Below are 60,948 nucleotides of genomic sequence, written 5' to 3'. Positions count from 1 at the left end.
GCTAAAGCCGGAAAGGTTCGATGGGCAGGGCATGTTGCAAGGATGCCGGACAGTAACCCGCAAAGATGGCGTTCGCTTCCGATCCGGCAGGTACGAGACGGTGTGGAGCGCAGCGAGCGAGGTGGGCAGACCAGGTGCCGAACGATTTGGCGAGCGTGGGGCGCATTCGAGGATGGAGAGATGCGGCCTCGAACCGTGTATTGTGGCGTCAAATTGTTGATTCAGTGTTATCTGTTTAGTTGTAAACTAAAGGAATTGATGGTGGGCAAGGATCTCTACAGGTAATAATAAACATTGAAGACAGATGTTTGGGCCGCAAGTCAGGGTACAAGTATTTAGGAGTTAAGAGAAGCTTAATCTTTGTAATAGTGCAGAATGTCGAGGAGAATTAAAAACGTAGCACTTATATGGGCAAATCTTGAGCTTGGTTTGATTGATGCGACTGTAACAGGTACACAAACAATATATTTATTATCAATCCACGTGACTTCAAAATAATCAATATTGTGGCAGGTGTTATAAGCAATAGCTCTACATTTCTATGTGCTTTTTGTACTATAATGATGCAAAATTTAGGCGAGAAGTTTGGATCCCCCCGTACAATAACTTCGATAACGAAGAATTACTATTCTCAGTCAGAGGAGGAAACCGAAAGGAAGCCAAACCATTTTTCAACTGTAATAATGTCCCTCTTGTCGAAAGTTGTGATGTAGCATTTATTATGTAATTGCACCTCCTTCGTTGCATTTATTATTGGGTATTATTTATTTATTTATTCAGACTAAGGCCGCCCAAGCAGCACAAGTTAGACAAAAATGGTTGCAGCAACTTGATTGTGACTCAATCTGGTCACATATGAGTTGCAGTAACCTATGTGGAACATGTGTGCTGCTAGGGCGAAGTGGCCTGTGCGGTATATAAGAGTCTTCTCCATTCGGCTCGGTCCATGGCTACACGTCGCCAACCACGCAGTCTACGGAGGGAGCGCAAGTCATCTTCCACCTGATCGATCCACCTTGCCCACTGCGCACCTCGCCTTCTTGTGCCCGTTGGATCGCTGTCGAGAACCATTTTCACCGGGTTACTGTCCAACATTCTGACTACGTGCCTGGCCCCCGCAGTCGTCCGATTTTCGCGGTGTGAACGATGGATGGTTCTCCCAGCAGCTCATGCAACTCGTGGTTCATTCGCCTCCACCACGTACCGTTCGCTATCTGCATCCCACCATAGATGGTACGCAGCACTTTCCTTTAGAAAACTGCACACTTGGTCCTCCACGAGCATCGTCCAGGTCTCGTGTCCGTAGAGGACAACCGGTCTAATGAGCGTTTTGTAGATTGCCTGTTGGGTACGGCGGCGAACTCTATTCGATCGGAGCGTCTTGCGGAGTGCAAAGTACGTACGATTTCCAGCCACTATGCGTCTCCGAATTTCTCTGCTGGTATCATTTTTGTCAGTCACCACTGAGCCCAAGTACACAAATTTTTTTACCACCTCGATTTCGTCACCACCGATGCAAACTCGCGGTGGGTGGCTCACATTGTCTTCTCTTGAACCTCTTCTTATCATGTACTTTGTCTTCGACGTGTTAATGACTAGTCCGATTCGCTTGGCTTCCCTCTTCAGTCTGATGTAGACTTCCTCCATCTTCTCAAAGTTACGTGTCATAATATCTATGTCGTCGGCGAAGCCAAATAGCTGGACGGACTTATTGAAAATTGTACCACTCGTGTTAATCCTTGCTCTTCGTATTACCCCTTCCAAAGCGATGTTGAATGCCAGACACGAAAGATCATCACCTTGCCCTAGCCCTCTGGGCGTTTCGAAGTGACTCGAGAATGCCCCTGAAACTCGAACTACGCACATCATCCGATCCATCGTCGCTGTGATCAACCGTGTCAGTTTATCCGGAAATCCGTGTTCGTGCATTAGCTGCCATAGCTGGTCCCGATCGATTGTATCATATGCGGCTTTGAAGTCGATGAATTGATGATGTGTGGGCACGTTGTATTCGCGACATTTCTGCAGTACTTGGCGAATGGCGAACACCTGGTCTGTGGTGGAGCGTTCGCCCATAAAACCCGCCTGGTACTGCCCCACGAACTCCCTTGCAATTGGTGCTAGTCGACGGCAAAAAATTTTGGAGAGTACCTTGTAGGCGGCGTTCAGCAATGTGATTGCGCGATAGTTGCTACAATCCAGCTTATCACACTTTTGTAGATGGGACACACGACACCTTCCATCCACTCCTGCGGCAAAACTTCCACCTCCCAAATCTTGGTAATGACCCAGTGCACCGCTCTAGCCAGTGCCTCACCTCCGTGATTAAATAGCTCTCCTGGTAGTTGGTCAACCCCAGGGGCTTTGTTGTTTTTCAGCCGGCCAAACTCCTCCTAGATTTCCTGGAGATCCGGAGTCCTGTCCTGCGCACGTTCTCCCAGGTCCATCACCATACCGCCATCTTCGTCTGCCACATCGCCATTCAGGTGTTCTTCGTAGTGCTGCCGCCACATTTGGATCACCTCACGCTCGTTCGTAAGAAGGTTCCCGTTTATGTCCTTACACATATCAGGCTGTGGCACGTGGCCCTTACGTGAACGGTTCAACTTCTCATAGAACTTTCGTTTGTTATTAGCGCGGTACAGTTGCTCCGTCTCTTTACGGTCTCGATCTTCCTGCTGACGCATTTTCCTCCGGAAAATCGAGTTTTGTCTATTCCGCGCCTGTTTATATCGTGCCTCGTTCGCCCTCGTGCGGTGTTGCAGCAATCTCGCCCATGCTGCATTCTTCTCTTCTACTAACTGCTCACATTCGCCGTCATACCAGTCGTTTCTCTGATCCGGGGGCTCCGTGCCAAGTGCAGCGGTTGCGGTGCTACCAATGGCGGATCGAATATCTCTCCAGCCATCTTCAAGAGACGCTGCGCCTAGCTGCTCTTCCGTTGGGAGTGCCACTTCCAGCTGCTGCGCGTATTCTTGGGCTAGTCTACAATCTTGTAGCCACCCAATTTTCAGCCGCGGCGTCCGACTTCGACGACGTACACCGTCGAGAGTTTTGAGCGCAGGCATACTACAACGAGGTAGTGGTCGGATTCAATATTCGCACTGCGGTAAGTGCGGACGTCCGTGATGTCGGAGAAGAATTTACCGTCGATTAGAACGTGGTCGATTTGGTTTCCCGTTTCTTGATTAGTTGATCTCCATGTGGCCTTGTGGATATTTTTGCGGGGAAAGAAGGTGCTTCGGACTACCATTCCGCGGGAGGCTGCGAAGTTTATGCATCGTTGGCCGTTGTCATTCGATACGGTGTGCAGACTATCCGGTCCAATGACCGGTCTATACATTTCCTCCCTTCCTACTAGTGCGTTCATGTCACCGATGACGATTTTGACGTCCCGCAGTGGGCGTCCATCGTATGTCTGCTCCAGCTGTGCGTAGATCAAAGCGACGATGGATCGGATGATGTGCGTAGTTCTAGTTTCAGGGACATTCTCGAGTCCCTTCGAAACCCGCAGAGGGTTACGGCAAGGTGATGGTCTTTCGTGTCTGGGTCTGCTATTCAACATCGCTTTGGAAGGAGTAATACGAAGAGCAGGGATTAAAACGAGTGGTACAATTTTCAATAAGTCCGTCCAGCTATTTGGCTTCGCCGACGACATAGATATTATGGCACGTAACTTTGAGCAGGATGGAGGAAGCCTACATCAGACTGAAGAGGGAAGCTAAGCGGATCGGACTAGTCATTAACACGTCGAAGACAAAGTACATGATAGGAAGAGGTTCAAGAGAAGACAATGTGATCCACCCACCGCGAGTTTTGGAATGGAGAAGACTCTTATACAACGCACAGGCCACTTCGGCATTAGTCTGAATAAATAAAATAATAACCAGTCCAATCTTGGGGCTATACTACGGAACGATGCCGACAGTGAGAAGCGAATATTGGAGTTTCTACATGTGACGAAACTGTTTCAACATTTATGAATAAAAGTATGACGAAACAACAATGATGTTGGAAAACAAAAATAAAAGTGATGCAAATAATTAATGAAAAAGTGAACAAAGACTTGTAGTGAATGAGATTGATACTTCGATTATTTGGAAGAAATGGATACCATGAACAATTCTTGCAGTGTCCTAATATCAATGAAAAAAAAGCGTTGCCCAATTCTATTCAAAGTACTGCTTTATTCAAGCTTTTGATTTCTAAAAGCGTTTGGAAGCACACACGATGATAGGTTAGGTTGATGATTGCGACGTTGGTTAATGATGAATGAAAGATGCGACATGCGGAGCGGGAGTATGAAAGAAAGAACAGTGCAAGTATGATGATCTGACGGCCGAGCGGTGGCTGGGCGAAGTGACAAAAGAGTGAGTCAGTCTATTGACGATGTTTGGATCGGGATGTTGTGATTTTTGATTGTGGTTGACAATTCGTGTGGCATCTTGCTTTCGTTCGGCGGAGGTGGTTTGATTTGAATACGACAAGACTGAAAATGTGTAATACCCTGAGTGATAAAGGAAAGGACGAAATAATTCAAAGTGAACTTAAAAAAAGAAACAACGTGAAGAAGAAATCTAGTAATAGTGTAATTGAAAACAGCGTTCAGGAGAAATACAACGAGAGCAGCCTATGGAGAAACAAGCGGAACCAATGATGCAACTAACAGATAAGCAATACCATACCCATATACATGTATACATTATTTTTTTATGATGAAATTTGCGTTTGACACGAATTCACTGTAATGGTGTAAAGTGTCTTAAATAAAATAATTTGAAAAAAGATAAGAGGTATTTCCAACTTTAAAAGTCAACCACTTTTTTCCCCGCATTTCCCCGGGGAGATATTCAGTTGTGGATCATTTTTGGGATGTGTACTTTCAGATTCCCACGGAAAATCTAACGCAAACTTGCGCCATTTTGAGATAATGCGATTTGAAAAAAATGCGCTTGTCCCTAAACTTGTCTTTTTTCCTTAGTGTCCATCATAGCAACACAAATTTCAATATTCTACTATAATAAACGTTCTTCCCCATTTGTTCTTGATATTTTGTGAAAATTCAATGTCGTTTGGAAATTTATATATTTTTCGTTGCAAGAGTCAAAATATTAGGCCCCTTACAAAAGTTAGTCGCGAAATGATTGAGATTGTTGCTTAGCAACATTTTCCTGTTATGACAACACCAAAAACATCTTATATTCCCGAAAAAGGGAAGAAAATATTTTTGTCCGCCTGTTTGTATGGGGAGGCCCCACAGTGCAGTGGTGAGAAAAATGGTTATCTTTCTTCCCATGTTTTGCGAAAATCAAATGCTGTTTATTTTGCCTCTCCAAACTGAATGAATCTGACGATGCGCCACGATAAGTTGAAGGTTCAATTGAGCAGTTCTCGCGTGATTTTTGAAAACGTCGTAAGTCCAAAAGAGAGGCTCTCTTTGTTTACTTTCTCTTTCGATTATTACAAAGCCATACTAACATTTACATTGAATTTTTCAGCACCTGTCTGAAGAAAATAGCTTTGTCTAGTGTGCTGAGGTGAAAATATTGCAACAAATTTTAAACTAGCTCAGATATTAGCAAAAGAGAGCGTAATGAAAGAGAGTCTCTCCTTTGGACTTACGACGTTTTCAAAAATCACGCGAGAGTTCTTCTCTTTGCTTTCAGTTCAAGTGGTTTCATTTATTTGGTTTACATCTAAACAGATAACACTGAATCAACAATTACGGCCACAATACACGGTTCGAGGCCGCATCTCTCCATCCTCGAATGCATTTCACGCCCGCCAAGTCAATCTGTATCTGATCAGCCTAACTCGATCGCTGCGTCCACGCCGACTCGTACCTGCCGGAACTTGAAAGTCCTCCTCGAGCATGGTCCATGTCCGTAGAGGATTACCGGTCTTATCAGGGTCTTGTACATGGCACATTCGGTGCGGTGGCGAATCTTTTTTGACCGCAGTTTCTTCTGGAGACCGTAATGCAGGGCTGGTGGCGAGTCACTTTTTAGCGACTTGGTCACTATTTTGAGTCTAGTCACTAAAAAGTCACTATTTACTTCCAAAAGTCACTAAAGTCACTATTTTTCGGAAAATGGTCACTAAAGTCACTATTTTCGCACCGCAGATTGTAATCAAGTTCAAAAGAAAAATAATTTGTACCTGCTATCAAATATTTAACACCACATGAAATGCAAATCTGGTTGCAATGCATTGTGAAAATCAATTATGATGTTATTTTTCATTAATGGAACAGATTTGAGGAGTACATATCGGATTGAAACCAATTTTATTTATTTACCCTTTCCTTCCCATGGTAGCTGTAGAGCTCCATCAAATTTTGCACCTTCCAACATTCATCGAATTATTTCAACAACAAAAAGCAGTATTTGGCACAACTTTATGGTTTCATTAGACTGCAAATATAATCAATTTTGTGTAAAAATAGTTAAACTATTGAAAACAATCAAGTAACTATTGATTTACAATCAAAAACTTTTTTTTCGTTTTCCACTAATGTTAGCTATGCCAAATAACTTTTGTTCTAGCATTTTTATCATAGATGATTCCTTCCTATTGAAATCTATGAAAAAAGTCGTGGGAAAGAGAGGGTTAAGAGCCGCTGCAGGTAAGCCTAAATGCTCTCCGCTGATAGTAAAAACAGCTGTATCAAACGATAATGCTTACATATGTCAAGTGAGGCTCAGGAAGAATAATCAGCGATAATAGGAAGTCAATGATGGAATACATTTCAATTGGTTATGATTATTGAATCTGCCTTGTGATTCTTCGGGATTCAATAAAAGTCTCAATAAAAGAATTTGGAAGTAAGATATGTCAAGAGTTATTCAAGCACAGGTCAGGTCAGAATCTAACCGTTAGATGGTCATTTTAGCTAATGAGGGGGTTCATTTCTACTGGAAAAATTTCGTCACCTCTGCTTAACTCCTAAGTGGTGCTTCGTAGGTTGTTGTATCAAAACATTGATTTTGCTACCACACGCACATTCGATTCTGTATCATGTTCACAGTGTCCTCCGAAAATTTAAGATGATTTGGATAAAGAATTCCCTTGTAAAATAAAAGGCCGATATAAATGTTCAAAAAAATATGTTTCTCACTCCGGATTTTTTTTTGCTCAAAAATAATAGTTTGAGGGGATAAAAATGATTTTTTTTTATTTTCATGAATATTCAAAACACTGTTTAATCCGTGAATTTTTTTTAAGATGTATACATTTTATTTTTTTTTCTAAATGTTCCGAAAACAACTAATGTGGAGGTGAGAATCTGTCATTTAAGTCTCCCATTTTTTAAAACTTTGGTTGCTAAAGTTTCCCGTCTAGAACTTATAATTTACTAGAATTTCTGGATTTCGAATCAGAAAATCATGGTTCTAAAATTCCAAAAAAGCTTTTAAATTTTCTTCGACAAGCCACGTCAAGCTCGAAACCTAAAAAAATGATTAAATTTGTTATTCAACCGCTATGTCAATAGAAACATCTTATTTAAAACATTTCTTTTTAATTTTGATTTCTTCAAATTTAAGAACCCTATTAAGGGAAAATTCATTAATTACGTAACGTAAAAATTGGCCATATTTATTCCCCCTCCCTCTTATTTCACACTTTTTGTATGAAACATCTAAAAAATTTAATGGATCCGCACACTTTAGGTAACCACTCTCTCCTCCTTCAAGCGCTACTAGAGATGTCGCAAATTGATCGATTGCTTCGATTTATCGATTAATCATTGTGAATCGGGAAAAAATGGGATAATTATGTGTAGAACGGCAGTCCAGAACTTGCTTCAAAATCGTTGTTAAAATTATAAACATAATTTTTTGTAACAACTTGAAACTCAACCTGTTCTCCGGTAGCAGGGACCTTTACGTAGCGTGTTAAGAAATAAACATTCCAGATTTCAAACGAAAAACATGATCAATCTACGAATTATAAGATGCAAACGTAATTTGCAGTTCACTATCTAGTTATAAACATCATATAGAAGTCACTATTTGGTCACTTTTTCTGAACTTAAAGTCACTATTTGGTCACTTTTTTCGTCATCGTTGGTCACTACAGTCACTATTTTGAACGGCATTCATCGCTACCAGCCCTGGTAGTGGCCCGACTTCCACAGATAATGCGCCTTCGTATTTCACGACTAACATTGTTATCAGCAGTTAGCCAGGATCCAAGGTAGACGAATTCCTCGACCACCTCAAAGGTATCCCCGTCTATCGTAACACTGCTTTTCAGGCGGGCTCGGTCGCGCTCAATTCCGCCCACAAGCATGTACTTTGTCTTCAATGCATTCACCACCAGTCCAAATTTTGTTGCTTCATGTTTCTGGCGGGTGTACAGTTCTGCCACCTTTGCAAATGTTCAGCCGACAATGTCCATGTCATCCGCGAAACAAATAAATTGACTGGATCTGTTGAAAATCGAACCTCGGCTGTTACACCTGGGTTTCCGCATAACACCTTTTAGCGCAATGTTGAACAACAGGCACGAATGTCCATCACCTTGTCTTAGTCCCCGGCGCGATTCGAACGAACTGGAATGTTCGCCCGAAATCTTCACACAGTGTTGCACACCTTCCACCGTCACTTTGATCAGTCTGGTATGCTTCCTAGGGAAGTTGTTCTCGTCCATAATTTTCCATAAGCTCTACGCGGTCTACACTGTCGTATGCCGCGCCGCCTTGAAACCAATGACCAGATAGTGTGCTGGGACCTGGTTTTCACGGCATTTTTGAAGGATTTGCCATACATTAAAGATCTGGTCAGTTCATGTGGTGGCGTTGTTTATATTGATCGCTCTAAAAGTTTTTAAATTGTTTTGGGTTTGAATCCCGTCGCGGTACTAATTTTTTGTGAATATGCTTTCAAAACGACCTGAAGGAATATTTGGTGGAGCCGGCGCTTAGGCATTTATCACCCGCCATTCTATCCGGGTAAAAATGTTGTGTTGGATTACTTCCTCACAAGGGAACATAAAAAATCACACTTCGCTAAATGAATTTATCCTAGGTTTTTTTTTCTTCATATGAGTGAGAATTCCGAGGGCTGCATATACTACACCATCCAACGCTAACAGGCTGCCAAGATATTTAAGTTTTCGGCTTGCCCGGCTACCGTAAAGTACGAGGTATTGTTCGTATTGACATCCAACGATTTGGTCTTGTTGTCGTAGATGGTGGGTCTGATCGTTATAACTAATTTAACCCGAATTAAGCTCCTGACGATAAATCATATAATATCACGCTTCGTTGAAGATGAATACATATTTCATAATATAAAACTGAATGCTGGAAAATTGAGGAAAAAGTGACAGTCGTTCAAAAGGATCCAAATGGCACTTGAAAATATACAAGCCTCCATTATAAAAATAAAAAAAAATCAAAGGTAAAATTACGAGTGGCAGAGGGAAATCAGGAGGCAATGGACATTTAATCGTGGGGATAATTAAAATGCAATTAAAATATTGAAAAATGTATTAAAAGCAAATTCGGTATGAATGCATCGAAGAGATGAATGCAATTTCAGCCGGAAAATGAAGCTGCATTCAAGAGGGGCGGTGTCAGAAGCGGTGAAACGGATGACAGAAAACATCAGGTTGAGCACATTAGTCGGAACTAATGAGTAGTAAATTGGTGATAAAAACAGAAGCCGAATTGAAACTGAATTAATGTTTTTTTTTGTTGGAAGAGAAAGCGAACATGTTCATCAGAGCATTGCATGCTGTGATAGCGGGCTGTGTTTGGGCACTATGATAATATAATGCAATCAGGATTCAATCATTCACCTGATTCATATTCGGATAGGGTACCCGTACCCTTAGTGGAGGTAGCACCAATAGTGGAGGTAGTGAGGTTTTAATGAGATTTATAATATTTATACACTTTACGATGGTTTCAGTTGATGCGTCGTGTTTTAAATATCCTGTTAAATGCAACTTATCCTAAGATTTCGCTTCGAAAACTATTGAAAACAATGATTTTCCTTAACGAAATTGACTCCCTTGCACCTATAGTGGTGCAACTGTACCAATAGTGGCGAGTCTCATAAGAAACCAATGGATAGCACCGCTATGGGAACCAAAATTAATGTTTACCTCCACTAAAGGAACAGTGTACCCATAGTGGTGCAAGCAATATTCGGTAATTGTTGATGTTAAATGACATCTATCTCATTTTTGTTAGCAAATTTATTAGTTTATCTATTAGCTAAGATATTAAAGCTGTAAATTTCCCATAATTATCAATTTTTAAAAAATATTTTCTTTCGTAGATCTACTAATACCTCCATTATTGGTACCGTTACCCTAATTCATTATCACCACCACACCAATCACCATCAATGAAGTGCAAAGAAAGCGATTCGGCCAAGTGCAAAACAGTGCGATAACATGAGTAAATGAAGCCCCATTGCCATGTCGCTGGTACAATAGTGGTTCGCATTGGAAATTAACCATATGCCAATGAAATCTGATAAAATACGTTTGAAATTGAGTTATTTAACAATGAAGTGGGTATTGAGTGCCGAACTGAAATAAATTAATATGAGAGATTTGTTATACAAATACACAAAAGGTTCAGTTACTATAGTACTGTACTGTACATTATTACCTATAAATAAAATAAAGTTGACTAAAATGCGGTACTATACAAAAAATTCCTAGGAGTTGTAAAGAATTTGAACAATTTTACTTAAGACTTACCTTGATCCTTTCGTTAGGGTGAAATTATGTGCAGAACTCTTAAACCTCATGGATTATTACAATCATTGGACGTAATTGAATTTCGGCGTCGAAACCCGATAGCATCGGTGGCCGCCGCCGTTCGGGTGGTTGCAGTAAGTTTAGCCTTAATAAAAGTTTAATTAATTTAAGAATGTTTCTCGCTACTTGAATTTGCTTCCGAGACGGTCACGTTCTTCAGTGATAACATCGACCGTACTCATCGATGTTTATTCAAATGAAGTCAATTTGAAATTTTTAATTAAATTTCTGGGAAAATCTTTTACTCATCTGAAAGGTATCACGCCATCACTATAATTCGGGGGGTTAGATGTTAGGTGTTTCGGATTATTGAATGTCTGATTTGGTTTTGTTCACCTTTCGCCTTGCTATAAATGTACATGAACTTAACTACACTATGATATGCCTTTGAGTATTTGCGAAGTGGTCAACCCGCTTCTTGCGGACTGAAAATGTTTGCAATTCTAGAATTATACAATGAAGTTTCAATTATCGGCCAGATTCCCGACTGGATTTTCATTTGACTTTCAGCTTCTTCAGCTTATGCTGCTGGCAGTAGTCCTGATACCATTTCTCATACCAGAGGGCCGAATTGGATACCGCCTTTTCCTCGCTGTAGATAGGTTCATAATCCAGATAGATGGACGCCCGGATCCGATTGTAGAGTAAAATCGATGACATGTACGAGAGCAGACCGCACGGGGGAAAGCTCAGTTTAATTTTCACAATCGGATTAAGCGCTTTAATCAGCAGCTCGAGCAGGAACGCCAGGAAGAAGGACAGAAATAGTGGAATCTGGTACCAGGACGGCCGGAGCTTAAGCGTTTCATTAGCTCGGGATAAGCGCTGACAGAAGCGAGTGGTGTCCTCGATGCCGGAATCATCCGTAACGAACACCGGGTGACCAGCAATTTCCTTCGGTTTGGCCTGTAGGGCTTCTTTGGCGCGGAAGTGGGCCCATGCCACATTGCCGGCGTAGACCAGCTGTTGCTTTCCTCCTGGGCCGGCAAGTTTCGGGATTTCTCCGTTGAACCGGAGAGCGACTTTAATGACGGCTGGGATGAATCGCTGGTCGCCCTCCCCGAATACCACCGGTGGTCGAATGGCAATCGTTTTCAGCATGCCTGTAATTGAAATATACTGCTTTGTAGAGATAATGTCCGACGGATCGATATGTACTACAGTCAACGGTGGTCGCCGCTATCATCGGTTTTTCGTATTTTAATTGCGAATGGGCGATTATTGCACAGGTGTATACAGTAAGTAAGAAATGCACAGTCAGCACTCGGCAGTGGTGGAACGCGAATATGGATGGCAGATGATAGCGGAATTTACATCAAATGCTGAATCAGATCTAGATTTGCATGTGCAAAGAGAAGTATTTGCGAGAGCCGAATAGTAACCTTCTTGCTGGTTTCAGAATTGACGCAAATCTGTAGAACTTAAAAATATCATAGAGTAAAGGTACGGGTTTTAATAGTCTCATTGTTTTCATATTTGCACTATAAATGGTACCAAATTATTCCGTTTCTTATTTTTGTGTTTTTCCTTCCTTGTACACCAAGGTGTAATAAATAGGAAGTAACTATGTTCACTTCAAAAACATCTTTTATATAGCAATCAACTCTTCTCGATAAACTGCGGTAATGTATGTCTGTGTGTATGAGCGTAAAAAGTTCACTCAATTTCAGGCGCCTATCCCAGAGGGGGTAGAAAGATTTTTTTTTTCTTATGGAGTTTGGCAAGTATGACAGTATCCTCTTATTTGGGGCATAAATTTATACTCCAATGTCAAAATGCTCATATAGACGAATTTCGCGCCAACCCTTCTATGGGGCTGGCAGCACCATCTCAGAATCGAATGAAACTTGGTGAGCATAAAGATATGGTATTTCTAAGCCATACTAAGCATACTTAGTTTTTCAAAAATTGTCAAGAGTAACATTTGATGAGGGCCTAATTTTTTTCATGGATTTTTTATAAATCGATGTAACTCTAAAATGACAAGACCTACAGAAAAGTGTTTTATGGCGGACTGTCGTGAAATTCCCAGAAGTTTTTTTGGAAAAATATCCAAAAAATAAAATATCGATTTCTACACTGAAAAAAATTAGTTTAAGAAATTAAAATCGATATTACAAAAAAACCTCATCTCAGAAATCGATGAAATTTTTTGTGCAGATAGGTATTTTAATTATCTTTTCTGTGAATAATGTTCTTGTGACATATTTAAAGAAAAAAAGTTTTTCTAACAAAACCTTTTTTCATGTCCATATTGAGTGAAAATTTATCAGCGTGTTTTATGCCTATAGCGCCAATTATAGGTTCAGCAGCCTATCATCAACCAACGACACATTTTGGACGTATAAAAATTTGTTTGGAAAGCAATTTAACATAATCTAACATAATTGTGGATCAACATTTGAAAAGGGTCTATGTTTTATTTGACTTTTTGTACCGAAGTAACTTAAAAACAATTACAAAAAAATAATTACTTTGAAAACGGACAATGTTGCCGAAACGAAACTGAAGTGATATTTAATTGTAATAGTGGAAAAGAAGATGTTGTTTTTCAGTGTGCGCGACAGTTGTGGACCCCTCGTCACTGGGTAACGCACATTAAGGACGGTTGAGACTGGTTAACTGAAACTGTAACTTTTCGAAGATGTCATGCAAATGTCAGTAAATTAGGACAATTTTCGTTGTCATTTGTGATTCCAAATTGTTAGACACACGACACACGTTGAAATTCAATAAATTAAAAGTTAGTTTTGCTTAGTTTCTATTAATAAATTACTATCGTAAGTATTACAAACACATTAAAATTGTACACTCAACACTCATTAAATAAATAGTTTGAAGGACACTTATTTCAACGTAAAAACTTGTTACACGAGGACGGATTTGTGAACGAAGAAGACTAGATATTGTGAGTAACCTAAAACTATTAAAACCTAAACAAAAGTAAAAATAAATAATTTCAGCTTAAAGCTTACTCTGAACTAAAAGGACGAGTTTGCCTTCGAGAGGTCCGAACGTCTCCGTGTCTCCGTAACAAGGACTTTAAGAATATCTATACGGATATTGTATAACCATGTCGAGTGATGAGCCGAAAGGAAGATCTAACCTCAGATCGAGTCAATCTACCGACTCAGTACAGCATCGGTGTATGGTATGCAGTTTCCGAATGAAGCTGATAGAAAGATGGTCCAGTGCGATGTATGCGATCGTTGGATTCATTTTATGTGCGCCGGCGTAAACGATAGCATCGAGAACGAAAATCGAAGCTATATGTGTGTGGCATGCAACCAGCCTGAGCCGTCCGTGGCATCAACATCCAACAGTGTACGAGAAGCGAGGATTCAACTCGAGATGCAACGTTTGGAAGAGGAGAAGCTACTCCAGGAAAGGTTGCGAGAGGAAAGAGAAAATCAAGAACGGGTCCTGCAAGAAATGACGATACGCTTGGAGCAGGGAACGCGGAGAAAAGGCGATTGCGGCAAAGCTTGCTTTGGAGAGGAGCACATTCAACAGAAGTATAATCTGCTCCACACGCAGCTGAGCGACGATGGAGATGTACGTAGTGTGCGTAGCCGCGTAAATAGTGGCACCAGCAAGGTAAACAACTGGATGGAACGGAATGCACCAGTAACCCTAAGTACCAATCCTGGTAGTAATACCACTGGGCTTACGTTACAGCAAGAGGCACGTCACAGTTCTATCCCAAGCACCTCCTTAACTACCACGGTTCTTCCTATCACCACTGCAGCATCCCAAGTCAGCACATCCACTCATGCAGTCAATGCACCCGACATTTCGCTGATTGCTCCATCGAATTGTGTGTCGTCGCTCCCAATATCATTCATGCCAAGTCAGCCTCTATCAGTGCAGTCGTTAATAACACAGCCAACAAATCACATGTCGACTATGTGGTGTTGCAGGAAACCAATACCCGCTCCGTCGACAAACACGCGAGAGAGTGCAATCACAGCTTCTACGTTTCGCCAGACGAGCCATGAAAACAGTCTTTTTGTGATCTCACCAACAACATCCACGACGGTTGCATACGCACTACCTACAGCATCGTGTAGTACGATAGCGCCGGCTTCAGTCTCATCGTATAGTAAACAAACTGCGATGATGCCCACATCAACTCTACCACTACACCCACAGACATCAGCAGCCGAGTATCGCACATCGCAAGCAGTAGTAATGCCATCGATAACTGTACCGTATGTGCAGCCATCTACGTTTCCTTGGAATGTATCATTGCCACCCCAGCACACCAGTCTACACCAACAGGCACACCGCCGAGAAGTCAAACAACGAATGGAATGACGGGGAAGTTCCCCTTTCTGGCTCAGCACCGGACGACATCAGACAACCGTGCATCGCATATAGGGCTAGGTGCTGCCGCGAATTCTTGTTTTGATCAGTATGTTCCCTCGGTCGGTGCGGTAAGTAATCAACACTGGGGTAATGATTGGCAAAATACACAACAAAATCTGTGGAATTTCATTCCCAACCCTTCAATGTCGCAATCTGTACCACACGCGATGGGATACTCAGGTAATCAGGTATATCAGGGACACATGGGAAATCAAATTAGGATTCCGCCATCTCAACCGTTGTCAACAGGGATATTACAAAGCGGTTGCTCGGCCCCGAACGTTTCGGTTTATCCAACTTCAAGTGTGTTAGGGCCACCGTGGCAACCGTTAGATGGGGCAAATGTGGGACCGAATGCGCAACAGCTCGCTGCGCGTCACGTCGTTCCGAAAGACCTTCCACCCTTTGGTGGAAGTCCTGCAGAATGGCCATTGTTTTGGAGCAGCTTTGAAACATCAACGCAAATGTGTGGGTACACTTCGGCGGAAAATCTACTGAGGCTCCAAAGATGTCTGAGAGGAGATGCAAGGAAGGCGGTGAATAGTTTTCTACTTCATCCATCAAACGTGGAGGAGATTTTATCAACGCTTCGCACTCTGTATGGTCGTCCGGACGCTATCATCGGTTCGCTGCTAAATGAAGTCAGGAACACTCCAGCACCGAAGCCAGAGAAGCTGGAAACATTGGTCAACTTCGGATTAGTAGTGCGCAATCTGTGTGCGCACCTAATCGCATCTGGACAGCACATGCATTTGGGAAATCCGATTCTTCTACAGGAACTAGTGGACAAGCTGCCAGCAAACGTTAAACTGGGATGGGCACTACATAAGCAAACGATGGTGGAAGCAGATCTTCGCAGCTTTTCTGACTACATGAGCTTAATCATCAATGCGGCAAGTAGCGTCTCTAGCGGGTTGGGAGAGATTCCCAAACCGGATCGGCAGAAAGGAAAAGCGTTCGTCAACTCCGTGCGCGCTGAAGTAGAAGCAGCAGGTAGCTGTAACAAAAGGACGAGCGACTCACAGCCGACAATCAGCCCGAAAGTTCGGCCGTGCGCTGTGTGCAAAATGGACGGTCATAAGCCCAAGGAATGTCCCACTTTCAAAGCAAAGAACATCAACGATCGATGGAAGACAGTTCAAGAAGCTCAACTGTGCAAGCGATGCTTGTATCCCCACGGCAAGTGGCCATGCAAAGCCCTCCATGCGGAACAGATGGATGTAAGGAAAACCACCATAGATTTCTACACCCTGGATATCCGCGACCTGGCACCAATGTGGGAAATGCAGCTTCTTCGTCATCAAACACTGGAGTCGTAACAGTTCATCAACATTCTCATCAGAAGGTTTTATTCCGTATTATTCCGGTTTCTCTTCATGCGAATGGGAAAACAGCAGAAACCTTTGCTTTCTTAGATGGGGGCTCCGACTCAACCCTGGTGGAAAGTTCTATAGCTTCTGAGCTTGGCATTACTGGGCCGACGGTTCCACTCTGTATGCAGTGGACAAACGGAGTAACACGGACAGAAGATGATTCTAAACGAGTTCAAATGGAGATATCTGGAAATAATTCCATGCGCTATTCTTTGAGTGGCGTTCACACAGTCTCAACCCTAGACCTTCCTCGGCAGACGCTGGATTTCGACGAGCTTCAATCCAAATTTCGTCATCTGAAAGGGCTGCCTGTATCAAGCTACAAAGACGCAATTCCGAGAATACTCATCGGTCTGGACAACACTAAACTGAAAACAACTCTGAAGCTTCGGGAAAGTGGTGGCGACGAGCCAGTCGCAGCAAGAACACGGTTGGGTTGGACTGTATTCGGGAAGTCAGGAGGAACTGAAATTGCATTATCACATCGAGTTTTACACGTGTGTCATCAACCAACAGATGCAGATCTCCACGAATTGGTGAAATCTTTTTTTGCGATCGAGGGAGCAGGTGTTGAGGCAAACGCAATCATCGAATCAAAAACAGAGAAACGAGCTCGAGAAATCCTGGAAGCAACTACGGTGCGTATGAAATCTGGAAAGTTCCAAACAGGCCTTTTATGGAGATACGACAGAGTAGCGTTTCCTGATAGCAAACCGATGGCGGAGAAACGACTGCGATGCCTCGAGAATCGGCTATCCAAAAACCCGGAATTGTACGAAAAGGTGCGGCAACAGATGATCGATTATGTCGAAAAAGGTTATGCTCATAAGGCCACCATGAATGAATTGAAGCAAACTGTCCCATGGCAGGTGTGGTATTTACCGCTAAGCGTAGTCCACAATTCCAAAAAGCCTGACAAGGTGCGTATTGTATGGGACGCCGCGGCTTCAGTGAAAGGAATTTCGCTGAACTCAGTTCTTCTCAAAGGGCCAGATATGCTGCAGTCCCTACCAACAGTCCTATGCCGATTCCGTCAAAGAGAGGTGGCCATTAACGCGGACATCAAGGAAATGTTCCACCAGGTGTTCATCCGTACAGAAGATCGACAAGCTCAACGTTTCCTCTGGCGAAACAACCCGACGGAACCGATGCAGGTATTCGTCATGGATGTCGCCATATTCGGCGCAACTTGTTCGCCGTGCTCAGAGTGAACACGCAACTGAGTACCCAAGGGCGGCCACTGCAGTCGTTGATAACCATTATGTCGACGACTACCTGGATAGCGTCGATACGGTCGAGGAAGCGACACGGCTGGCAAAGGAGGTGAAGTTAATTCATCAGCATGGAGGATTTGAACTCCGTCACTGGCTCTCCAACCGGAAGGAAGTGTTGGAAAAAATTGGCGAGGAACCTTCGGAAGCGACAAAAAACTTCGTTATGGGTAAGGACTGCGGTGCGGAACGAGTTTTGGGCATGATATGGTTACCGCAGGAGGACGTATTTTCCTTTGCTGTTCAGTTTCGATCTGACCTTGATCGACTGCTGGATGGGAGTATCTACCCTACAAAAAGAGAGCTACTCAGCTTGGTGATGAGCATTTTCGATCCGCTCGGACTGGTGGCGAACTTCGTTATTCATGGCAAAGTTTTAGTGCAGGACGTATGGAGAGCAAACACCGGCTGGGACGAAAACATATCTGATGACATCTTTCCGGCATGGCAACTATGGGTTCGATCGCTACGTGATCTTAAACAAATACGTATTGATCGTTGCTATTTTCCGGGCTATAATTCAATGGCACTTGAAACCTTGGAACTGCATATATTTGTGGATGCCAGTATAGCAGCTTATGCCGCTGTTTCCTATTTTCGTATTGTCGACAGTGGCACCATTCGCTGCAGTCTTGTATCATCGAAAACCAAAGTTGCGCCGCTCAAACAACTTTCCGTGCCTAGACTGGAACTACAAGCCGCAGTGCTTGGGACGAGGTTGATGAAGTCCATCACCAACAGCCATACTATCTCTATCAGCCTAAAAATATTCTGGGTGACTCCAACACTGTGCTTTCCTGGATACGGTCTGACCAGCGAAGATTTCATCAGTTTGTGGCGTTCAGGATTGGCGAAATTCAGGAAAACACCGATGTTTCAGAGTGGAGAAAGGTGCCATCGGCTTGGAACGTAGCGGATGAGGCAACGAAGTGGGGAAATGGCCCGAAAGCGTCTAAAAGAAGCAGGTGGGTGCAAGGACCAGAATTCCTCTACAAAGATGAATCAGAGTGGCCCGAACAAAACAAAAACTGGACCACCGATGAAGAAACGCGAGCATCACTTTACGTTCACCAACAGAATGAGTCACAAGAAACTATACGTTTTAGGCGCTTCTCCAAATGGGGAAGATTAGTGCGTGCCGTAGGATACGTTCTGCGATTCTGCAGCAATCTTCATAAGGCAGTCAACAGAGAACACTTGCCAGTTTCCAGAATTCTCAGTAGTGATGAGTTGCAGAAAGCAGAATGGACCATACTCCGCTTGGTCCAGCGTGAAGCGTTTCCTAGCGAATACTTGTTGCTGAAATCAAACCAACAGGCTCCAACCGGTGAATCGAAAGTGTTAGACAAAACTAGTAAGATCTACAAGTTGTGCCCCTTCATTGGAGCTGATGGTGTCATACGAAAGGATGGTCGAATTGGTGCAGCCGCCTGGTTATCAAGCGATGTAAAATTCCCTGTGATTCTGCCCAAAGGGCACTACGTTACGGCGTTGATCATCGACGAAGTTCATCGCAAGTTTGGCCATGCCAATAATGAGACGATCGTCAATGAAGTGAGGCAGAAATACCACGTGTCCACTCTTAGAGCTCTGGTGAAGAAAGTAGCAAGAAATTGTCAACTGTGCAAAGTGAAAAAGCTGTTCCACAGGCTCCACGAATGAGTTCACTCCGGAGGCGCGACTTGCGCCATACGTGAAGCCATTCACTTATACTGGCCTTGACTATTTTGGACCACTGACGGTGAGAATCAGCCGAGCTAAGGTCAAACGGTGGGTGGCGCTGTTCACCTGCCTCACAACCAGGGCAGTTCACCTGGAGGTGGCATTCACTCTTTCCACAGAATCGTGCAAGATGGCTGTCCGAAGATTTATAGCTCGCCGTGGTGCTCCGTTGGAAATATATTCGGACCAAGGAACGAACTTCCAAGGAGCAAGGAAAGAGCTCAGAGAACAAATTCGTCGAATGAACGCTGAACTATCAACGTCATTTACTAATGCAGTTACACAGTGGAAGCTAAACCCTCCTACGCTCCACACATGGGGGCGTATGGGAAAGACTGGTGAAGTCAGTAAAAAATGGGTTGACTGCCATGGAGATCCCCAGAAATGCCGATGAAGATACACTGCTCGCTACATTATCAGAAGTTGAGTCTATGGTAAACACACGAAGCTGCAGAGGATGAAGCGCTGACCCCAAATCACTTTCTGCTTCTTAGCTCCAACGGGGTATGCCAACCAGCAGTAGCACCACAGGACGAAAAATCGGTGCTGCGATCAAATTGGAACCATGTTAAGGTAATGCTAGATAGATTCTGGAAAAGGTGGATCAAGGAGTATGTACCCGTTATTGCAAGACAGACGAAGTGGTTCGGCGAGGTGCGACCGCTACAAGTTGGCGATTTAGTTATTGCTGTCGACGAAAAGGTGAGAAATAGCTGGAATCGAGGAGTCGTCGTTGGAGTGCACCCTGGAAAAGACGGTCGAATAAGAAGTGCAGATGTGAGAACTTCAACAGGAATTTGCGTACGGCCCGTGACTAAGCTGGCGGTCCTGGACGTGCGTAATATTGGAGGTATGGCTGAAGTAACTTGCAGCAATACGGGGAGGAGTATGTGCGCAACAGTTGTGGACCCCTCGTCACTGGGTAACGCACATTAAGGACGGTTGAGACTGGTTAACTGAAACTGTAACTTTTCGAAGATGTCATGCAAATGTCAGTAAATTAGGACAATTTTCGTTGTCATTTGTGATTCCAAATTGTTAGACACACGACACACGTTGAAATTCAATAAATTAAAAGTTAGTTTTGCTTAGTTTCTATTAATAAATTACTATCGTAAGTATTACAAACACATTAAAATTGTACACTCAACACTCATTAAATAAATAGTTTGAAGGACACTTATTTCAACGTAAAAACTTGTTACACGAGGACGGATTTGTGAACGAAGAAGACTAGATATTGTGAGTAACCTAAAACTATTAAAACCTAAACAAAAAGTAAAAATAAATAATTTCAGCTTAAAGCTTACTCTGAACTAAAAGGACGAGTTTGCCTTCGAGAGGTCCGAACGTCTCCGTGTCTCCGTAACATTCAGCAAAGGCTAACCACTGAACGGTGTAATTTAGAAACCGTTATAAAGCCTGTAGATGATTTTGTATCGTATTTTATTGAAAAAATTGATAAACTTATAACTTATGACATTATTTGCAAACAGCAATACACTTGTACTGTTAGATTTCTCTGAAAATTATTCATTCATTATCCAAAATGCTGCTCAAGGTTGGAATAATTCCCAGGCAACAATACATCCATTCGAAGTTTACTTTAAAAGAAACGGTTAATTAGAAAACGTTAGCTTTATTAATCAGAAGTAATGACCCATGACACAAAAGCTGTTCACTTATTCATTTCAAAATTAATTGACTTTTTGAAACAGTCGATCGATTTTAAAAAAAAATACTTTTGTGTCTGGGTGAGCTGCAGCACATTATAAAAATAAAAGGAACTTTGCAAGTCTGTGTAATTTAAATTCAAAACATGGCTTAGAAGCACTTTTTAACAACATCGCACGGAAAAGGCCCTTGCGAAGCTATTGGTGGCACTCTCAAACGAATGGCAAAACGAGCAACTCTTGCCAAAGATTATGGAAAAACTATCAAGACTCCTCGGGAGTTGTACGAATGGGCGAGTGGGCGAATGGGCACTTTTCAATCAAACAAAAATATCACTTACATTTCTGTTATATCACGAATGAGCAATACCGCCATCGGGGGTGGCAATGGGTCTGGGGGTGAGAATGGGTCATCGATCGCTCTCACCGCGAGCATGGAGGGCGTAGAGCAAAATCGTTCAAAAAGGTCTCTTATATTTTTGTCTTCTTGTCCTCAGAAACATTCATTTACAAGCATTCTAAGTAGTTGAAACAGTGACCCATTGTCACCCCCGACGACGCTACTCAACAAGAGTTTGATGAACTTTTCAAAAAAGCAAAAACTACAATTGGCACACAAAAGCTTCATTCTTTTATACCAATTGCTCATAATAAAATCCTGGCTAGAAATATTCCAATTCAGATGAAGACCCAAAAGTCTTTGAATTGTTCGACTATGTTTACAAATTAATGAGTATTCAAGTAGAAATAAGAATTAAATGTAGTAATAAATAAAATTGAAGAAAAAATTAAAAAAGTGCGGAATTTTTTTTTTTAAATATGCGTTTACCGGAGATCCCCCTAATGAAATTACCTACCGAGCTTCATCGTTTGGAATCAAAATGTTTATCTGATAATAAAAATCGACCTCCAAGTTTTTTCTTGCTAAACCAATTTTAATCTTTAAATTCATTAATTTATTTTCTCGGTGAACGAAACGCTCTTTTATTTTTCAGACTTCATAGTTCAGACAAATTTACAATAGTCCATCAAACATCACAATTTTGTAAATTTGGTCATTTGTGTGTAATATTGATATAAGCAATCTAGGAAAATATACGCCCTTTTCAAATGTTGGTCCACATTAATGTTAGATTATGATAAATTGCTTCCTAAACAATTTTTTTATACGTCCAAAATGTGTCGTTGGTTGATGATAGGCAGCTGAACCTATAATTGGCGCTGTAGGCATAAAACACGCTGATAAATTTTCACTCAATATGGACATGAAAAAAGTTTTTGTTAGAAAAACTTTTTTTCCTTAAATATGTCACAGGAACATTATTTCCAGAAAAGTTAGATAATTAAAATACCTATCTGCAGAAAAAATTTCATCGATTTCTTTTTTTTGTAATATCGATTTTAATTTTTAAAACTATTTTTTTTCAGTGTAGAAATCGGTATTTTTTTTTTGGATATTTTTCCAAAAAACTTCTGGGAATTTCACGACAGTTCGCCATACAACACTTTTTTGTAGGTCCTGTCATTTTAGAGTTACATCGTTTTATAAAAAATCCATGAAAAAAAAATTAGGCCCTCATCAAATGTTACTCTTGACAATTTTTGAAAAACTAACTATGCAGAGTGGCTTAGAAATACCATATCTTTATGCCCTCCAAGTTTCATTCGATTCTGAGATGGTGCTGCCAACCGCTGGTCGAGTTGGCGCAAAAGTCGTCTATACTATCATAAATTGTCGTGGTATTTGTGAAAATTTGTATTGTTTACCGTTTTTACAAGAGAGGGTGGTGTCTAAAGCACATATTAAATTAAAGATTGCTAGGAACAAAACTACACCAACCTGGAAGCCTCCTTTCAAGAGGCCTGGAAGCCTCCTTTCAAGAGGTCTGGAAGCCTCCTTTCAAGAGGTCTGGAAGCCTCCTTTCAAGAGGCCTGGAAGCCTCCTTTCAAGAGGCCTGGAAGCCTCCTTTCAAGAGGCCTGGAAGCCTCCTTTCAAGAGGCCTGGAAGCCTCCTTTCAAGAGGCCTGGAAGCCTCCTTTCAAGAGGCCTGGAAGCCTCCTTTCAAGAGGCCTGGAAGCCTCCTTTCAAGAGGCCTGGAAGCCTCCTTTCAAGAGGCCTGGAAGCCTCCTTTCAAGAGGCCTGGAAGCCTCCTTTCAAGAGGCCTGGAAGCCTCCTTTCAAGAGGCCTGGAAGCCTCCTTTCAAGAGGCCTGGAAGCCTCCTTTCAAGGGGCCTGGAAGCCTCCTTTCAAGAGGCCTGGAAGCCTCCTTTCAAGAGGCCTGGAAGCCTCCTTTCAAGAGGCCTGGAAGCCTCCTTTCAAGAGGCCTGGAAGCCTCCTTTCAAGAGGCCTGGAAGCCTCCTTTCAAGAGGCCTGGAAGCCTCCTTTCAAGAGGCCTGGAAGCCTCCTTTCAAGAGGCCTGGAAGCCTCCTTTCAAGAGGCCTGGAAGCCTCCTTTCAAGAGGCCTGGAAGCCTCCTTTCAAGAGCCTGGAAGTCTCCTTTCAAGAGGCCTGGAAGCCTCCTTTCAAGAGGCCTGGAAGCCTCCTTTCAAGAGGCCTGGAAGCCTCCTTTCAAGAGGCCTGGAAGCCTCCTTTCAAGAGGCCTGGAAGCCTCCTTTCAAGAGGCCTGGAAGCCTCCTTTCAAGAGGCCTGGAAGCCTCCTTTCAAGAGGCCTGGAAGCCTCCTTTCAAGAGGCCTGGAAGCCTCCTTTCAAGAGGCCTGGAAGCCTCCTTTCAAGAGGCCTGGAAGCCTCCTTTCAAGAGGCCTGGAAGCCTCCTTTCAAGAGGCCTGGAAGCCTCCTTTCAAGAGGCCTGGAAGCCTCCTTTCAAGAGGCCTGGAAGCCTCCTTTCAAGAGGCCTGGAAGCCTCCTTTCAAGAGGCCTGGAAGCCTCCTTTCAAGAGGCCTGGAAGCCTCCTTTCAAGAGGCCTGGAAGCCTCCTTTCAAGAGGCCTGGAAGCCTCCTTTCAAGAGGCCCTGGAAGCCTCCTTTCAAGAGGCCTGGAAGCCTCCTTTCAAGAGGCCTGGAAGCCTCCTTTCAAGAGGCCTGGAAGCCTCCTTTCAAGAGGCCTGGAAGCCTCCTTTCAAGAGGCCTGGAAGCCTCCTTTCAAGAGGCCTGGAAGCCTCCTTTCAAGAGGCCTGGAAGCCTCCTTTCAAGAGGCCTGGAAGCCTCCTTTCAAGAGGCCTGGAAGCCTCCTTTCAAGAGGCCTGGAAGCCTCCTTTCAAGAGGCCTGGAAGCCTCCTTTCAAGAGGTCTGAAAGCCTCCTTTCAAGAGGCCTGAAAGCCTCCTTTCAAGAGGCCTGAAAGCCTCCTTTCAAGAGGCCTGAAAGCCTCCTTTCAAGAGGCCTGAAAGCCTCCTTTCAAGAGGCCTGTAAGCCTCCTTTCAAGAGGCCTGAAAGCCTCCTTTCAAGAGGCCTGAAAGCCTCCTTTCAAGAGGCCTGAAAGCCTCCTTTCAAGAGGCCTGAAAGCCTCCTTTCAAGAGGCCTGAAAGCCTCCTTTCAAGAGGCCTGAAAGCCTCCTTTCAAGAGGCCTGAAAGCCTCCTTTCAAGAGGCCTGAAAGCCTCCTTTCAAGAGGCCTAGAAGCCTCCTTTCAAGAGGCCTAGATGCCTCCTTTCAAGAGGCCTGGAAGCCTCCTTTCAAGAGGCCTGGAAGCCTCCTTTCAAGAGGCCTGGAAGCCTCCTTTCAAGAGGCCTGGAAGCCTCCTTTCAAGAGGCCTGGAAGCCTCCTTTCAAGAGGCCTGGAAGCCTCCTTTCAAGAGGCCTGGAAGCCTCCTTTCAAGAGGCCTGGAAGCCTCCTTTCAAGAGGCCTGGAAGCCTCCTTTCAAGAGGCCTGGAAGCCTCCTTTCAAGAGGCCTGAAAGCCTCCTTTCAAGAGGCCTGAAAGCCTCCTTTCAAGAGGCCTGAAAGCCTCCTTTCAAGAGGCCTGAAAGCCTCCTTTCAAGAGGCCTGAAAGCCTCCTTTCAAGAGGCCTGAAAGCCTCCTTTCAAGAGGCCTGAAAGCCTCCTTTCAAGAGGCCTGAAAGCCTCCTTTCAAGAGGCCTGAAAGCCTCCTTTCAAGAGGCCTGAAAGCCTCCTTTCAAGAGGCCTGAAAGCCTCCTTTCAAGAGGCCTGAAAGCCTCCTTTCAAGAGGCCTAGAAGCCTCCTTTCAAGAGGCCTAGATGCCTCCTTTCAAGAGGCCTGGAAGCCTCCTTTCAAGAGGCCTGGAAGCCTCCTTTCAAGAGGCCTGGAAGCCTCATTTCAAGAGGCCTGGAAGCCTCCTTTCAAGAGGCCTGGAAGCCTCCTTTCAAGAGGCCTGGAAGCCTCCTTTCAAGAGGCCTGGAAGCCTCCTTTCAAGAGGCCTGGAAGCCTCCTTTCAAGAGGCCTGGAAGCCTCCTTTCAAGAGGCCTGGAAGCCTCCTTTCAAGAGGCCTGGAAGCCTGCTTTCAAGAGGCCTGGAAGCCTTCTTTCAAGAGGCCTGGAAGCCTCCTTTCAAGAGGCCTGGAAGCCTCCTTTCAAGAGGCCTGGAAGCCTCCTTTCAAGAGGCCTGGAAGCCTCCTTTCAAGAGGGCTGGAAGCCTCCTTTCAAGAGGGCTGGAAGCCTCCTTTCAAGAGGCCTGGAAGCCTCCTTTCAAGAGGCCTGGAAGCCTCCTTTCAAGAGGCCTGGAAGCCTCCTTTCAAGAGGCCTGGAAGCCTCCTTTCAAGAGGCCTGGAAGCCTCCTTTCAAGAGGCCTGGAAGCCTCCTTTCAAGAGGCCTGGAAGCCTCCTTTCAAGAGGCCTGGAAGCCTCCTTTCAAGAGGCCTGGAAGCCTCCTTTCAAGAGGGCCTGGAAGCCTCCTTTCAAGAGGCCTGGAAGCCTCCTTTCAAGAGGCCTGGAAGCCTCCTTTCAAGAGGCCTGGAAGCCTCCTTTCAAGAGGCCTGGAAGCCTCCTTTCAAGAGGCCTGGAAGCCTCCTTTCAAGAGGCCTGGAAGCCTCCTTTCAAGAGGCCTGGAAGCCTCCTTTCAAGAGGCCTGGAAGCCTCCTTTCAAGAGGCCTGGAAGCCTCCTTTCAAGAGGCCTGGAAGCCTCCTTTCAAGAGGCCTGGAAGCCTCCTTTCAAGAGGCCTGGAAGCCTCTTTTCAAGAGGCCTGGAAGCCTCTTTTCAAGAGGCCTGGAAGCCTCCTTTCAAGAGGCCTGGAAGCCTCCTTTCAAGAGGCCTGGAAGCCTCCTTTCAAGAGGCCTGGAAGCCTCCTTTCAAGAGGCCTGGAAGCCTCCTTTCAAGAGGCCTGGAAGCCTCCTTTCAAGAGGCCTGGAAGCCTCCTTTCAAGAGGCCTGGAAGCCTCCTTTCAAGAGGCCTGGAAGCCTCCTTTCAAGAGGCCTGGAAGCCTCCTTTCAAGAGGCCTGGAAGCCTCCTTTCAAGAGGCCTGGAAGCCTCCTTTCAAGAGGCCTGGAAGCCTCCTTTCAAGAGGCCTGGAAGCCTCCTTTCAAGAGGCCTGGAAGCCTCCTTTCAAGAGGCCTGGAAGCCTCCTTTCAAGAGGCCTGGAAGCCTCGTTTCAAGAGGCCCTGGAAGCCTCCTTTCAAGAGGCCTGGAAGCCTCCTTTCAAGAGGCCTGGAAGCCTCCTTTCAAGAGGCCTGGAAGCCTCCTTTCAAGAGGCTTGGAAGCCTCCTTTCAAGAGGCCTGGAAGCCTCCTTTCAAGAGGCCCTGGAAGCCTCCTTTCAAGAGGCCTGGAAGCCTCCTTTCAAGAGGCCTGGAAGCCTCCTTTCAAGAGGCCTGGAAGCCTCCTTTCAAGAGGCCTGGAAGCCTCCTTTCAAGAGGCCTGGAAGCCTCCTTTCAAGAGGCCTGGAAGCCTCCTTTCAAGAGGCCTGGAAGCCTCCTTTCAAGAGGCCTGGAAGCCTCTTTCAAGAGGCCTGGAAGCCTCCTTTCAAGAGGCCTGGAAGCCTCCTTTCAAGAGGCCTGGAAGCCTCCTTTCAAGAGGCCTGGAAGCTTCCTTTCAAGAGGCCTGGAAGCCTCCTTTCAAGAGGCCTGGAAGCCTCTTTTCAAGAGGCCTGGAAGCCTCTTTCAAGAGGCCTGGAAGCCTCCTTTCAAGAGGCCTGGAAGCCTCCTTTCAAGAGGCCTGGAAGCCTCCTTTCAAGAGGCCTGGAAGCCTCCTTTCAAGAGGCCTGGAAGCCTCCTTTCAAGAGGCCTGGAAGCCTCCTCCAAGAGGCCTGGAAGCCTCCTTTCAAGAGGCCTGGAAGCCTCCTTTCAAGAGGCCTGGAAGCCTCCTTTCAAGAGGCCTGGAAGCCTCCTTTCAAGAGGCCTGGAAGCCTCCTTTCAAGAGGCCTGGAAGCCTCCTTTCAAGAGGCCTGGAAGCCTCTTTTCAAGAGGCCTGGAAGCCTCCTTTCAAGAGGCCTGGAAGCCTCCTTTCAAGAGGCCTGGAAGCTTCCTTTCAAGAGGCCTGGAAGCTTCCTTTCAAGAGGCCTGGAAGCCTCCTTTCAAGAGGCCTGGAAGCCTCTTTTCAAGAGGCCTGGAAGCCTCTTTTCAAGAGGCCTGGAAGCCTCCTTTCAAAAGGCCTGGAAGCCGCCTTTCAAGAGGCCTGGAAGCCTCCTTTCAAGAGGCCTAAAAAAGGCTTGGTAGCCCTCCTTTCAAGAGGCTTGCCTAAGTAACATTTCAAGTTTTATAACGCTCTTGAAGACCACAATTTAGTTCAAGAGTCTTATAAAACCAGTATGAAACCAAAATGTTACTAGGGTGGTAGCCTCCTTCCAAAAGGCTTGGTAGTCTCCTTTCAAGAGGCTTGGTAGCCTTCGTTTAAGGGGCTTGGTAGCCTTCTTCAAGAGGCCTGAAACCTTCCTTTCAAGATGCCCAGAAGCCTCATTTTTAGAGGCTCGAAAGCCTCCTTTCAAGAGGGTCGGAAGCCTTTTTTTTCAAAAAGCTCGGAAGAATCTTTTCAGAAGACTCGAAAGGTTCCATACAAAAGGTACAAAAGGCTAGGAAAACTCATTTCAAGAGGCCCGGAAGTTTCCTTTCATGAGGCCTGAAAGCCTTCTTTCAAGCGGCTCGGAAGCCTCCGTTTAAGAGGTCTGGAAGCCTCCTTTCAAGAGGCCCGGAGCCTCCCTTTGAAGAGCCCTGGAAAGCTCCTTTTAAAAGGCCCGGAAGCCTCTTTTAAAGAGGGATGGAGGCCTCGTTTTAAGAAACCCAGATACCTCCATTCAAAAGGCTTGAAAGCCTCCTTTTAAGAGTTTCCGACTTTTCCAAAAAGTTCGGAAGAATGCTTTCAGGAGGCTCCGAAGGATCCTTACAAAAGACTCCTCCTTTCAAGATACTAGGAAACCTCCCCTCAAGAGGCACAGGAGCCTTCTTCAAGAGACTCGGAAGACTCCTTTCAATATGATCGGAAGCCTTTTTTCAAGAGCCTCGGAAGTCTTTTCAAGTTGTTCGGAAGTGTACTTTAAAAGTGTCAGAAGCGTCCTTTCAAGAGAACCGAAACCCTCCTTTCAAGAGGCATGGAAACCTTCATTCCATAGGTTTGGAAGTCTTCCTTCTAGAGGCGCAGAAGCCTACATTCAAGAGACTAGGGAGCGTCGTTTCGGGAGGCTCAGAAGCCTCCGATAGTCATAAAAGTTTTAGTTTTAAAAGTAATAGTTTAAAAAATCCTGTAGAAAGCTTGATGTTGAGTGACCCGTGTGAAGCATAACATTTAATAAACATGCTGGTTGGATTGGAGTTGTATATTCTAGTGGCTTTTTGCGCGAATGATGTGCTTAGGTGTACGGATTTCGGTACCCCATGGTATCTAGTGGTTGATATAAAAGTTCAATTGATGTTTTTTTTAAATTAAAATCGAAATAAAACTTCCAAACTTACTTCCGTTAGCCATGGGGGTATCGTTAGCCGCCAGGATCAAATTTTCCGCCTTCAGCTTGGACGGTGCGTAGCCGGGAATCTGAAACTCACTCTCCTTAGACGGCACTTTGGTCTTCGGTTCGGTTTGGTTGCAAACAATCGTAAAGTTGGCCCGGCCCATGTACGGTGTCATGTGGATCAGACAATCGCCGGTAAACACCAATCTCGGCACGTTGTACTTCCGGCACAGGTCAATCACCACCTGCGTCCCGTCGACGTTGACCCGCTGCAGCTCCTGGTAGTTGGGCGGGAAGTCAAAGTTGATGTACGCCGCCATGTGAAACACGCAGTCGACACCCTCGAATGCGGACTCAATCTTGGCCGGTTGGCAAATGTCACCCACGTACGAGACGACCCGGTGGGTGTCGATGTGACCTGGAATTAGACGGGATGGGAAGAGAAATGACATCCAATATTGCAAACACTCTATCATCAATGCGTCGTCGTCGGTTAGCTTCGGGTAAAATCTATATGCCTCCTAAGAAAGTTGTCGTATTTGATAAAAATCTTTAAAGATCAACTGAAAAATGAGCCACAATACAATTTCTAATTTGAATTGAAAACTTTAGTGCAACGGAATCGTGATGTTTTGCAATGTCATGAATGCAGTTAACTTTACTTTTATTGCAATTTAAAAATTTGGTTTACTATAATCTGTTTTGCAATTGATAATAAATAATATACGACTAACTAGTAGAGTGAAAACATTTACTTTTTAAACTAGTTTTCAGTGAGCTGCCCGGGGTCGGACGGTCGCTTGATGTGGTTTGGTTGTGGCACTTACCGAATGTATTTTCGTATGGTTTCAAATCGACGACACGAATCTCGCGCACCTTGGGGTCACGTTCCTGCAGGGTTTTGATCAAATGTTGACCGAGGAACCCGGCGCCACCTGGAAGGAATACGACATAAGGTCAATAATTGCCACTTAGTGCTGTCGTTTCGGGGGGAGGGAAAACCCACCAACGGTGCGGGAGGGCTAAAAAGTGGTTACAAATAGGTTTGCGAAGGCTAGTAAAAGTGAGCAGAATGGAGACAATCCTTCATCGGGAAAAGGATACGTTCTTGTGCGGTTTTTCGCATCAGAGAATCGTGACCGGAATCTGGATGATAGAATCAGAGTCACTTTATTTTAGTTGGGTGAAAATTCACGCCAAAATATTATATGAGCTGCTGATTTACTTGAGCGGGTCAGAGGGGAGAGAAGGGCAGAAATGAGACAGTATTGATAAAAGCAGAACTCAGCTACCATGGTTTATGATATCAGGCAAATTGTGTCAAGGCCATCAGTAGGTAATTGATAGTAGCCAATATATTGCGCAGATTCCGCCTTATTAGACTCCTGCGCGAAAATTATTTGCGTGAATATTTTACCCGTATCAGACATACAAATGAATTACCACTGTTTGCTGTTTGTTTGAGTAAACAAAAACACGTGTGTCCGATGAATATCAACAACAAAAAACAATTACAAAGATAGCTTGAATGTATTGGTGTGCACGCTGAAAATTTAAAGCAAAACGAAGTTGCGCCAGAGTCTAAAAATTGATGCAACGCGCAATATACTCATTATAACATTGGGTGTTGACAATTCTGCATAAAGTTTGATTGACACATTGCCTAAAAATATTATCTACAACTGTCAAATCGAGATTAATTCAAATGTTCAACCCCTACATCCCGTTTTATGTATCCATTTGAACGAAACCAACGAATAACTCATAAGTCGTCAAATTTTTAAATGAAGTTTGTCCTTTCCCGGATTCCGTATCCTGTGCAATTGTATTGCAAAAACGCATGAAACATAAAAATGTGTGAAAACCATGAGAACGCGAGAGTATGTAAATACATAGTACTACGACGGCCAATTTTTTTTTATCTCATCGTGGCTTCCAAGATAGGTTAACTGGCCGCCACACAGCAGTTCGGTCTGCGTTCCATCCTTGCTACCACCATCATCGCCGGGCGGACAGAGAACGAGAGCAGTGTGCGCGAGGTGTTACGTTATATTTAAAATTCAAATTATGTGTAAATACAAAATCAAAACGATGATGATTCTATCAGCATAATGAATTTGTAATATCCCGCTAGAGCAGGGGCGACGATGCGATTCGCGCGATTCATCGACGAGATTGAAAGAGGGTGATGAAGTGGGCGCCAGACTCATTTTCCCGGTTTTAAATTTTCCCAATGCTGGTTGACTGCCTGGTCAGTGCGCCTGGATGTGGTGGGATCGATTGCGGGAGGCTGTTTTTCGATCACGTTCACCAACCAATTGCGTCATTTTTGCGCGCCGCCTGAGGGCTTTATTACTCAGGGTTTCGGATTGAAGACCAACCGACCGGTACGAAGCCTCGCGGTGGTCTACGGTAGCGAGCTGGCCATGATATATCAGGTAGTCGCATAAAATCAGGACCCACAACAGTGGGTGAGACGAAAAAAAGGTCCGAGCAGAAAATGCACCAGCAATGATTTATTTGATTTCCACTTGGCTGATTAAACGAATGCGTTGTGATTGATGTAAATTTCATCGCACCCCGCACAATCATACGAACGGATGGGAGCCACGGAAGCGGATGTGACTGTTTGGTTCCAGTCTGTCGGACCTCTGCTGTGTGTGTGCGGGAACAGGTATGCCTGGTTATGATTCAATGTTTTTTTGGTGTGTGATTCGTTGATAACGTTTTTTCTGCTAGCAGAACAGAAAATCACATACAAGGTTGCACAAATTACTGACACGTGCAACATGAAATGTGTGAAAGTCAAATATTTCTGGGTCGACACTATGGTGTTTGCGTTACCAATGATTTGATTTGATTTCACACGAGTTCGAGTATACGGGACTTCAACTTGAAAGTCCAGGAAAAATATCTTATAATGCAATATATTACATTCATGTACATGATACAATGGGGGTTGATGATGCTGTTGGTTTTTAAACACCTGGCGTCCTAACATGATATCGTAAAAAAGTTCACTGGGAAGCGTTACAGTAAAATCTTAACAAATTTTATTATCTGTAAAACCTTCGACATCAAATCGGAATTATTTGTGTTTTAACGAATGTTAAGATAATTTAAAATGATTTTTATGGGAATTATTTTTGGCCACCGTATTTTTGCCCTAGTGGACCACAAAGTTGAACCGAAAGTAGGGCATACATAAATCGTTTTCAAAAAATATAAATCAGGGCTGTAAAACGGTAGGTTGACATCAAGGAAAAAGCGTCCAATATAGCTCTGGTTCCCACAAGTTCCTATCGCTTCCACGGTGTCGACCGATGACAATAGACAGCCAGTTAAGGGTTTTGTTGCGTGCTTAGCAGGTAGTGCAGCCTAGGCACTGTGGTTCTTCTGACATTAGCTATAGTGAGAAGGTACGTCTCGAGAGTCTGTCCACCAGGAGGTGCGGCCTAAACACCCTCTGCCTGGTATCCAGCGGTTGATTAGCAAAACGCTGTATCACATCAGGTATATCAGACCAGTAGATAATAGTAGCAGATTTATATTTATATTATTTATGTTGTTCTGTTACAGCATTTTTTTATAGCAGAGGTTGTTATAAAATAGGGTATATGGCTCAAACTTTAGCTTATTATGCTGTGGTTGAGCACATTGGTTAATTGTGGCGGTATTGTAATGAAAATTTTGAATTTAAAATGAACGCCTAGATGGTGTTACTGTTATCCGTTCATTTGATGTGCGAAATTAGGAAAATCCATTCGGAAAACTACTTTATTCGGCAAAAGATAAAACTCATGCACATCCTACCTGCTTAAGTGAGTCAAAGTGATTTTTCACGCATGTTTATTGCGTTTATCAGTTGAAGAAGTGCATGAATCTAGCGTATTATAAAGAAGTATGCTTGATACACTTTTTTAAAGAAGCAGTGATAATTATCTCTCTACCAAACGACGTATTATCGCTGAATTATTGCTTAATTTGCGTGATGAGCCAACGTTATATCCAGGGCTTACATTACCTCCCGTAAAATAGAAACAATTGTAACAAAATTTCTTCTAGATTTAACAAAAACGTTACTAAATATGTTTTCAATGGAACAAAAATATAACTTGATTTGTTTTGTGAAAAGTGATGAAAATACCTAAAATATTACAAATTATGTTATGGAAAAGATTGTGTTATAATCATGTTATGGCCATAACCCGGGACAGAGAGTTGAAAAACAAAATTATTGCAGATATTGTTGTTCATAACACGAATTGATATAATTGTGATATAATTTTGTTATGAATAACTGGTCGGGTACCTAAGGCAGCCCCACCAGCGCACTGTACGTAACTCGACCATGGTAAGGTAGCTTACTGAAGCCATGATTTTCATGCAGTCAGTATGTTAGAATAAAACATAGAAGGCAATACAGGTCGGGCTCGATTATCCGGAGTATCGATTTTTTCACTACGGATAATCGAATCCTCCGGAAAATTGAATCACAAAAAAATCAAATCTGCATTTAGATAATGAAAGCAAACTTTGCCGCCTTACAGTTTAGTGTTCATTAAATGTTATTGACGGCAAGGCTTCTAAGCCAAGTTACCATTTTTGCATTTGTATATCATGAGGCTAGCACGATGATTCTTTAGGGATGTCAAGAACCCAGCCATTCTCAACATGGTTCATTTTCATTTATTTAGTCTACATCTATACAGATAACACTGAATCAACAATTTGACGCCACAATACACGATTCGAGGCCGCATCTCTCCATCCTCGAATACGCCCCACGCTCGCCAAGTCGTTCTGCACCTGGTCTGCCCATCTCGCTCGCTGCGCTCCACGTCGTCCCGTACCTGCCGGATCGGAAGCGAACACCATCTTTGCAGGGTTGCTGTCCGGCATTCTTGCAACATGCCCTGCCCATCGTACCCTTCCGGCTTTAGCTACCTTCTGGATACTGGGTTTGCCGTAGAGCTGGGCGAGCTCATGGTTCATTCTTCGCCGCCACACACCGTCTTCTTGTACACCGCCAAAGATGGTCCTAAGCATCCGTCTCTCGAATACTCCGAGTGCTTGCAAGTCCTCCTCGAGCATTGTCCATGTTTCATGTCCGTAGAGGACTACGGGTCTTATTAACGTCTTGTACATGACACATTTGGTGCGGTGGCGAATCTTTTTCGACCGCAGTTTCTTCTGGAGCCCGTAGTAGGCCCGACTTCCACAGATGATGCGCCTTCGTATTTCACGACTAACGTTGTTGTCAGCTGTTAGCAAGGATCCGAGGTAGACGAATTCCTCGACCACCTCGAAGGTATCCCCGTCTATCGTAACACTGCTTCCCAGGCGGACCCTGTCGCGCTCGGTTCCACCCACAAGCATGTACTTTGTCTTTGACGCATTCACCACCAGTCCAACTTTTGTTGCTTCACGTTTCAGGCGGGTGTACAGTTCTGCCACCTTTGCAAATGTTCGGCCGACAATGTCCATGTCATCCGCGAAACAAATAAATTGACTGGATCTGTTGAAAATCGTACCCCGGCTGTTACACCCGGCTCTCCGCATGACACCTTCTGGCGCAATGTTGAACAACAGGCACGAAAGTCCATCACCTTGTCTTAGTCCCCGGCGCGATTCGAACGAACTGGAGTGTTCGCCCGAGATCTTCACACAGTTTTGCACACCATCCACCGTTGCTTTGATCAGTCTGGTAAGCTTTCCAGGGAAGCTGTTCTCGTCCATAATTTTCCATAGCTCTACGCGGTCTATACTGTCGTATGCCGCCATGAAATCAACGAACAGATGGTGCGTTGGGACCTGGTATTCACGGCATTTTTGAAGGATTTGCCGTACAGTAAAGATCTGGTCCGTTGTCGAGCAGCCGTCAACGAAGCCGGCTTGATAACTTCCCACGAACTCGTTCACTAATGGTGACAGACGACGGAAGATGATCTGGGATATCACTTTGTAGGCGGCATTAAGGATGGTGATCGCTCGAAAGTTCTCACACTCCAGTTTGTCGTTTTTCTTGTAGATGGGGCATATAACCCCTTCCTTCCACTCCTCCGGTAGCTGTTCGTTTTCCCAGATTCTGACTATCTTAATAATAAAAATTCTGACTTCTCAACATGGTCTTGTAGCCGCGTATCTTATCACACGGCTAAGGAGGGCCCCAACGAAAAAAATACTATTCTATTTTATTTGCAGCGGTGTAGTCAGAAATCCTGTAGACAAATCCTGATTAATTCATCTAGCAGTATAGGCGACTTTCTTGTGCATTGTGATAACATGCATTTAGTGCATTTGGTCATAACTTTCGAGTCCATCTGGCTAATTTTCCATTCGGAATGATAAGACAGGATTCCCAATCGAATTCAACGGGGAAGGGTCGTTTGGCCGAAACCCATTTGGTCGAATGCCACTAGGACGAAAGTCATTTGGCCGAAAGGGTCATTTGGCCGAATGCGTCGTTTGGCCGAAAGTGTCATTTGGCCGAAAGTGTCATTTAGCCGAAAGGACCATTAGGCTGAAAGGGTCATTTGACCGAAAGAGTCATTTGGCCGAAAGAGTCATTTGGCCGAAAGAGTCTTCTTCTTCTTCTTATTGGCATTACATCTCCACACTGGGACAGAGCCCCCTCGCAGCTTAGTGTTCATTAAGCACTTCCACAGTTGTTAACTGCGAGGTTTCTAAGCCAGGTTACCATTTTTTGCATTTGTATATCATGAGGCTAACACGATGATACTTTTATGCCCAGGGAAGTCGAGACAATTTCCAATCCGAAAATTGCCTAGACCGGCACCGGGAATCGAACCCAGCCACCCTCAGCATGGTCTTGCTTTGTAGCCCCGCGTCTTACCGCACGGCTAAGGAGGGCCTCGTCAAGGAGTCACTTGGCGAAAAAGTCACTTGGCCGAAAAAGTCATTTGGCCGAAACCCATTTGGCCGAGAGGGTCATTTGGCCGAAAGGGTCGTTTGGCCGAAAGGGTCGTTTGGTCGAAAGGGTCGTTAGGTCGAAAAGGGCGTTTGGTCGAAAGGGTCATTTGGTCGAAAGGGTCGTTTGGCCGAAAGGGTCGTTTGGTCGTTTGGTCGAAAGGGTCGAAAGGGTCGAAAGGGTCGAAAGGGTCGAAAGGGACGTTAGGTCGAAAAGGGCATTTAGTCGAAAAAGTCGTTTGGCCGAAAGGGTCGTTTGACCAAAACGGTCGTTTGACCGAAAGCGTAATTTGGCTGAAAGGGTCATTTGGTCGAAAGGGTAATTTGGCCGAAAGGGTCGTTTGACCGCAATGGTCATGTGGCCGAAAGGGTCATTTGGCCGAATTACCCTTTCGGCCAAACGACCGTTTTGGCCAAACGACCCTTTCGTCCAAACGACCCTTCCCCCAAGAAATCGTAATTTGACCATAATTATCGGTTTCAATGTCTGATCTAGCCAATTTTCAACAGAAAGCAATGAGACAGGGTACCGCGAATACAAGTAAATCAAGTGAGTCGAATGCGAATAATTCAAATAAGGGTAGGTGCGTCACAATAAGCTAAATTTTCCACGGGATTTAAAAAAAAATAAAAATTGTATTCTGACTATAACTTTTTAGCCCATCGTCCAATGGAACTGGATTTCCTATTGAATGTAACCTGTGAAAAGCAAATCGGCTTAGGATAAGTGTCAAAACGGGCTAGACTTTGTGCACTCAAACACATAGACATATCACCCCAATTCGACGACCTGAGACGATCAGTAAATCGGACTATGGATCCCCGTGCCATCTAAAATATATGAAGACATCGGTGCTGATGATGCATTTTGAAATGTTTCACACATGGTTTTACAATGGCAATTATCATAACGTCGGTGGGGGAAATATTTCTCAGATTCTGTTTTTTGCATTTGTATCAGGTAATTTGTTGTCAAGGCTTATTATGATCGAGGGAGGCTCATGCTTTTCATTTATCGTCAATTGAGACTTCATCAGTTTTGGAACCACATCCTTTTAGATGGCGAATCTGAAAATTTTGTCTCAAATGCAACAACTTAATTAGAAATCGATCAAGTAATTGCTTGGGCAGAGTCTTTCATGGGAAAGTTCTTGAAGCGAGGAATTCGTGGAAATATTCTAGAGAAAATAATTGATTCATGAAATTAATATTAAATAGGGGAAGTGTACCGGTTTTGCCAACTTAGTGCCTAATTTGACCAACCCTAAAAAATACATATTTTTTTCAAAATAATCGATCAGTTGAAAGCAGCGTTGAAGCGTGAGGGATATATCTCTTGTTGGAACTAATAAAACCCTTGCGAATTGCTTTATTTTTGGAGTTATTCGCAAAATTGGCCAAATTAGAAACATGGCCAAAACCGGTACAGTTCCCCTATATAGAACAGCGCCTACTTCAGTCCCTTCCATTCCAGCTTCGTTCATATTTCTTCAAATAATCAAATTATGTATGAATATAACATTAATATATTCATTTGAATTCATGAATTCGATATAGAAGCCTATAATCAAATTTCGATATACAAAACAACCACTTTTTTAGCCCACCTAGATACGTTCTATATCAGCAGTTTTCAACATTTTGTATGAGAGGTACCCCTTCGAACTTTTGCATTAATTGAGGTACCCCTTATTTTTTTGCTGTAAATGAAAATAAGCGGAACTAATAAGATATATGAAAAAATGGGCGTAAATGCTAACGAGATATATGGCTCTCTAAAAAGTGGGCTGAATTTTTATTATTCCGTGGAGCTTCCCAACTCACATAAAGTTAAGCTAATTTAACTTTCTACAGGACTTTTATCACTATTGGAAGTTTCTGCGCCTCTTGAAGGGAGGTTTCTGAGGATTTTCAATGGAGGCTTCCTAGCCTCTTGAAAGGACGCTTCAGAGTCTTTTTAAAGAACTATTCCGAGCCTCTTGAAAAGAGGCTTCCGAACCACTTGAAAGGAGATTCCCGAGCTTCTGGGAAAGAAGCTTACGAGCATTTTGGAAGAAGCCTTACGAGCCTCTTGAAAGGAGGGTTCCAAGCTTCTTGAAAGGAGGCATCCGAGGCTCTTGGAAGGAGCCTTCTGAGCCTATTGAAAGAAGGCTTTCGATCCTCTCAAAAGGAGGCTTCCTAGCCTCTTGAAATGAGGCCTCCAGGCCAATTAAAACGAGGCTTCTGCGCTTCTTGAAAGGAGACACTTTAAGAAGCTTTCCAAGCCTCTTGAAGGGAGCCTTCCGAGCCTTTCGAAAGGAGGCTTCCAAGTCTCTTTATAAGAGGCGCCCGGGCCTCTTAAAACGAGGCTTCCGGACCTCTTGAAAGAAGGTTTTCGGGTCACTTAAAAGGAGACTTCCGGGCTCTTGGAAGGAGGCTTCCAGGCTTCTTGAAACGAGGCTTCCGGCCCTCTTGAAAGGAGGCTTCCTGCCTTCTTGAAATGAGGCTTCCGGGCCTCTTGAAATTAGGCTTCCGGGCCTTTTGAAAGGAGGCTTCTGGGCCTCTTGAAAGGAGGCTTCAGGGCCTCTTGAAATGAGGCTTTCGAGCCTCTTGGAAGGCTTCTGGGCTATTTGACAGAAGGTTCTTAGAAGTAGGCTTACGAGCCTCTTAAACGGAGCCTTCCGAGCCTCTTGAAAGGTGTATTCAGGGCCTCTTAAAACGAGGCGTCTAGGCCTCTTGAAAGAAGTCCTCCAAGTCTCTCGAAATGAGGCTTCCGAGCCTCTTGAAATGAGACTTCCAAGCCTCTTGAAAGGAGGCCTTCGAGCTGCTTGGAAGTAGGCTTCCGAGAAGCGTAGAAGGATGCTTTTAATCTACGAAACAACTGAGTCTATAGGAGAAAAACCTTTAAATTCTAGATTTTAGTTCAGAAGCATATTTTTAACATATTCTTTAACATTTTTATTTCATTTTTATTATCAATATGTTTTGATTTTGTTGGAATTTTAATACATCCGCTATTACGCATTTTTGTTCGAGGTACCCCCTGGGGCCAGCGAAGGTACTCCTAGGGGTACATGTAGCCCAGGTTGAGAACCGCTGTTCTATGTGGTTAAAATATAATATTATATTTTATAATCAAAGCATTATTGATTATTCATAGATTATTTAATCATTATTCATTAATCATAATCATACAAAAAATATGATTTAATCATTAATCACTAATCATTAATCATAGAATTTTACATTTAATCATTAATATCTAATCATATTCATAAAATTTTTGAGTTTTTTTCATTTATCATCAATTTTAATCATTGCATTCATCGCTTTTATTCAAGAATCTTTAATCGAAATCATATAAGTTTTATACCTTAAATTAATTTGGTAGAAAGGTTACTTGATTATTGATCATTATGCAAATCATTCAATTTGATTATTCATAATTATCAATCATTAATCATATCGAACGTTAATTATTAATCATACACATATTGTGTCAACATTTAATCATAATCGGTAATCGTTAATCATACTCCAAACGTTTTATTCATCATTTATATTCTTAAATCATTGTCGAAAATTAATTCAATCGTTAATCATAATCATTAATCATTATCAAAAATGAATTAATCATAATCTTTAATCATAGATTAGAATGATTTATTCCTAACAAATTTAATTATTCTTTAGAAGCTTTATTCATTAACGCTCTGATTATAATACATATTGAAATCTAAAAATATAAATTTAAAAAATCGCAGAGAAAATGTATTCTCCGGATGATCGTGTTTAAAATTCCGGATAATCGACGTCAAAATTCTTAGATATTAATAATATTTACTTCCCCAGATTTATAAAATCTTTCAATATTAACATGACCTTCACGAGAAACCAGATTTGACAAAACATCTAAACTGGTTTCAACTTTTGCCTATCAAGAAAAGAAACGAGTTGAATTTTCACAACCAACAACGCCCATATCGGTTCCAAATTTAACGTTCATCGCAACAGCTTTGCTAACCGTTGACCGCCGTGTCATTGGAAAGCTAAAATATAAACCCGAAAGTGCCAGCACAACTAACCTACCGGCACCGCATGCGCTTCGCCGCATTTTAGTCAATTGCTGCAGTGGAACGCACCACCATCTAAGCAGCATCCAACCACAACCAATCTGCCGAGCTGTGATGCAATTATCTGTTTGGAAGTCGAACAACCGTCAGCAACCGTCACCTTCGCCGAAATTTCATTTCATTTCGGGCAAAGCAGCCAACCAGCTAATCAGATGGACTAAGCACTAAGCTCGCGCTATGCCTTGTTGACAGAGCACCTTAGCGATGGTTTATTGTTGCTCTGCGATTCACAATCTTCTTACAGTAGATTTTAGCAAGTTGGTCACGTAGCTAGCCGGTTTGGTGTTTAGTCCTACCTACCTTACTATAGGCAGAGCTGTTCGTAGGCAAAGACTGTTACACACGACAGTAGTGTGATATGGCCTACAGTGACAAACAAACGACCTCAACGAAGCGGGAAGACACCACACGCAAAGGATAGCTAGGCAGATCGCATCCACACACAGCATTCTTTTCTGATAATGGGTTATACAAATCGTTTAGAACTTCGACGTGCTTACGGTCAGCTCAGGTTGATGGGTGCGCGATAATACCGATCCTATGTGTGAATATGGAACGGGTTTGTGAAAGGAAGATAATTGCATCAATGACGGATTAGTTAACATTGCGACGTGATCAAGGATTGTAAATTTCGATCTTATTTGACATTGGAATGAGATTGAAATGTACATCGTAGCCGCATTATCTGTATGTATAAGGGTAAATCAATCTTCAAAAACAAATCAGGAAAGGAAGCTCTCATTTCTCTATTATAATCTATTGAGGAGTTTTGCAACAAAAAAATCAAGTAATTTAAATCCGATTTAATTTTGGCCCTAAGACATAAGATGTATATAAAGAACTATTCACCCAAATGTGAAAAATTGAAGTTTATCGTACTTTTCTGTTTGAACCACGATAAATATGAGCGCCAATGTCTCTAAGAGCTATTTTAATTTAGAATGCCGGGAAACACCGAACAAATGAATTCATGTAGACTTTCAATTTTTCTCTGTCTAACGTCTATTGTACTCTAAATACTGGATTAAACTTCAAACAAAATTCATCCAAATCTGTTAATTGAAAGATGACCAATTCAACCAATCTCAATCTATTCTGCATACGTTGACACAACAAATAGAAGTATTCTTGTTCTAGTCAGCTTCAGATCATCATTGACTCGCTGCCACGTCTCTTGGTCAGACAGCAACATACATTGGGGTCGATTTTTACGCAATTGGTTTTTGGCTCATTATGGCCTTTGGATTTATTGAAACATTGAAATGAAAAAATAAGCAAAACATCGAAGTAAAATCAGAAGGTATTCATAAAACTGTGGAAATTGAGGTAGACCGAGAAATCAATAAAATTTAACCACGTAAAAAGCGACCCCAGTGTATAGGGACATTCGAGGGGTGCTTCCAAGAGAAGATTTGAACTTTTGTCACATTAGTCTCAAACTGTGGATCGGCAACGCAGATGACATTGTGACAGTAACAGGAAACGGCAGAATACAATATCAAACCGTTATATATTCTTATATAATAATATAACAAGATATCCCGGGCAGAAGCCATAAACAGAATAACAGAACATGATATGGATTTGATTGATATAAGAGATAAAAGAACAGGCAACAATATCAAAAAATTGCACCGAAATATCATTTAAATATCAAGATATGCTATGAATAAGAACAAACTAATGGCTCATGATATTGGTCACTTCTTACAAATAGCATAACTTGATCTCCTCGTGATATTTTAGTGCAGATTTTGATATTGTCGTCTGATCTTTTATCTCTTATATCAATCATGGCCATATCTCATTTTGCTATCTTATCAACATTTGATATTATTGAGCTATTTTCGTCTACTCGGAATGCAATTTAATAATGGATCAAGTCATGTCACCAAAAAGTGTTTCCCTTGGATGAGATGCAATTCACATTCTCCTCTCAAGCAAAATATCTAGAAGACATACTAGATAAAAAAAATAACAGAAGTAACCACTTAGAGGTTGTTGTTAATGAGACAACAGTTGTTCGTAGGCATGTCGGTAAAGTAATAATCCATTGGATTTACCAAGCGATAATTAAACTGAAGGTCTGTTAGGCCTTTCGAGTTGACGATCCGAAATCGGAGCAAAATTAGCCCAATGAGAACTGGTTGAATTGCTTAAGAAACATGTAAACGATTTGAAACAAAGAATTGCGACAAATGCATGTAGATTTCTAGAATTCTCGGTACAATTATCTAAATAGTCCGGGCTTGCGGTTCCGGGCGTGGTGAGCAAGGCTGTTGACTCGCAAATTTGCTAAAACAAAGCATCAAAATATATTTGACAACGTCTCCAACATAATCTTATTGGTTAATACATATGTACGTAGCATGATAATACTACCCTTTAAGTTCATGGCAATACATGACCTTCATCCTCTTACTTATTTTTGAAAATTCATAAACAGGTTATTTCAGTTATTCATATTTCCTTTTTTTTTTTCTTTTCTTATTGGCATTACATCCCCAAACTGGGACAGAGCCGCCTCGCAGCTTAGTGTCCATCAAGCACTTCCACAGATATTAACTGCGAGGTTTCTAAGCCAGGTTACCATTTTTGCATTCGTAAATCATGAGGCTAGCACGATGATACTTTTATGCCCAGGGAAGTCGAGTAAATTTCCAATCCGAAAATTGCCTAGACCGGCACCGGAAATCGAACCCAGCCACCCTCAGCATGGTCTTGCTTTGTAGCTGCGCGTCTTACTGCACGGCTGAGGAGGAGTTATTTATATTACAAAACCATTATTTGCGATTCCCTTGTTGGAGATCAATGGTTTGAAACATAACTTATTTTTCTATATTTTTCTTAGAAAAAAAATTTAATCACATAGTCATAGTCATACTCAGTTATATTATGCATCCCAAGATAAATACTCAGATCGTGATCATTTCAATCCGCTTCCGTTGAATTGCGTCGGAAACCGCCTATTTACTTTACACACGGCGGCGGCTATTCAGCTATGGCGACCCCATTCGGCGGCTGATTAAATTTAATAGCGCAGGCTCGCACCCTGTGTAAAAGCTTATGAGCGCGCTGCTGTGCAATCTTTGATTGCGCGTTACCACTGCGAAGAGCTGAGCGCGACAATATCAATGCTTTTTGCTTTCAAGTATACTAAGTAGAGGAAGGTGGAAGGTCTGGTCGGTTGTCGGGACCCCGACATACCCGACATACCCCGACTGTCTTCTGACAGAAGACAGTTCCGAACCTTATATTAACAAGTATCATGTTGGGTAATATCCGAGCCTGTGACAAGCGTGGTGTCATCATCATCAATAGACATAGACCGCTGTCATCATTGAAAAGTAGTATGAAAAAAAAAATTGTGCCCGGGACATCCTGGCTACGATTTGGCGATGGGCTAAACAATAGCATGACAGTAGCCTGGTAGTAACCTTGTTGCTGGTTTGAAAAATTGATATTTCTAGACCACCATGTGAAAAGGGCGTAACAGCCAAAATTAGTTCTTTCCTATTTTTCGTCTATAGCTATATACGTAGCTATATACATACAAAGCTATATACGTAGACGAAGTATCAGATTTTTTTTCTGTTACTCCCTTGTCAAATTCTGGTCTTAATTTCTAGATCAACATTTGAAAAGGCGTAACAGCCAAAACAAAATTCATTCCAGTTCTTTGTCTATGTATATAGCTATGAATGTAGACCAGGAAATGGCAATAATAAATTTTGGCTGTTCCACGCTTTTTAAATGTTGGCCTAGATTAAAAAAAAAAATGTTTGGTACCAATAAAAATGGGTTACCGTTTTGCTTTGAATTGCCGGACGCTTCGAAAGCCGGACACTTCAATTGTTATCTGACTTTATTTACCATCTCAACAACTATTTCTTGGGTTATCAATGCAGATTTCTTAGACTTGAAACCATTTTAACAAATGTAAGTAATCCGTGATCTGTGGTAAAAACTTGAAAATTAGAGGTAAAAGCTGAAGGCATGTCAAAATTAACGGTGAAAAAACTAAGCTCATATTTTCTATATTCGATCATTTGCACGGGGTATTAGTGCCCAAACACAATGCACATTGGGCCACGTCGTAAAATTAGGAGGAAAAAATTATTTTCATCATAATGATAATATTTTAGGATCAAAGTGTCTTCAGCAAAGTCAAAGCTTGTTATTTAAGCTTTATTTTGAGGTTTGTTACAATAGGGTGGTCCAACTACATTTGAGAAAAAAATTTAACTTCTATATTTCTAGTTTTAGCATTGTACGATGTTCTAGAAAGTTGTTGTTGTTCCTTATTTAATTTTGAGGCATTTTGCTGAAGAAACCGTTGTTGTACGTCGTTTGTATCATTTTTTATAATAATTTAATAATGTTAGGGTGACCCTAAAAATCAAAATTTTGATTGTAACTTTTTAGTTGTAATTTTTATCGAAGACGTCACTTCGATAAAAATTACAACTAAATTCCATTTTCCCTGGGTTAGACAGAGGAAGGGCTAAGGATTGCTCTGCATATTTTGGTATTGGGGAATGTGAGGGAATTTGAGGTTTTTCTATCATTTAAAAAAATGACTTTATGTACGAGGTACTTTATGGTCTGGTCAGTAAAGTTGTCACGTTGATAAGCGTTGATATTATTGAACATGTTATTCTACCAATCGGTATATTGAGTGAAGATGCGCTGGAAATATATAAGGAAGTTATGATTACTATAAACATTTTGTTTTTGACGAATTGGGCGGAATTTTCGATTTTATAACACTTCTAGAACTGATGATTTTGATTTCCTCGTACATAAAGCCATTTTTTTTAAATGATGGAAAAACCTCAAATTCCCTCAAATTTCCCAATACCAAAATATGCAGAGCAATCCTTAGCCCTTCCTCTGTCTAACCCAGGGAAAAATGGATCCCCCTTTTTCCCCCATTCAAAAATACAAGCATTTGAAAACAACGATTTTTTTCAAGAAAAACAGTGATATCTCTGCAATCCACCAATGAATTTACTTGGTTATGTAACTAAAACGTGCATTTTTTTATGCTCTAAAACTTTGTAGAAGACGTCACTTCGATAAAACAAACAACTAAAAAGTTACAATCAAAATATTGATTGTTTAGGGTCACCCTAACATAATTATTTAAAATTATCATAACAAATAATACAAACGACGTAGAACAATGGTTCCTTCAGCAAAGTACCTCAAAATTAAATAAGGAACAACTTTCTAGAACATCGTACAATGCTAAAATTAGAAATATAGAAGTTAAAAAATTTATCTCAAAATGTAGTTGGGCCACCCTATTGCAACAAACTTCAAAATTAAGCTTAAATAATAAGCTTTGACTTTGCTGAAGACACTTTGATCTAAAATATCATCATTATGGTGAAAATAATTTTTTCCTCCTAATTTCACGACGTGGCCCACTGTGCAATGTGAACGGCAATGCTGCAGAACGGTAACGTCAAATTTCCAACACATGGACCTATATGGTGCAGCCCACAATGACGGCGTTGCGGGCAAAGTGACATTGTACTAAATCACAGAAATTTGGAAACTTGCGGAACAGCAAAGCGGTAAACGTCAAACGTCCCAATCAAGATCAACAAATAAAAATGCCTGAGGTACTTTTAGAGATAAATTGTGAATAATTATATTTTTGCATAAAAATCTGCTCACGCATGTAGATATTTTCTAAGAAATGGCTAGTTATGATGCCCTTCTTTTATTATGCTAATAAGAGTGAAAATAATGAAAAAATGTTACAAAAATAAACTGTTTGCGGCTATTTTGAACTACCAGTCTCGACTTACAACCGTTCACATTGTGGGTTGGTTTGCGGCAAAGCGGCAACGGCAGTTTTAGAACAATTCCGTTCTGCCGGATTGCCGTTCACATTGTGTTCGGGCACTTAGTAATTTATTAACATAGTATGATAGCACTCTTTGTCATGAAATAGAGAAAATGCTTAGGAATTCATAGCTTTATAGTTTTAATTACATTTTCTGTATGTCCGGACTTCGAGACAAGTTTTTACAATTGCTGTGATTTCCGGACATGCTGAAATGATATTAAATAACTGTTTATCAGTTAAGTTAATTGAAATCAAATGATTCGCAATTAGCAAGCATAGATATAATTTCATTAGATTTGAGTAGCTACACCCCAAAAGGAACATTGCCTGTTCTCAGCTTATCGTTATATACTTATGCACATATTGTAAATGGTATCCCTTTATTAATTTCACACAAGTAGCAAAACTTGCCTTCAGTTTCTAGCGAAAGGTTGTCTTCAAAAGTATTATTTTAACCATTCACATTTTTGTAGAAAAAAAAAACAAGTTCGTAAAACTAGCTTTTATAACAGAATTGTATTGTTCACGTTGTGAACGACTTCCGTCAAATAAAAAAAACCAAACATTTCACGGACACGCCAGGATTTATCCTTTCAATCCTTGATAGCAAACTGAAACGGATTTCAAAAGACACATAAATACCACTAATGTCTATATTTCGAAGTATATCTTAACATGATAAGATATAATGCATAATTTAAATTCTCCGATGTTCATCCCACAAAAAAAAATAAGGTGGGTATTAAATTGGTTGATAAAAGGTTGATGAAAAAATCGACGAATTTGATGCCGTATAGTATGATATAATATTCAGTGAGATGAAAATCGCCACAGTTCCCCCTATTAGGGAACGTTCAAAAATTACGTCCATCGTTTTTCGGCATTTTCAACCCCCTCCCCCCTCTTGTCACAATCTGTCACAAATCACTGACCCCCCTCCCCCCTGTACGTACAACTGAATAAAATATAATGATTCGTCTTCTTTGTACACAACTTTTACAAGAAATTTAGTGAGAATTAACTCGCTTAACAGCAAATTAAAATATTTTTTAGCTAATCAAATTGTTTCTAAAATGTAATAAGGTATTTTTTCTTGTTGGACGTAACACAAGACGAGACCCCCCCTCTCCCCCTGTCACAAACTGTCACAAATTCTAGAACCCCCTCCCCTCTCAAACCTTGGACGTAATTTTTTAACGATCCCTTATATTTCTTTCTGGTACACAGAAACTGAAAAACGACTGAATTTGCAGATGCGCAATACACAAAGTGTGATTAAGGGACGGGGAGGGTTAAAAGTGGCAGATCTTGGCGCTACGTAATTAATGCATTTTCCCTCATGTGCTATAGCTTAGCTTAGCTTAGCTTAGCTTAGACTGACTGTACATATCAATGGTTGCTACTCCGTGATTGATCAGAACTGGTGCAAATTGCACTACGATCCAAGTGAATAGTGGTTGGGATTAACCAACTATTCTCGAAGTGCACGTTTCAGCAGCTCGCAAATGTTGATCAATAACGGCGCCGGCCAAGTCCTTACAGTCAGTTGGGAAAGGAAGGAATATGAGTGTGTGGTAATTGTTGCTACTAGAGACCGAGAATACCTCTGCATCTCCACATTTACCACGGGAAGGAAGTAGTGTTAGTTGGGTAGGGTAATCAGTAACATAGATCGGGATTCACCATGGAAAGTGATGTGACCTATGAAACTTCTACACAGGAGTATTAGCATTTCCTTAATTTGTTCAATTGTTCATTCTTCGCGAGAATAAACAATCAATCGCTCAAAGTGAGCGATTGTTCATTTGAATTTCGGATTAGGCGCCCGCGTTATCATTTCATTAACGTAAGAAAAGTAAAAAAGAAACGGGATTAAAATTGAAAATAATTGATAGTAATCGGAAAGCTAATGTTATTCAGCAACCCTTATTTTATCTCTATTTGACGTTAAGTAAGAATGTAAATTTACGTTCATTTTACATGTCGTTTATTTTGCATTTCTTTCGCGCGCGTGTGTGTGTCACTTGCCTTGACCAGTATACCGTAATCAGGATATCACTGGTATTAATCCTGATGTGCCGGTTGGCACTCGTGTTGGGCTTGTGCGCTTTGAGCGGCACACGGTCGCTTCCCAGTCTACATAAAATCGCACATGGTGCAATACAAGATGCTAAATTGGAGACGATATACATACATGTTGTGTGGAAAAGTACCTCTATCGCCTGCACTTCAGCATCCTACACGACACCATATACGTTCATGTGCTGACTGGGTTTGATAGGGCCTGCTTATGGACACATGCAGCTTTTTGTAGAGGTTTAACAGAGCCCACTGTCAAACCCCACCACATCCTAGGCAGGCCCCCTAACTCGCAGTGGCCATGGGGAGGGGTCGTCAAGCTCTTGGACATAGTCCCTGCTGCCCCTTTAATGCATTTTCCCTCATGTGCTATAGAATCAAAATTATGAGCAAAAGCCCTGATTAAACCACCTAACGGTGTTGGTGCCTTGCACGTGCGTTAGATTTACAAAAAAAAAACAAGTGCTTTGCTTACTATGTCTGAAACTTGATTATGCATATGTACAACATGTGATAGATTTAGTTCGGAAAAGGTATTGGAGGGTAACCGCCCCTTCGGTGGGGTTTGATCCCACGACCCCAGTTCGCATGACAGGTAAGCTTTCCCTACTAAGCTACGAAGGACCTCCGTCGTCCACCGCAGCTTAGCGGGTACTGATGAAACCAAATTCCCAGCACCAGGTACCAGCCGATCTCTCGCAATACATTTTCAGAACTAACTCTCTCAAATGTATTTTGTACACATCATGTCAACAAAGTAGGATGAGTATTTAGTATTGTCCGGCTCCTACACACTTGCTTCATCAGCAACGGCGCTCAATGAAGTAGGGTTGTGTGAGGTTGTGCCAGTTTGGTCGTCAGATCCCAACACGACCACACAAGCGAAGAGAGATCGCCACTCGAGATCAGTACATTCAAAGTTAATTGCCTATATGCCGGGTATTAAGCCACGGGTGGAAATTAATTACTATGTCTGAAACTTGATTATGCATATGTACAACATGTGATAGATTTAGTTCGGAAAAGGTATTGGAGGGTAACCGCCCTTCGGTGGGGTTTGATCCCACGACCCCAGTTCGCTAGAAGGGCGGTTACCCTCCAATACCTTTCCGAACTAAATCTATCACATGTTGTACATATGCATAATCAAGTTTCAGACATAGTAATTAATTTCCACTCCGTGGCTTAATACCCGGCATATAGGCAATTAACTTTGAATGTACAAATGCTTTGCGTTTAAAAAAATAGTATTTTGGCCACAAATTCTGAGTCCATACTCCGATCTGGCCAATTTCCAATAGTTAACAACTGGACAGGATTTCACGTCGAATAAAATTTGTTGCGAGTAAATCGGTCAAGGCTAAGTTCTAAAAAGTGTGTTTACAAGTTTTTTACACATGTACACACATACATACATACACACATAACAGACACCACCTCAATTTGTTGAACTGAGTCGATTGGTATATTACTCTTAGTTTAAGAGAAATGCAAAATAAAAAGGTGCCGACAAGTGCCACTTCTCCCTACTTAAATTAAATTAATTTCATTGCCATTTACATAATTAATCTTGATATTTTCTGCCATAATGTTTTTTTAGGGTGCCGACAACCGACCACCTTCCTCTATACGTATTGGCTGACAGGCAGTAAGACTGGGCAGGCAGTGTGTTTTTCGCCCCGTATGGATATTGAACCAGTTACTTTTTTGCCAACTAGAGGACGCCCTCCAGGATGACTTCGTACAGGGTGAACATAATCTCCCTGGACATCTCAAAAGCATTCAACCATACTTGGACACTTCTAGTGCTAAAGCAACTCAGCGATGTCGCTTTCATCCCAAGTAGTTTTCATCCAAAAGGTACTCTATTAAAGTTGGGTACACATATCCAGGTTCTTCCAAGAAGACACAAGCGTGCCCTAAGATTACTCTGCCGATTATGCTTTCTCTAGTCACCATAGACGGCGTCTTCCACTACGTACTTCCCTCTCCAATATTCACGTCTTCATCTACGCTGTCGATATTTTGCTGTGATTGATATTTGTAACACCCCAGGATTCATACAAAATAGAGCCCAATGCGTTATGGGGTTTCCGTCGCTACAAATCCTGCTAGCCGGCATTGGATACCAATGCTGACCGACGACATCCAGAGAAGTGAAGCTAAATCAAACCAAATGGAGCCAAATCAAACCATGGAAGAATCAGGCATATTATCGTCCAGAAGATTCGAATTATCGGATGCACGAATCGTGAGTAGCTTATTGCTTCCCTCACAGTCTATGCATTATGGGCACTTTCGAAGCTTCCTCAAACGCCCTATCGCCCTTCAAACGCATTTCTATAAATCCTTATCGGTCTTGACAATTTGAGATCCACTGTGCCTTTGAAAATTAGAGAAAGGGGATGTAATCCGGATCGAGAAATTCAATGAGTTGGATCGCGATTTTTTCATTAATTGTTAAACGACAACGTTCGTCAGCAAATGCAACTTTATCTGAAGAAGAGCTATGTCCATATGGTATTTTAGTGCCAAAGATACCGCCGAATCAAGTGTGGTATCTACCCTTAGGTGCACACAGGTGTGTCGTTCAATTTCAGGCTTTGAAAAAGGCCAGATATGCGAACGCCTCTTCCAAGCATACTCTGTCACTTCCGTCTCTATCGCTACGCTTTAAAGGTTGACATCACCGGATGTTTCCTCGCATACAAATTCGCTAAGAAGTTTGCCAGTTCCAGAGATTCTTGTGGAGGAATCAAAACACTGAGATCTAAACGTGTATGTAATATTGCCCCATTTGGTTCTGCCAGTTCTACTTGTTCAGTACAGTACGTGAAGAACCTAAATGCGAGTGAATTTGCTGATGCATATCCAAGAGCAGTGTATGCAATCCACCATTATCACTATGTGTATAACCATTTGGATAGTTTCCGTTCACGCGGAGAAGCAATCAAGGTCGACAAGGAAGCGCGGATGATTCAAACAGAAGGATGTTTCGAAATTCGTGTTTTTCGGTCGAATGCTGGCGGTGGTGCCGGCTCCGAAGATATCAACAAAAAGTTGTTGGAATGAGGTGGATTCTTAATAGTGACTGCTCCACGTACGATCTGGCGATACCTGGTGACCTGTTGGATATTATGATTGAGAATCATATTTCAACAAAAAGAGAAGCGTACTATTGTATCCAGTTTTCCACGAGCAGTAATGGCCGCCAGCTTGCCTGTGGGTTAGTCTCTGATTTGGCGTTTGTGGAGGTCAACTGCACCCACCGTTCGAGCATTTTGATCAATGTGGTATATAAGAAGGCTTGAATGCACTTAATCAGCACTTTCTTATATGCCACATTGGGCCCTCCTTAGCCGTGAGGTAAGACGCGCGGCTACAAAGCAAGACCATGCTGAGGGTGGCTGGGTTCGATTCCCGGTGCCGGTCTAGGCAATTTTCGGGTTGGAAATTATCTCGACTTCCCTGGGCATAAAAGTATCATCATGTTAGCCTCATGATATACGAATGCAAAAATGGTAACCTGGCTTAGAAACCTCGCAGTTAATAACTGTGGAAGTGCTTAATGAACACTAAGCTGCGAGGCGGCTCTGTCCCAGTGTGGGGATGTAATGCCAATAAGAAGAAGAAGAAGATATGCCACATTGGTCAGAATGCTCAGAGCGGTGGGTGCAGTTGACCTACAAGAAATGTCAAATCAGAGACTTACCCGTAACACGGTAGATCACTTTGACGTAGTGTGTTGCGGTGTAAGATCTACCAAACAGAGTCCTAGCTTAATCCATTTTTCTAGCTAGGGCAATAAGTTGTGGTAAATAAGGATTCATCGTATTTAGTCCCCGCTACCAACAGCAGTCTCAGAAATAAAACATAATTAATGTTACCTTGCAGACAGTTGAAAGACTCGAATTCCTCTTGTTTGTTTGAGGCTAAACTGTATGCAGCGGAAACAACTTTTCAAGCAACTAGTTAAAAAGCCTCGGTACCCGGTCCTAGGCTGAACTGACAGCTGGAAAAATCGAGTTAGGGGTTTAAATACGTACTAAACTCTTCTTGAACTGGTGAACAATGGTAGTGAGGGAATACACGGAAGTTCTTATTACTGAACAAGTTCTCTTACTTGAAATGGTCTTGTAGACAGAGCTAAATCCCGGGTTTAAGAGTTTTACTGGTGATATTCTAGAAGCAAGACAAGAATGTGGCTAGGGCTCCGATACATGGCCAAAAACAGTATTACGGTTCTGTTTTCTCAAGAAAGGATTGATTTCCTATTGATAAGGGGCGCGCCTTAAATGGGATTGCTCTCTATGAAGGGTCTAAATAGCGGGACCTTGTCATGGTGGTCTCGATAAAACAAAACAACAACTGTATCGAAACCGATACTGCATTGCTTCTCAATAGCACTGGAGTAATTCGACATGCACTTAAACACTAACGATACGGGTAACGCTACAATAGATCTAATAATTGGTCGCAGCGGCACACCCGAACAGGAAAAAAAACCCACAGGCAAGCTGGCGGCCATTACCGCTCGCGGAAAACTGGATACAGAATAATATGTGGATTTGCTAAATGGCTGTCAAATATTTGCTGCACAAGATTGCGCTACTGCGAAATTACGATTCAGCAAAACGAAATAAACTGCTTTTTTTGCTTAATTTCGGAAATTCTTCGGAATTTTCGAGAGGAATTCCTTGCAAATATAAGCAAAATTATTCGAAAAGCCCGTGGAAAATTCTTCTTCGTAAATTTCTTCGGCAGTTCTAATGCAAATTCTTTGGAATTATCGATGGAAAATTTTCGGAATTTCTAAATAAATTGTTGAAAACTTCCACGAGAAATTATTTGAATTTCCCTCCAAAAACAGTTTGAGTTCCACAAAAAAAAATATTTGCAATTTTTGTAAAAAAGCCCTTCTAATTATCATAAAAAATTATTCGATTTTTTTACGAGAAGTTCACAAAAAGTTTAACTGCAAACTCTCCATAATTTCCACCGAAAATTATTCAGAAAATATTTTTTGGAATGCCCATAAAATTTATTAAAATTTCCTCAAGAAATTGCTCCAAATTTGCAAGCGAAATTAAAAAATGTCGTAGGAAACCATTCTAAATTTTCACGGGAAATATTTCGGAACGTCCGTTTAAACTAAAAATTACCTCGGGAAATAATTCTAAATTTTCACGGAAAATTACTCGGTTTTTTAACGGGGAAACTTTTGTAATTTAGAAGAAAAATCTTGGGATTTCAACAGATGATTATTCAGCGGGATATTGCATGGAATTTTCAAGAAAAGCATCGGAATTATCACGGAGAGTTCTTTGGAGTATTTCAAGGTTATCAATTGGAAAATTTTACGAAGTTTCCACGCAAAACTTATTGGAATGTAGACTTGACATTCTCGAAATTTCAACCTGATTTTTTTTTTAACTAAAAATTCACCATTTTTACAATTGTGAACTGGCGTTGAGAATTATAGGTCAGATGCGTGACAGATTTTATCAGTGGCGCGCCGATGCAGAAATGTCGGCGATGGTGGTGCACACTTCTAGGAGGAATTGAATTCAACAGTAATTAAATTAAATGGCTTTGAGATTTGATTTCAGGAGCTATGGACAGAGGATTAAATTTGATTTCGTTTCAATTTGATTTTTGTTTTGTTGCATCTTGTTCAGTGTGATTTTGTTTTTGAAATTCGAATTTTGTGCTAATGTTTACATGGAGATGGAATTGAAAGCTGAATTGCTTAAAACGTGGTCGATTTCCATATTTTTCCAATCACATATGATGTTTTGTAAAATTTGGTAAAGTCTACGTAGACATCATAGGGGGAGGGAGGGGTTTGGAAAAAGTCTACGAAAGTCTACTAGGGGGGACGTGGGGGTTTGAAAAAGTGCAATTTCGGTCTACGTGGTTTGTGGAGGCTAGATAGATCTTCTTCTTCTTCTTATTGGCATTACATCCCCACACTGGGACAGAGCCGCCTTGCAGCTTAGTGTTCATTGAGCACTTCCACAGTTATTAACTGCGAGGTTTCTAAGCCAAGTTACCATTTTTGCATTTGTATATCATGAGGCTAGCACTATGATACTTTTATGCCCAGGGAAGTCGAGACAATTTCCAATCCGAAAATTGCCTAGACTGGCACCGGGAATCGAACCCAGCCACCCTCAGCATGGTCTTGCTTTGTAGCCACGCGTCTTACCGCACGGCTAAGGAGGGCTAGATAGGTAGAGGCTAGATAGATTAGCAGGATTTAACGTTTTCACATTCTACGACTTAGGTGAAAAGCTTTGGTACCGTATTAAATCAAATTCCGAACATGACTCATATTCCTAACACAGCCGTTTTAGCGTTCTAAAATTAAAACTTTCATCGGTTTTCCGTGTGGAGGCCCAAGAATGGAAATAAATTCAAGATCCTATGGAAAGAACTATACAAATACCGTTGAAATGTCCATTTAAATGCCAGTATTCGGAATATGAGTCATGTTTGGGATTTGAGTCAAAATGCTACCACAAATTTTGGAAACAAATTTTGCTTTGTATGAAACCCTAATTCTTCCGATGGCTCTTTACGGACATGGAGCGACATATGGACTGGACATGCTTAAAGAGGCTGACTGGGAAGATTTCGGGTTTTCGAACGAAAGATGCTGTGTATAAAACGCTGTTTGTATGCGGTAGAATCGGACTTGGAGAACAGACGATTATTAAGCTTCGCATAATACATCTGGGGTCTCCAGTAGCTTTGCGAGCAAAGGCGTAGGATTGCCAATCCGGAGATGACGAGTTCGGTCTGCTTTCGGGTTGGAAACTTTCTCGACACCCTGGGCATGGTGTATTCATTGCATTGTACTTGCCACACAAGATACATACTCATGCAATGGCGGGCATAGAAAAGTTTTCAATTAATAACTGAGGAAGTGCTAATAGAATACTAAGTTAATAGGCCGACCATGTTCCAGTTGGAATGTAGAGTAATTGAAGAAGAAGAAGAATACACCTGGCATAGGAGTAACAACTACGCTGTATCATGTATCCAATGATGCCTTTAGTTTTCGATTTTTATCTTTACATGAGAAGCATGCAAATATTTGAATCTAGTAGGAATCTATATAGGAGCATTCAATCTTTAAATTTTCGGTTTTATTAAGGTGAGATTTTCAATTTATATATAAATCAAATATGGTTTACTTGTCTGCACCAATTACCTGTGATAAGAATTACTTCCTTGGAATCCATTATTGATGTGATTTTCTCGTCGTTAACTCTCTGCCACTTGTTGGTAGAAATATTACCAACCCTTCAAGAAATTCTTGTGCTCAGGTCAAATCAGACTCACGTGTTTGTTCTTCAAATCATAACCAGATTAATCTGATTTTGTATGCATCAATAACCACTATTCAGAACTTATCACATCACTTGCTATTTTCCGAATCGCCCTTCAATAGCGCCACGCCATTCGATAGTTTATTTGATTGATATCACAAACAACGCCTGCCTTCATTTGGCTACCCGTTCAATGATGGTGATATTCAAACGCGTAGATATCACACCGAACCGATGAGCTCTTTGTGTGGATAGCTCCACGGAAAGGAACCAGAGCATGCGAGCGCGATCACATTCAAACAGTGACTAAATATGTCTTAAGTCTGCAGCCCCAGCCGCTGCAGAACAAGGTCCAGTGTCGATAGTGTTGTATTTTTTCTTTCGCTTTTTGTAAATTTGTTTTTTTTTTCTTATTTTATTTTCGCTGTGACCCTGCATCATTGATCAACAACCCAGCAGCCATCATGAGCAACTCGCGATGTGATATGGTTCGGTGGGTTTTCGGAAAAGTCGCAACGACTTTGGGATTGCGTTGTCTGCCAATGACGTAAGGATTGTCATCTGCCTTTGCTTTGTTTTAGGTGGCACGTGGTGCAAAACAGATTCAGTAGACGGTGTGATTTAAGTCCACGCTTCGTATTGAGAAGAATGGCGACTAATAATGGACAACAACGTAGTCGACCTTCCGGAAGGCAGGCGACATGGATGGGAAATAGTTTGCATTTTTTAAATACTTTCAGTTTTTTAAATCAATTCTAGATTAATATTTTTATACAGCCTAAGTCAAAATAGTTCTTGTGTTTCTTTTACAGGTTATTGCTTGCTTGGCTTTTCAATACGTTAAAAATATTACAAACAGTAGAATAGAAATATTCGAGAAAATATCTGTGATTCGATTCAAACGTTACTTGAACAGGTTTGCCAATAAACGAGTCAATCACTAGGTGGATCTTTAGCACGCGGTGATGACCCTCAGTGAGACACTGAACTGTTGCTCTGTTTACTCTGTTTGCTGGATCCTAAAAGGTATGCAGGTCGCAACGATCGAGCTTCTTGTGTGCAGCACACAAACAAGTAGGAGCATCAGAAGAATTCATTCATGATTGGGTGCTAATGCACTATTTGTAAGCTGGTTCAACCATACAGCATCAAGTGCGCGCTGCTCAGGTGACCTTGAAGTGTCGAAGCTATGCGTTTCCTTGTGGGCTTAATGAAATGGGGTGAAGAAAATAATAATAAAAAGTAAGATTATCGCGAAAGCTCATTATCGCGAACGTTCTTGATCAAGTTTTATCAGTCTTGGGGTGTACCAACCCGACTAGAAGGTCATATCAAAATTATATCAACATATGTTATTATGTTATACTAAATTTTTATAACAAAATTTTGTTAAGAAAATTATTTTGAGCTTTTTAGTGGAATGTCTTCACTTGTCATAAGACGAGTTTGTACCTTCCCATTTAATTCCACCACTCAAGTATAAACTCGTATTATGACAAGTGAAGGTAACAAAATTTGTTAGAGCCATGGTGCATGATGTTGTTAAAATATCTAAATTTCTATCAAAAATCACACTACTTGAAACAAAAACCTATCAAATTTTGTTACAATTTTATCATAAAAATAACATATTTTATCAAAAAAATAAGAAATTTTATAACAGAATCAGATACAAAATATATTGTTTACTGTGCAGATTGTGATCAGAAATTATCGTTTTTGTCTGAAAAAGAATATTTTTCAAGAACATGAAACTAAGAACATTACAAATTAGGCGCCTATTTAATTATATCAGCGTTGTAATATCTATGGCTGGGAGACTTTGTTATATCTATTTTAATTGCCCACTGTTGGGCAATTCGGTGTGGCAGCTAAATAAAATTTCCATTTAAAATTAGAAATTTTCCATAAACAATTAGGAAATTGCCAATAAAAAAATCAGGGTATGAGCAATAAATAATTATAAAATTTCCACAAATAAAACAAATTTTCCATAAACTATTAAGAATTTTCCACAAAACAAAAATAAATAAGCACTTTTAAAAGCAAAAATAGCAATTATAAAAGAAGAATTTTCCATAAAGAAATGAAAATGTTCCACGAAAAAAATACAAAATTTCCATAAATAAATCAATATTAGCAATAAACAATTACAAAATTTTCCACAAAATAAATATATTTTTTCCATAAAAAAATAAAAAATTTCCACAAAATAATCAATAAAAAGCTATAAAAAAAACGAACAGTGGGTAATGTCTGTGACATAACCGCTAAGTGGACGTAAAACTTGACTTGACCATGCCCTTAAGATACATAATATGTCCAAATTTCTCACATCATATATTTTGAATAAATAATCAGCGTTGCATACCATTCCTTGGCAAAATCTTCTCATCAAACCGACACAGAAATCAAATGTACCTCGAACAAGAATCATCAAAAACAATTCAGGAAGTATCTGTCCGGTCACGGAATATTAGCTTCGACAGTGGCAACCTTCCCACTGAAGCCGGGGATGTAGGGCCTCCTAATCCGTGCGATAGCGACTGAAGGAGAACATTGTTTTTAACCCTTAGAGCCTTGAAAAAGGCTGTTTGCTTCGTCTAAGTCCAAAAAGTAAGAAAACGATCTTTTCAAATAACCGCGAATTTCTAGTGGTGGACTGAATGCTCTGCGAGCGAATGCACTTTTCTTTTATACCTTATTTTGAATCTTCTCTGCTTCCCAATTGATGGGCCAATCAGCCAGTGTCTTGTATCCCGCTTCTTTGTCAGCCAAAGCGTCATCATCATCAACGCGTTCGAGAAGTGCTTCTTCTTTTTAACGCTTGTTGCTCGCTGCTGGCGTCTATTTCCTAACGGGACTTTTCGCTTGATACAGGCCAATAAGCCGGGCAAGCGAGCTTAGAATTGCAGTTCAGGTGAGAAGTACGTGTTCTTTTCTGAGACAACATTGTTAGTAGTAGATGGAAGGAAATACCCGGACATGGGATTTCGGGTGATAAGATTTAGAATTGGTAACATGGGACGATCATTCAGTCACGTTCGCTTTGTGTGCGGTCAGTATCAAACAAAAATCCAACATTTGATGAAAAATCGATTGATAGTTTATTAATGTTTGAGCTGTTATCGGTGTTTTTTTAAATCCAAATATCCTAATATTATGTGAGAGATTTGGACATCTTATGTTTTTTTAGGCATGGTCAGCGAAGTCCTTCGTCCACTTCGCGGTTAAATCAGAAAAATTATCCACTGTTAGTTTTGACGCTATTTATGAAAATCACGCATAAAATTTTATCACTAGAATATTGGATTTGGCACCCAAGTACAATTTCTATCCCGAAGGGTATTGAAAGCTTTGATATTGATCTCTATCCAGTTTTCCGCGAGCGGTAATGGCCGCCAGCTTGCCTGCGGGTCAGTCTCTGATTTGACGTTTCTGGAGGTCAACTGCACCCACCGCTCCGAGCATTTTGACCAATGTTGCATATAAGAAGGTGCTGATTCAGTGAATTCAAGCCTTCTTATATACCACATTGATCAAAATGATCGAATGGTGGGTGCAGTTGACCTCCAGAAACGTCAAATCAGAGACTGACCCGCAGGCAAGCTGGCGGCCATTACCGCTCGCGGAAAACTGGATTATTGGCTCTCTGAAGAACCGTTTGTTTTTTGGACATACATGCTGCATTATGTGGCTTTTCTTCAGCCTGTCTCGGCTCATCACCGATGCCGGCCGGTCTCGGCTCGACTCTGCTGCTGCTGCCGGTATCTGCTCAGCATTGCTGCTTTGTCGGGTCTGTAGGGTGGACTGCTGCTGTACTGGCTAGGTTTCGGCTGATGATGGTGGCTTCGATGGTGTCGAGCCGAAAAAGCAGTCGGTGCAGATTTCATTCCCTGCTAAAAGTGTGAGTGCTGTTCAAACGACGATGCGGTTGCTTCGCTTGTCCCGGTCAGAATGAAAGGAAAAATCGCGTTGCGCTATTTTATGGCTTCTCGGCAGACCCAGCGGCTGCTCATTCGCTGGTGTCTGCACCAATGAGAACATGGTAATGGAATGATGCATGAATTATGCGGTACCCATATTTATAGGTTCCCTTGATCTCAATGTTTTTCATTGGAAACAGTTTCATGCCTATTGAAACAAGTTTTTCGGGTCTTATCAAGCATGGACATGAAAGGCGTACTTCAAATCTGTCGATTGAGGGGCTTACCGCAGAAATTCGTCCATTGAGACGAACGCTATTTACGTTTAAAATCTTTCAACACAGCGTAACGCGGTCGATTTGAATATTTTGGAATGACACCCGGTATAGTAAAGAGAGACGTAAGTCCAACGTCAATAAGAAAATTTCCATTAAAAAATACAAGAAAGCAATAAAGCTGATGAAATTTTACATGAATTTTAAACGCTTTTAAAGAAGGGGTCATCTATGGGAAAAAAGCACAGTTTGATTGCTTTTTTATATTTCTTTATGGAAATTTTCTTATTTTTTTATTGCTTTTTATTGATCATTTCGTGGAAAAATTTTATTTTGTTATGGAAAAAATATATTTATTTTGTGGAAAATTTTGTTATTTTTTATTGCTAATATTGATTTATTTATGGAAATTTTGTATTTTTTTCCGTGGAACATTTAATTTTTTTTATGGAAAATTCTTCTTTTATAATTGCAATTTTTGCTTTTAAAAGTGCTTATTTATTTTTGTTTTGTGGAAATTTTATATTTATTTATTGCTCATACCCTGATTTCTTTATTGGCAATTTTCTATTTTCTTATGGGAATTTTCTAATTGTTTAGGGGGAGTATTTGTTTTAGTCATTCAGTGTAGAGCATTTTTTAAATCAAATTATGATAAAATCCTGTTACAACATTTGGAAGATAATGGCTACTAAGAACAAAATTGCATCAAAATAAGTTATAAATATCACAGTATGTTAAAATTGTGTTCAGTTTTTGTTATGCTCTTCTAGTCGGGAAGCGATGCAGTAATATCAATTTCATTCAATCACATAAACAGTTCTAAAATTTAATTACCCATAGATTTGCCAGCATCTAACAAAAATGAACAACCACTTTATAGACTTGAAACTTGAAGTCGATGGCTTTTCATTATCAAACAAAGGAAAGTTTTGATTTATCAATAAACTGTTGTTATCAATCGAGCTGTCGCGTCGCATCGTGCCGTCGCGTTTACTCTGGCTTCACCCTTAAGAAACTTGCATACACATTTTCACACCGATCTGTTCAGTAGTTTCCGAGTCTATAAGGATCAGACATAGAATTTTATTTTTATGTATATAGAAAAGAGATTTATTTAATTTTGATTTGTTTGTTTTCTTTCGTTTTTTGAACTGATTTTATTTGATAATTATCTAATACATGCATTCATCTCTGTAGGTATTACAATGTTTTAAGCTTAAACTAAACTTAACTTAATTGATACTAAGGGTACGAGGAGCTAATCGTAGCCTTAGAAGATTGCAACGATTTTTGTCTAAGGTTGTAGAAACTAATTGGCGCTGTCAAAAGTGTGTTTCATCTAGTGCTCAGCTGCTGAAGGTTCCGGACACGAGAAGTAAGACGCAATCCCGACTAGGAAGGCAAAACAAGATTATAACATGATTGTAACAACATCAGTTATTTATAACAACCGTTGATATAATCGAG

The 60,948-nt window shown here is 41.7% G+C and overlaps 1 protein-coding gene across 1 annotated transcript; it reads right to left on the bottom strand.

The window, feature by feature from the left end:
• Positions 1 to 11,115: 11,115 nt before the first annotated feature.
• On the bottom strand, positions 11,116 to 55,586 carry LOC134214407 (3 beta-hydroxysteroid dehydrogenase/Delta 5-->4-isomerase). The gene is made up of 4 exons (XM_062693786.1): positions 55,160 to 55,586; positions 29,790 to 29,897; positions 28,967 to 29,380; positions 11,116 to 11,882 (listed from the first exon to the last, which is right to left on the bottom strand). The coding sequence occupies exons 1-4, from the start codon at positions 55,188 to 55,190 to the stop codon at positions 11,275 to 11,277; spliced, it is 1,161 nt and encodes a 386-aa protein (XP_062549770.1). The 5' UTR covers positions 55,191 to 55,586; the 3' UTR covers positions 11,116 to 11,274.
• Positions 55,587 to 60,948: the final 5,362 nt, after the last annotated feature.

This window comes from Armigeres subalbatus, chromosome 2 (genome assembly GCF_024139115.2).
Source record: "Armigeres subalbatus isolate Guangzhou_Male chromosome 2, GZ_Asu_2, whole genome shotgun sequence".
Taxonomy (NCBI): Eukaryota; Metazoa; Arthropoda; class Insecta; order Diptera; family Culicidae; genus Armigeres; species Armigeres subalbatus.
Note: the sequence above shows the minus strand (reverse complement) of the source record. Positions and strands in the feature narration are given on the sequence as shown.

Coding starts and splice junctions, on each gene's coding strand:
- LOC134214407 (XM_062693786.1), bottom strand. CDS start 55,190: ATGGATTCCAAGGAAGTAATTCTTATCACAG. Junction 29,898..55,159: donor GGAAGTAATTCTTATCACAG/GTAATTGGTGCA, acceptor TATTCCTTCCAG/GTGGCGCCGGGTTCCTCGGT. Junction 11,883..28,966: donor TACCCCCATGGCTAACGGAA/GTAAGTTTGGAA, acceptor TTTCAATTACAG/GCATGCTGAAAACGATTGCC.